This window comes from Nycticebus coucang, chromosome 4 (assembly GCF_027406575.1).
Source record: "Nycticebus coucang isolate mNycCou1 chromosome 4, mNycCou1.pri, whole genome shotgun sequence".
Taxonomy (NCBI): domain Eukaryota; kingdom Metazoa; phylum Chordata; class Mammalia; order Primates; family Lorisidae; genus Nycticebus; species Nycticebus coucang.
In genome coordinates this window covers 145,406,161-145,476,773 of record NC_069783.1, presented here as the reverse complement: position 1 = coordinate 145,476,773, position 70,613 = coordinate 145,406,161, and the positions used below count along the sequence as shown (strand labels likewise).

General features: G+C 47.7%; 2 protein-coding genes and 1 long non-coding RNA gene across 6 annotated transcripts; 1 reads left to right on the top strand and 2 right to left on the bottom strand.

The window, feature by feature from the left end:
• Window positions 1-7,091: 7,091 nt before the first annotated feature.
• Window positions 7,092-20,481, bottom strand: LOC128583686 (uncharacterized). Of its 4 annotated transcripts, none has more exons than XR_008379523.1 (5): window positions 20,463-20,481; window positions 20,166-20,241; window positions 19,567-19,684; window positions 11,594-13,653; window positions 7,092-11,146 (listed from the first exon to the last, which is right to left on the bottom strand). It is a non-coding gene; the product is annotated as an uncharacterized LOC128583686 (long non-coding RNA). The 4 variants fall into 4 exon arrangements; XR_008379522.1 differs by lacking the exon at window positions 20,463-20,481 and adding an exon at window positions 15,659-15,779 and having other exon boundaries at window positions 20,166-20,345; XR_008379524.1 differs by lacking the exon at window positions 20,463-20,481 and having other exon boundaries at window positions 7,092-10,020; window positions 10,927-11,146; window positions 20,166-20,344.
• A 21,672-nt stretch (window positions 20,482-42,153) lies between these two features.
• On the bottom strand, window positions 42,154-48,864 carry CRYBA4 (crystallin beta A4). Its single transcript, XM_053589411.1, has 6 exons — window positions 48,844-48,864; window positions 48,227-48,277; window positions 47,472-47,590; window positions 45,169-45,310; window positions 43,718-43,860; window positions 42,154-42,474 (listed from the first exon to the last, which is right to left on the bottom strand). Exons 1-6 carry the CDS (start codon window positions 48,862-48,864, stop codon window positions 42,327-42,329), a joined length of 624 nt encoding a protein of 207 aa, XP_053445386.1. The 3' UTR covers window positions 42,154-42,326.
• A 5,597-nt stretch (window positions 48,865-54,461) lies between these two features.
• On the top strand, window positions 54,462-68,699 carry CRYBB1 (crystallin beta B1). Its single transcript, XM_053588482.1, has 5 exons — window positions 54,462-54,654; window positions 56,996-57,114; window positions 61,468-61,600; window positions 66,404-66,546; window positions 68,427-68,699. Exons 1-5 carry the CDS (start codon window positions 54,475-54,477, stop codon window positions 68,608-68,610), a joined length of 759 nt encoding a protein of 252 aa, XP_053444457.1. The 5' UTR covers window positions 54,462-54,474; the 3' UTR covers window positions 68,611-68,699.
• Window positions 68,700-70,613: the final 1,914 nt, after the last annotated feature.

The following is a 70,613-nucleotide window of genomic DNA, read 5'->3' as shown; positions in this document are numbered from 1 at the left end:
TAAAAAAAAAAAAAAAAAAACCAGGAAACAGTTTCTGGGTGAACAGAGGGAGGGAGGGACGGAGAAAGGAGTGAGAAGATACCAGCTGCCTGGAAACTCCCAGGAGGGCAAGAGGAAACCATCTTCTATTTCATTGTCTTCTAGTCCTCTGAGGGTACAGGGTTCTCAAGTTCTGCCACACCTGGAGAACCGCTGCCCAGGCCAGCCTCCACTTCTTAGCCAAGGTTATAACCTCCACTCGAGTGTGCACCTTGCCCTGCCCCAATACCCTATACATATTCTCATCTCCTGCAGAAGCGCTCTAACGAATCTTGGAGGAGCCACTCACAAATGCCTTGCACCACCATAGCTATTTTTGCTCAAGTGATTGACTTTTCCCATCCTTCATGTCTTCAAGTGTTACCTCTCCCAGGAAGCCTTTCTTTACTGCCTCCACCCTCCCCTGCCCTCCCCTTGACCTTCTCTACAACAGCACCCCTGGTCTTCATCAGACCATCTGATGCTAGCGTAGAATGAGGTTTAGCAGGAACACTTGCAGGACATCAGGCCTTGTCTCAGCGCTGCAGGAATCTTTGTAAACAACAATCCTATCAGGTGAGAGTGCTATCCCCATTTTACAGAGCAGGTAAAGATTTGGGGAAGGGGATTAATTTCCAAAACCTCAAAGCAGGTAAGTGATAAAGCTGGGATTCACACTGAGGTTTTTTAGCAGTCTCAACCGGAGTACTGACTCCAACATTCTTTAAAAAACACCCCAACAAGGCCAGGCACAGTGGTTCATGCCTGTAATCTTGGCACTCTGGAAGGCCAAGATGGGTGGATTACCTGAGCTCAGCCTAAGCAAGAGCAAGACCCATCTCTACTAAAAATTGAAAAATTAGCAGGGCATTGTGACAGGTGCCTGCAGTCTTGGGAGGCTAAGGCAAGAGGATTGCTTGAGTCCATGGAGCCCAAGAGTTTGAGGTTGCTGTGAACTATGACACCACGACGCAACCCCGGGGCAACTGAGTGAGACTGTTGGAAAAAAAAAAAAAGAAAAACTGACTGGACCTGGCTTCCCAGAACACCATTGTGAGAAACAGCCTGAAGATCAAGTTCCTAAAGAGAGATAGATAATCAACTAGCAATGTCTGTCATGGATGCTGAAAGCAATAGTAACAATGGATGTGTCCTGTATTTGCCAGCCTTTCATGACCTCACACTAAACTCTACCTTTTTCTCTGCCACCAGCGACCTCTTTGCTCTCCAATGAAGTACCATATTTTACAAAAAATAATGTATACATTTTAGCCCAGATTTTGAGGGGAAATAAGGATGTGAATTGTAAATAAGTAGTACAGCTCAGGGTGGGCATAGCCCAGGGACATTCCTAGGGCTGCCATGCCCTCCCACCTGAGCCTGCTGGGTACATCTGGGATCCAGTGGGAGCAGGCCAACACAGCCTCCACTGAGGGCTGTCATCAGGGGAAGTGGTGGTGGCGGGACCAGGAGGTAAGATGTAGCCATGCAGGGCAAGGACCAAGGCCCAAGGCCCAGCCACAACAGAGGGGACCCGGGGCCCTGACAGGCCCCAGGTACCAGCCTGGCTGCCCACGGTCAGAGCAGCCCCAGAAGCTCCCACCCCACCAGCCACATGCATGGCCATCTTGGTCACAGCCCCCAGTGTCCTGGGAGCGAGAGAAGAGACAGGCTTCACAGAGTGGGCAGCTGTGGGAGGGCGGTGCAACCCACACGTTCACCAGGGGAGTGCTAGTGTCTCTGCTAGCCAAGAGCCGCCACTTTCCCAAAAGTTTGGGCCAAAAGTGTGGGTGTGCATTATACATGGGAATGCACTATATATGGCAAAATAGGGTATAAACTCTTTGTTGATAAGAACTTGATTTTTCTCTGAAGCACTGCCCAGAACAAAGCTATCTTTTAAAAATACCAATGGTGGTGATGGTTGCACAACAATGTGCATGTATTTATACCACTGGACTACCCACTTAAAAATGCTTCAGGTAACAAATTTTAAGTTGATCATTTTATAATTAAAAACGAAAAATAAATACCCCATTGCATTGACTTCTAAGGTCATAGTCCTAAGAAAAGGCTGACTCACCAACAGGGCCCACTCCTGTTCCTTGAAAATACAACTGGCTGCCCTCATTCTCCCAAACCACACATCCTTTTCGTCTCATCAGCCACAGCCATCCTTTGTTGTAAATTGATGTTTAATATCAGAGTGGTATTTTACATAGAAGAAGCTACATTTATGGGTGAAGACAAAAAACAAAGTGACATTCCATTGCTACACTGACATACAAATCTGATTTTTTAATGTCCAGTGAAGTTTCTGTCCCCACATTCAGCATCTCTTGGAGATAATGATATGGAAAACAAACATCTTTTCTGGTTGGTTAAAGTAAAACAACAGATCCCCGGATAGACTCCCAAGAAGACCTCGTTGGGACGAGCACCTCACCCCCAACAACCCCCAGGTCAGTATGTCACCATTTACACCAGCACAGCCCACTCCTTCCAAACAGCTCATTCACAAAAGACATCACTTTTGACTGAGAGGTCAATTCCTTAGGTGATAAGTTCCTGCTCATAGCAAGCTTGCTGTTCAGTGGACGCAACGGCAGAGTGAATGAGGGAGGATTAAAGAGAACGTGTGTACTTGGGCTCCACTTCTTCTAGTACTAAGAGTATTAAGAGACAGAGACACTAAGTCAAGTGTTTCTGTCTCTCTCTCTTTCTTTCTCTCTCTCTGCTCTTTCTGTCCCTCTTCCTCCCCTAGAATCTCGTAACCATTGCCAGCCTCAATATTGGCCTTGTCCCAACCTTCTGCCTCCAGGAACAGAAGATTCCTTACCCATCGAGACATTTTCTTCTATTTCTGGGACTGGGATCAGCCCCTGGGAAGCCTATTCCATACTTGCATCTCCCTCTTTCAGCCATACAAATCAAATGGGCTCCCTCCCCCAGTGAGATTCTCTTCTAGACTTACATCCTCTGACCACATCTCCTCAGGTCTTCCCCAGGGGCCACATACCACCTGGGGGATGACATTTTCAAGACTGCTCCCTTTCCGAGTCCTCACAGGCACCTAAATCTGCTTTCTTGTCATTGTTGAGCTGCCTTTAATTGGGACAAGGGTGCTTGGATTCTGCCCATCTCAATATGAACCAGAGGATCCTCCCAGTTTAAAAAGATCTTATCAGTTGTCTAAGATGTCACCAGAGATTACTATAAGTTCCTCCAAGTTCCACCTGGACTGAAACAGACAAACAACCAGCTTAAAGTTCAAATCCAATGCCTCACCCTCTCAGAGCACATCCATGGCTACCCAACGACTTGGGGATAAAGTCCAAATTCCCTGGCAACAAGGCCCAGTACCTGTCCATTTCCCCTGCCTCCTGCTACATTCCCCAGGAGCCTTCCAGAACCTCTTCAGATCCTCTCTGGTCCCCAGAACTTTGTGCCCATGCCTCTTGCTGCTTGGAACTCATCCCCACCCACATTTCACCAAGGTAGGTGTCAGCTTAGATGCCCCCTCTTCAGAAAGCCACCGAAGAGTGGAGTAAGTGTCTCCCTACCCCCCTCCTCCCCTGCACTCACCCAACACACTAGCATTAAAGCTTCTGATGACCAGCGGGTGTTTACTCACCACGACATCCTCAATGCCTGGCATGGCGCCTGGCACATGGCAGTAGATGTCAACCTGGTCTGTGTCTCAGGTGCTCCCACAGGCCCATCTCACTGCATTGTCCTAGCACCATCTCACTGCATCACCATCTACTTCTCTGACTCCCACACTAAGCTAAGAAAGCACCATGATGAAAAATCCCTAGTGATCCCAGCACCCAAAGCAATGCTTGGCACGCAGTAGGTCCTTAGCATAGGTCCTTAGCAGCATCATTTCTTTGGATATGAATAAAGAGTTTCAGGCATGGGGAGTGTTTCTGAGCTTCCTGCTTTGAGTGAAATGGGGCAGAGTGGCCACTAGGGGGCAGGCGTTTCTTCCTCACCGGGCTCCCATCCATCAACAGGCTCTACCCTCATACCATGTCCCTGCTACCAGCCAATGCTTCTCAGAATTATTCCAAAGCATCTCTCCTCTCTTGTTCCCTTTGCAGCTCAAGTCTCAATCACCCGTCAGGCCTCATTCCCAACTATAGTCAGTAAGGTCTGAACCCAGGGTTGTCAGTGAAAGGTCAGTGAAAGTCTCAGCCTCAGACCACCTTTCAATGACCCAAGCAACCTGTCTGTAAGGCCTCCAGACCAGCCTTTGACCTGTCCCTGAGCTGATCCAATCCTCAAAGATTCTGACTACCCCACACTGAGCCAAAAAAAACAGGTCTATCTTCCCATAGACCAGGTGCCACTTCTCATCCCATCTCTGACCCCTACCCAGGTCAGGCCCCCTGGCCTCATGGTGCCTCCTTCCTAGTCCCAAAGGACTTCTCTTTAGTCTAAAGAATTCAAAACATCCTTCCAGCCAAATTTCCTTCTCACTGCAGCTAAACTGTATAGAAGAGTTTATACATATTCGAAGAGTTAAGAAATTAAAAGAAGCTGAGCTAACTTACACTGAGATTACTGAGGTGTAACTGGATAATGGATTTATACCTCTTCCAGGGGTGGGAAACCTGCAGCTTTCTGATTTCAAGACTGTCCCTTTCTAAGTACCAACGGAGGCAAAAAGTTTCATCTTTCTCCCCTCCACCCCTTTAATGAAAGGATTAGTTCTATAAAATGTGGATTCAGTCAAAAGGCACATTTAAGGACTTAGCTTAAGGCCCTACTAGGACTTCCAAAACACTAAAGTCCTCTAAACAAAGACACAAGGCCCTGGCCTTGTGACTATCGACTCCATACATAATGGCATATCCTCTGTAGACACGAGATAGGTATTTGAAGGTGTTTATGAGCTGTAATTACTTGTCTGGACCACTATAGCTATGAGGCTATTTTTAAAACAACGGAAAACAAACGCAGATTATGAGGCATTAATAAGATGTGTACAATGGCCAAAACCTTGGCATTCTGACAGTACTCTGACTCCACCTCAGGTGGGTATCACACTCAGGCCTGGGCCACACAAATGCCCTGGCATCTCCTTTAGAGAACTGCCACCTTTAATGACTTCTGATGGCTCTGACCCAGAGCAGTTACGAACATTACTAGCTACACTTTTCCCTGTATTAGTTAAACTTGTGTTAGCCCCTTCCCAGCCATGCTGACATCCAAGCTGTTAATAGTAACGAGGAGTGTTAGGCCTGTTGTTAGTCAGAAAGAAATCCACATTAGTTTCTGCTGAAAGGAACAGACCAGAAAGGCAGGAGTTAGTCAAGATGAAGGAGAGGTTAATTAAGAGCCAGTGAGAGCCAGGCCAGGAGCCTGGAGCCCCTGGACAGCCTGGGTTAGTTGTTAGTGGTCAGCCTCTGGGGCAGTCAGGTAGAATTAGCTGGGTAAGAGCAAGAGTTAGTGCAAGAGAGCCATTGATTAACCCAAAGAGACCAAGGTGCCTACTGGAGGTGAGACCTAAAATCACCCCCAGGTGTGGCCCCGGCTTAGCAGCTGGCGGGCTCTGGGGGGTGCAGGCTGGGACGGGAACTTGGGCCAGGGAGCCAGGGATGAATTCCCAGCCAGGCCGAGGGACTGCAGACATTTTCTGGACCCACGCAGTTCATTTCTTGCTCCCCCACCTCCTCCTGCAGCAAACTTGGCAATAGAGCTTTCGTCCCTGTCTTTTCAACACGGCAACTAGCGCCCTCTAGGTTCTGGGCGTGAGACAGGTCTTTCTCAATGACTTTCGGCGTAAAAACAAATGGCCCACCGGTCTACTTCCGGTGTGGAAACCCGCCTCTCGCGGTGGGCAGGGTCCCTCTAGCTGACTTCCTGTGTGGAACAGGGACTTGTCACTGAGCGTTGACCCGCCCTTCTCACTGCCTTGTGATAAGGAAACGTCCTCTCACTGACTTCCTGTGCCAGAAATATCTATCTCCCTGCCATTCAAATATGGGAAATGTTTCCCTGGCCGACTTCCTGTGTACGAAATGCTGCACTCGGTGATTTCCACTCGGTGAAAGACTCCCTTCATTAATTCCAATGTAGGAAAGGCCCAGCTGATTGACTTCCAGCGTGGGCACGCCCCTCTACTGACGTTCCGGGCTGGACGTACACCCCGGTGCTGAACACGGCCCCTCTTGACTTCCTCCGCGGGACACGCCCCCCCTGCTCTGGACGTCCTGTGCGGTAGGGCTCCTGTTCAGATCACTTAAGGGAAAATTCTGCCCTGGCTTCCCACCGGAGAAGGAAACACAGGCCCCTTCTCTCTGCTCCCTTGGTTGGGAAAAGCCCAGAGCTCCACACTGCGGGCCCATAGGCCTCCACATTGACTCCCCAGAAGTTTCCCTGGTCCCGCTCACTCCCAGTGGCAACCAGATTTCTGCACTAGAGGAGAGATGTCATGCTCAGAGTCCAGCCTCCTACATCCAAACGACCATCTCCTCCTTCTCTGGGCGATGCTAATAAGGCCATTCCAGCCTTAGAACTGGCCCAGTGGACTCTGGCCTCACAAGCAGCCAATGTGAGACAGTAAAGTGGGACGTCTGTCTGCAGAGCCAGCCCAAGGACATCTGCTTGCCAAAAGGAGGGGGACCAGCCCCCCCCCGAGGGGGGGCCCAGAGCTCGGCAGGGCTGGGGTTAGTAAGAAGAGATAACAGGGTTAGTAGGGGCTGGTTAGTAAGTCAGAGCACAGCGCCAGCGGACAGAGGCACCTCAGCAGACACACACAGGAGTCGCTAGGAGAAAAGGAAGAGCGCACGCAGGCCCGTTTGTTTGTTAAGGGATGGTCGAGGTGCATGTGAGGCACCCCCAGTGTTAGACGGGTTAGTAATCGAACAAAAGAGCTGCCTACAGAAAAGAAAGCTGAGAAGGAGGACGAATGTGGGGAAGAGACAGTTAGGGGTTTAAAGCAAGTGTCTGGCCCCAGGCAGAAGGGTCTGTGTGCAGAACACCCAGAAAGACCAGGCCTAGGCAGGAGGTGTGATCAACCAGGTTTGGGGGGCCTCCCACCCCAACCCTCATCCTTACTTTTTCAAGTATCTTCTGTGTGCTAAGACCTCTGTATTGAAGGGACTCTTCACTGCCACCTGTGAGGTATCAGTGCTCCTGTTCTACCACTGAGGAAACTGGAGTTCAGAGAAGTGAGGCGACTTGCTCAAAGACACTCAACAGGAAGTGACATGGTTGGTGAGTCTTATTTGCATGCCTTGTCCTGGAATACGGGTCTGCACAAAGATCCCAGCCCACGGGTAGGCCCTTCTGGAGCTTTGTCTGCCCCCATGTGCCAGTGCCTTGTAAGGCCCATGAGCTGCATGGTTAGTAGGGTTTGGCTGCGGGGTGGCAAGGGGTTAGTAGGGCATGCTGGGACCTGGTTAGTGGGTTAGTTGGCTGGCAGAAGGCCAGGCACCTCATCACACACCGCAGCGTCCCGGCCGAGCCCTGGGTTAGTAGGTTAATCACACCATGCAACACTGCCCCAGCCCCTCCAGCTGTGCTCCAGAGGCCTCCCAACCCATACAGCCCGGGAGCAGGACCTGACCAGGCAGGGGGTCTGCCTCAAAGCCCTTAACCCCCACCAGAATCAAGCTTAGCCTCATAGACCCTGCCCAGGAACATTCGCCTCCTTATTTCTTCGCTGTGGCTCTCAGAGCCTCCACCCACTCACCTCCCAAAACACTTCACTTCCCTGAAAATGAACCTTACTTGTCCTGGGTCCCATCGTCCTGGCTGGAACCCCCTGCCTGGTTCTGATCAGCCCTTTCCCAGTAGGCTGGATCATTGTGCCCGCGCACACACCAGCACTTGTCCCCCATAGATGTGATCCCCCAGTGCCACTATGTTCAGTGGACATCTCTTCTGTCAGCGACTGCCAGGCTTCTACCTCCTCCAACCACCAGCCTGCCCTACCCCCATAAAAAAAAAAACTGCATCAAGCTGGCCTGGCTCCTGGAACCAAGTTCCGATTCCCCAGCCCCTCCTGGTGCCCCTCCTGGTCTGCTTCCTTTCCAGCCAATGCCACAAAGCACCTATGTGTACCTTGGTTATGCCACTCCTATCACCTCTGTATTTTTCCCATAAAACCCCCAACTAGCATCTCACAGTGCTAAAGTACGCTCTAGGAGAAAAGGATTCTGTAGCCAGAAAAGTTGGGAAACGTTTCCTCTTCTGTCCTGTTGCAGAGTATTCAGAATTCCCATTAGTACCTTAAAGGCTCTGATAAATTCTATACTACAGAAACCTACTAAATTTGAACTCACTTTTTTTTTTCTCTGAAAGAGCAATAGCACCCCCTAGAACTTACTTTGGAAATTTTCCCCACAGGCTCTCAGCTAAACCACATCTTTCTCATCCTTCAAGACCCCTGTTGCTTTAGCCTGCCTAGGAGGATGTTCCAGACTACTGCAGCCCTTTCTGGGTCTCACTCCCATCACCCACCCCAAGAGCTGGGGACTCACTCAGAGCCTGTGCCTCAGGTGACTCGTTATGACCCTGTGACATTTCCAGTTCTTCATGTGAGCTGGTTTTATCCCATCCAGCATGCTGGTGAAATCCTAAAGGTTTCAACTGCCACCAGATTACCATCTGTCTGCCCCCTGAGTGACTAGCACAAAAAAGGGCCCCAGTAGGTGCTCAATTCTGATGAGAGAAGAAAAATGTAAATACCCCAGGAGGCACTATGCTACAGAGGCCATGAAATGCTACCACTGCCCCAAGTGGCTCCAAGAGAGATATTAAGAAACCAGGCAGGAAAAAGGCTAGTAAGAAATGCCTATAGGGCAGGGTGTGGTAGCTCACACCTGTCAGCCTAGCCCTCTGGGAGGCCAAGGCCAGTGGGTTGCTTGAGGTCAGGAAGTCAAGACCAGCCTGGGTAAGAGTGAGACCCGGTCTCTACTAAAAATAGAAAAACTAGCCAGGCGTGTGGCGCACCCATGTAGTCCCTGCTGCTCAGGAGGCTGATGCAAACGGATTCCTCTAGACCAGGAGTTTGAGGTTGCTGTGAGCTATACCATGGCACTCTACTCAGAACGACAGAGTCTCTCAAAAAAAAAAGAAAGAAAGAAAAGAAAAGAAAAGCCTCTGGATTCAAAGTTTTATAGTCCAGAGAACCAAAATTAAACAAACCCTAAATCTAAACTCCCAGATGGATGGGGACATTTACCGAGCACCTCCTAGGATCAGGCCCTGTGCAAGGCAATTGTGCCCACCAGGCAAGCACATGCAGCCCACTTCACAGAGTGGAAATCGAGACTCCCAGAGGTGAGGCAACTTGCCCAAGGATGTACAGCAGAGTGTGCACCCCACACCTGATCTGGCTTCAAAGCTGAGGCTCTTCTACAGACATCACTTTTCCTGAGGGCTTTTGGCTCTCTGCACTGGGTCCGGCCAGTTCCACGTGTCCCCAAAGCACTCAGAGCCACCTCAGCACAGGACCTGCCACTGTGTTTCTCAAACCTTTTACTCCTCCCCTTCCCTGTGATGGTGGGAGTTCCAAAGGGAGACGGCTCCATGTTTGTGATAACCACCCTGTTATGAACTGAATTGTGTTTCCTTCCTCCCCAAAATGCATATGTTGAAGCTCTAGCCCACTATGTGACCGTCTCCCCTTTGGAGACAGCCTGCAGTCCCCAACTCCCAGGCTACAGACCTGAACCAGTCTGTGGCCTATTAAGAAACCAGCCACACAGTGTCACTGCCTGAGTCCCCCTCCTGTCCCCTCCACTCCCACCCCTAGTCCATGGAAAAATCGAAGTCTTCCATGAAACCAGTTCCTGGTGCTGATAAGTTTGGGGATTGCTGTTTTAAGGGGTTGATTAAGGTGAAATGAGGTCATAATTTGATAGGATTGGTGTCCTCATAATAAGAAGAGACATGCAAGCTCAAATGTGGGTTTCTTACTCTCTCCTTCTCTCTGCCCTCTGCCACATAGAGAAAAGGCCACATAAGGACACAGTGAGAAGATGCCACCTGCAAACAGAGGAGAGAGGGCTCACCAGAAACCAACCCTGGCACCTTGATCTTGGACTTTCCGGCCTTCAAAACTGTGAAAAATCAAATCTCTGATGTGTAGTATTCTGTTGTGGCAGCCCACAGTGAGGAGTACACACCTGCTCCACACCCGGGAAAGGACACAGGGCTATGAAATTTGCCTAGGCTGCTCTCTTGCAAACTCTGGGACTGTCTCTGCTGGAGGGGGTTGTAATCAGGGGTAGAGAATGGAGAAGCAGGTGTGTGAGGCTTGTGCTCCCAGCCTCTGCTCCTCAAGAACAGAACACAGGATCAGTGCCCAAAGGAGTCCAGGTCTGACTGGGTGACCCTTCAAGGGTGAGGCTGATTCCCTTCAGATGGCAGGAAAAAGACCCAGGGCTATCTATTTCATTGCAATGAGATTTCCTGGCCTGGGTCCCCACTTCTTAGAGACTCTCTCTTTTCAGGATGGCACAACCTGAGCCCCACCGGCTACCCCTTTCAGAGCTCAGCAATACTGGGGGAAGGCCTAGGTTCCCCCAGGCCCTAACTGCCTCCTGCCTGTAACCCTCTGGGAGAGGAGAAGCACAGAAAAGCCCCACCCAGGAAGCCCCCAAAGAAATGACAATTAAGCACAAGGCAAATGGCAAAAGACAGACAGACCACCCCAGGAGCTGCACCTGCCCACCCACTGGGAGTCCCCTGCCCAGTGCCCATCCTGTAGGGCAGGGGAGTGGTCAGTGAGGCCTCAGCCCAGGCTAAGCTCTGTCTGGTCTCTGGCCAAAATGCAAAAAGGAATCAAGTCCAGGCAGGGTCAGGAAGCGGCCTCCAGCCCCAACAGCAGGGCCCACAGGTAGAGTCTGAGCAGGTGGGGAGGGGGTGGGGGCTGCCTGGCCTCCCTCATACCCCTCAAGCTGTCCTTCAGAGCAAGGTCTGGTACTGGGCTGAGCCAAGTATCATCGACCAGCAAAGGCTCTTATCCACAGCATGCTCCATCCTAGCAATTGGGAAGGATGAGATCTTCAAGGGATCATCCAGGGTTCCAGAAAAACACGGAAAGCTGCTCCCTGGGTCACCACGGCCAGAGTCCTGAGTCAGCCAGGCTCCAAAAAGAAGACCAGGAGTCCTGGAGATGGGGCGGGGGCAGGACACGGCAGGTGAGGATGCAGCCTCCATTCCCAACTTCCCATATGTCCCTGCATCCAAGGGGGCACACAGACTCCCGAGTCTTTTTCTTGGGCCCCCATTACCCACACAGCATGGGTGTGAGGGCTTTAGACACTAAAAATTTTTAGAAGAAACTTAGGAATCAAGAGGAAGTGATGAAAGCTGAGAAAGCCCCACCAGGGAGCCCACCACAAGCCCCAAGAGCATCGTGAGCTGGGAAGAGGCAAGAGTTTGGGTGGGTGGAGGGGAACTTTGGAGTCCTCAGGTGGCTTGAATTCCTTTCACAACATTCACACTGAGTGGACCTCCGCACACCACCATCCCTGACACACACACATGCACACACACCCCTCCCAGGACAGGGAGTTCAAACCCTTGCTGAGATTGTGACAGAGCATGTTCTTACATGAAGATCCGAAAGGACAGGACCATGTCTGTGTTCACCTCTGGATCTCCAGCTTCTGGCTCCAAGAAGGTGCTTGGTCCATGTCAGTGCTGGATGAAGGAACATGCTAAAATCTCTGCCATGTGTCCACCCACAGAGGTCTTGATTCTGTCCCCACCCAGCTACCCCCACCAGGACCCACAGAACAAGACTTCCAGCTACCTGGTTCCTGGGCCTTCTTCTCATGAGCTGAAGTGTTCTGGCCAAGCCTGGGGCTGGGGATGGGGCCTAGGAGGAAGGGCAACCTACCCGCTGAATGCAACCGCCTTCCATGCTTCCCCGACACCTGCCCCCAGCTTACCTGACAGCAGCCAGCCAACACATTGGCAGCCCAGGCAGGCCTGGTTCCCAGCTCCTTCCCCACACAGACCCACAGGCCCATCCTGGAAGACAAAGGAACCAACCACATCGCAGGGGAAAACCACACCCAGGTCCCCTCCCAGGCCAAGGCCTGGCCAGAGAAGGTAGTCCAGGAACCAGGGAGGCTGAGCCTAGGCACAGCACCCACCACCTCCCCTTCTCCCACCCCAGAACATCCTTAAAGAGTGTGGGGGGCCCTGGAGGAGGGGCTCCCTTCAGCCACCTCTGTTCCCCAACAACTGCAGAATGTGACCCAGGATAAACTCAGCAGCTTGTTGACAGCTGAGAGGGAACACTGAACAGGACATCAGGGTCTAGAATCTACCCCTGCTACTTTGCGGGGCCCTGGGAAGCCCATCCCTCTCTCTGGGCCCTGGGACAGCTCCCAACTCTGACACCCAAGGAGCACCACAGTTGCCGTCACTGGAAACACAGGATAAGAAACAGGAAGGACCCTTCTGCCAGCCTCGGTTACTTTTCTGCTCCTCCCATCCTTCCTGACCATGCACCAGAGGAAGCTGGGGGAGCCAGAGGCTGGGGTAGGTCTAGTTTAAGGGATCATCCTATGTCACCAATCTGGAGAAGACCAGAGAATGAGCACTAACCCTGACCCAGGACTACTTCCCCGGTTTTGGTGTTGGTGACAACTGTGCTATCTCCATCAAATGGCAGACCAGAGCCAAGAGGGTCAGAGGGGCCTCTCAGTTTATTTTCATTTTCTTTTTCTTTTTTTATTACAAACCTTTTTCTTCTTTCTTTTTTCTTTTTCTAGTGTGTGTGTGTGACAGAGTCTCACCCCGTCACCCCGGGTAGAGTGCTGTGGTGTCACTGTAGCTCACTGGGCTAAAGAGATTCTCCTGCATCAGCCTCCTGAGTAGCTGGGACTACAGATGCCCACCACAAGGCCTGGATAGTTTTTCTATTTTTCATAGAGATGGGGGCTTGCTCAGCCTGGTCTCGAGCTCCTGAGCTCAGGTGATCCACCAGCCTTGGCCTTCCAGAGTGCTAGGATTACAGGCATGAGCCACCATGCCCCACCCTTCTGAGCTCATTTTCAGAGTTTGCTTTCAGCACCTGGGATTTGGGCACAAGCCCAGAGCTGGAAAGGTACTTAGACCCTTGCACTGAGAAGACTGTGTACAGTGGCGCAGTGCTGAGGTCTCTCTATTCTTGACTGCAAGGCTGAAGAGTGCCAGCTAAAGCTTATGAATACTATCTCAAAAGGATACACCTGAGAAGGGCCAGTCTCAATCACCAGGGAGTCCCAAACCTCCGTCTAACGCCAAGTCTACAGAGGCACAAGATGAAATCATTTAACTCAGCTCTGCAGAAGTTCCTGATAGTAAACTTTATAAAATATTACACCCTATACCAAAAGTGAGGTATGAAAAATCACTTTCTGGCGGGGGGGGGATCTCTTAAAATGGGGACAACTCTTTCTTTCTGGGATAGAGGTAGAACAAACAGTGAATGAGCTACATTACCAATTGTCCCCTTCTAACTTGGCATTCTAGAATACGACACTTCTACAAAGAACAGTATTCTGTGGGCTCGTGAGCTTGAATACTTATCTGCAAGGTGGCTTCCCAGCATGGATGTGAATGTCCTGAAGAACGTGGAAATTCTCTTCTCTCTTCTTTATCCCTGGAACTTGCCGTACTCTGTAAATAGACCCTGGGCTGCTTGTAGGAACATTGCTTGAGCAACAAGGACTCTTTCCCCTGACCCTATGGCCCCAGAATCTTTCCTATGAATAAGGCAATGAAGGTTTCAAAGGAACTTTTATTTCTTGGGTGGAGCTGACACCGTCTTAGAGGATAAAAAGGAAGGCATGGGCTTTGGGGAGGAAACCATGCTTCCCTCCCCTAACATTATCAATGCATGATTCAAAGTTTATTATTTTCAGAGCTTAGCTAGTGCCTGACACATGGTAAGTGTTCCTCCAAAAAAAGTTACTTTCATCAGTGGATGATTTACCCTTTAAATAAATCTTTGTGTAATACTTACATTCCAGAAATATGAGCCACATTTACCTTGTGTCAGTATAGCCTCAGTCAGGCAGCAGAGATCAAATTCAAATCTCCAGTCTGGGTAAATGGTTAAGCAAATTGCAGCACAGACACACAAGGGAATCTACCTACTATGGCATGGACAAGCCTTAAAGACACTATGCTAAGGAAAGCACACGAGCACAACGGCACCCATATTGTACGATCTCATTTACACAAAATGTCTGGAAAAGGAAAACCTAGAGAACTCAAAATTAGATTAGTGGTCCCTGGGGTCAGGGGAGGGATGAGGATTCACAGCAGATGGGTGTGAGGGACCTCACTGGAGCAGTGGAAATGTTCTAACTGATTAATGATGATGGTTGCACAACTTGGTAAATTTTCTAAAAATAATGGGAATAGGTGAGTTACATGGTATTTAAACTATGCCTCAATGAAGTTGTATCAAAACAAAGAACTGAACTGCTGAGACACACAGCAACTGGAAAACATTATGGAGCAAAAAGGAAACCAACCATAGAGAGCAGGACAGTGGTCTCCTGGGGCTGAGGCTGGGAGGGGACGCAGGGCAGCATTTTAGGGTGATGAAAATGTTCTGTATCTTGAGTGTGGCCTTGGCTACACAGGTGTACGCATTTGTCAAAACACCATGAGGCTGGGCGCAGTGCTTACGCCTGTAATCCTAGCACTCTGGGAGGCTGAGGTGGGTGGATCACCTGAGGCTCAGGAATTTGAGACCAGCCTGAGCAAGAGTTAGGCCCCATCTCTACTAAAAAGAGAAAACTAGTTGGGCGTGGCGATGCATGCCTATAGACCCAGCTACTCGGAAGGCTGAAACGAGAGGACTGCTCAAGCCCGAGAGTTTGAGGTTGCTGTGAGCTATGATGCCACGGCAGCCTACCCAGGGTGACAGAGTAAGAGTCTGTCTCAATAAATAAATAACCATTGAAATGCATGCTTTAATCATACATTTTCTTGTTATGTAATGGATGTGTTTCTTCTACACAAATTATATCTCAATAAAGTTGTTTTTGTTTTTTTTTTGAGACAGAGTCTCAAGCTATTGTCCTGGGTAGAGTGCCGTGGCATCATAGCTCACAACAACCTCCAACTCTTGGGCTCAATTGATCCTCTTGCCTTAGTTTTTCTATTTTTAGTAAAGACGGGGTCTCATTTTTGCTCAGGCTGGTCTCAAACTCATGAGCTCAAGTGATCCACCCACCTCAGCCTCCCAGAGTGCTAGGATTACAGGCGTGAGCCGCCGCACCGGCCCTAAAGTCATTTTTTTTTTTTTTTTTTTTGGCAGCTTTTGGCCAGGGCTGGATTTGAACCCTCCACCTCCAGCATATGGGGCCGGCGCCCTATTCCTTTGAGCCACAAGTGCTGCCCCCTAAAGTCATTTTTTTTTTTAAACTTGTTTAGGTGTGATGAAGACAGGAGCTGAGAAATGCCACATCAGAGGCCACACAAAGACCTTGTTGGTGTGTTCCAGGGCCCCAGCATCTCAGCTCTCAAGGGTCCCCTACTACAAACTAAGGTCAAGGAGCTCATCAGGAAGCCGTGATGGAGGGCCTGGAACCCAGAGGGCCGTCAGAGGCCTCTCCTACCCCTGAGATTCAGGAGATCTCACACATACGGATTTCACAGTGGATCTGACCTCAAAGCATGAAGCTGAGTGCACAGGAGGAGGAGGAACACCTCGGTTTTCAATTCATGCCAATGGGGTCATGGTAGCCACATTAACGTCTGGAACCGCTGGGGTGGACAGATGCCTTCAGCTGTCACCAAGAAAGAAAGAGACAGGAGTGAGGGAATAAACACCTGCCTGTGGGCACAATGTAGAACAGATGCTAGGGACCTGTTTTGAATCGTAGCTTTTGCCAAAATTGATTTCTTGGGACGCAGCAAAAGCAAAACAAGAGACAGGGAGCATCTTGGTCAGGCCAGTGTCCAAGAAAACATCCTCATGCACTTAAAAGGACATGAGCTTTATGGCATGGATTCCTGTCTTGCTCTGCCACTGGCTAACTGTGTGACCTTGAATAAATCCATCACCACTATGAGCCTCCTTCTAATCCATGCGGTTGCTATGAGGATTAAATGAGGTGATACCTATTACATATTAGCTTGAATTCTACAATTTTCTTACATCATCATCATTATTATTATTACCATTGTCCACACTCCTCATGGGATACTCATTTTTCCCCCTAAACAGTGTGGGTAAACTGTTTGATAACGGATGAACAGCTGTCAGGGAAACATACATCGGTTGCATTTTAGAAGCCCCCTGGTGTTTTGGTCTTTTTTCCCTGACTCTGGAATAAAAATCCCTGCTCGGAGATTTGAGGCAACAGAAGACGTTGACCTGAATTGCCTCGGATGAGGGAGTGCCCCAAAATAACGGAAGCTCCCAGGAATAATGAGATGTGCGGTACGCCTCTCAGGAGATGTGCTGAGGGATGCTGTGCTTGATGAATTCAAACACAACGTCCACAAAACAGGAGATTCGAAATTCAGATCTTCAAGCAAAGGAAACTCTGAGATGGAGAGAGAAGAAAGAAAAACAAGGAGGAACGAAAGGAAATGAAACTAACACTTATCCAGAACAGATACTAATTGAGGCACCTTTATCTACATGACAAAATAAGTTGGGTTTTACTATGCCCATTTTACAGATGAGGAAACAGGTTCAGAGTGAAGTGCCTTGCTCTGAGGTCACCAAACTGGAAAATGGTGCAACCAGTATTCTAAACAGGCCTCTTGGACCCCAGAGGGCCAGAAGACTTAGATTCAAATATGTGGGGAGGGTGGGGAATGCTACATGAGAAAAGACCCGAGGGAGGTCATGGCCATCTGCATCACAATTACTATGAAGAAACTGGCCCATGATCACTAAACCATTTTGGGTCTCTTTGTTCCAGTTGCTTTCATGGTCTGGGGGCAACTGATTGTCTGCTTTTAGGAGAGGGAAAGGCATAGTGTAGCAGTTACAAACACGGTTCAGAGTCAGCCTAGATACAGGTTCAAATCCTGACTCTACAATTAACTTGCTGTGTGACCATGAGCTAGTCACTTCACCTCTCTGAACAAGTTTCTCATCAGCAAGACCTCATTCTCTGCTTTATCTTGTGGTGTCCATGAGGTAAGCACCAAGCGAGAACCTTGGTAGATGGCTACTAAAAGGTAGCCAGGCTTGGTTACCAGGCATCACCTCCTCTACACCTTTGAGTACACAACAGTTCAGCCCCTCCCTCCCTTTACGACTTGACAAACGCTCCCAGAGGGGCCCACCTGGCACCACATAGGAGAAGGGAACACCTGCCTCATCTGGTCTGATCAGTGTATAAAGAGATGGGGAGACAGATGTCACTCTCAGCCAGACTTCACCTCTGCCCCTGAGAATCTCTGGCCATTGTTCCATGGAGCTCCAGCTGACAGATGAGCCAGGCCTCAGGAACAAGGGAAAGGATCCTTTTGGAACAAAGGACTGGCCTGTAAGCTATTCATCAGCCCATTGAACTAGCACAAGGGACCCAATGCCCCAGAAACACGCTGCTCAAACAACCCAATATCACCCAGGAGATGAACCAACAGCCTCAAAAGAAATAAAAGCTAACAACTAAATATCGATACAAGATTCAGATGCTGAGTCAGTGAACTCAGCTGGCACCCAGCGGGTGCACCATAGCATTAACTATGTTAGGCACCTGCAGGGTGTCAAGGACTTCACACATACTGGTTTATAGCCTCACAACAGATTTTTAAAGCCAGAATTATGATCCCTACCGTAAAGAGGAGGAAACTGAGGCTCAGAGAAAAAGAAATGACTTCCTTGCTGAGGATGACAAAGGTGGGGGGAAAGTTAAGCTAACTCTCAACTGTTTCTCTTTCCACTACCCTCACTGCCTTGATGAATCAGTTGAAGTGTAATCCTGCCCTGGGGAGAAACATGGATCAGATGCAGAGAAAGGACCTCAAAATGAAGATGGAGGGAAAAAAATGTTATCAGCAGAGCTAACAACAGAAAACAGACAGAGAAGACCACGTTTGCCTACTCTATGAAACATACCTCTCTCAGTGATTTCTGAAAAGGTCATAACAGCACTGAGAAACACCTCAGATGTAGTTGTTTTAAAGCAGTATACATATAATACCATTTCAATTATTATTTTCAGTAACAGAAAATACACCGGAGGGAAATACATTGAGAATCATTTTTCTTTTCCAAAACCTCTAAAATTATCATACATTTTGCTACACTTATTAAATTTGTTATTTAAAAATCGGTAAAAATTATAAATTTCTCATTGTTAACGCAAGCATAGAGAATAATTCTCCTAAAGCTTCTGGTAAAGATTATGTGATTCCTTCCCAGGACTGTGAAGACTTCATCTGTCTCCTGTTAAGGGGTGTGGTCAAGGGTAAACATTCAGCAGGAAGGATATAGGGTAGATTTCAGGACAATTCTCAATGGTAAGGGTCATTAAATAACAACATAGGCAGGCATGGAAGGGCTTAACATAAAATTCCACCTACATGACATTAACCAAATTCAGAGTGGGACAAGTTCAATAGCACCCAAAGCTAGGAGCTGGCAATGTGCCCCAGAAACTGCCCAAACTGCTGCACGATTCTGGACTAGGGGTGAGGGGTGAAGTGGGGGCACTGTTCCCTCAACCCGCCCCCATAATTAGGATGAGGTGGGAGTAAACATTAGATGCCCAGCCCCACCCCAAACCTGCTGACTCATCCCCCTGGCCACGTGGCTCAGACATCTGTGTACTGGAAGCAACGCCCCTAAAGTCTGAGAACTGCAGTCCTCAGGTTTCCCTGTCTGTCGAGTGGAATTACTCATCCCTGCCCAGTGTCTCCCCCGCCCCCCTTTCCGGGAGACCGCGACTCTCCCAGATGCTCTCAGAAGGGAATACGCTTTGGAAGGCAAAGTACTGTGCCCAGAGCTAGTGTTCTGCTTTGGACCATGTCCAGTCTGAGGACAGCACCGAGAAAAAACAAAGCCATTTCAGCAAGTTCTCTCCGGGTCCTCCCCGCCCCCCACGGCAGGTGCGGGTGTTCCTTCAGCGGCGGCACCGCAGTGGGGTGCGCACGCCAGCAGTCCCGGGCTCAGGGCAGCGTCTGGTCTGGGGCCTGGATGAGGGTGCGAGTCCAAGGCCCGTAGGCCTCCCCCTGCGCAGTCGGAGAAGCAATTTCTCTAGCTCAAGACCTTCTCTGCTGGAGGAGAGGATTAAGTCTGGGCCCTTTCCTCCCAAATCCCCAGCCTCCCCGGAAGCGTACTGAAGGAAAGGAGAGGTGGAGAACGGAGCTGATGGGTTCCCAAGCCTCCCCAGACCCTTTGGGGTATGCAACAGGGGCTTTAGAGGCCGAATACCTGGAATCAAACTCACTGGCTGTGTGACCTTGGGCGTGTCGCCAACCCTCTCTGAATCTCCATTTCTTCTTCCTTAAAATGGGTTTCCTACCACCCCGTGGGACTGTTGTGGCAAATGAATGCAAAGCACTAAGCCGGTCCCTCTCCACAAACTGATGTACGATCCTCATGCTTACCATGGTCACTATTCTTTCCAACGAGGGTGGTTGACCAGCCCTTTCCATTCTTCGGCCACACGGAACGCCAACACCGGACACCTGGATTTGAGCCCCAGAAGCGAAGGAAGGGCAGGCGCTGGGGGGTGGGCAGGGTGTGAGGAAAGGAGTTGGACCCCGCCCCAACCCCAACCCCAGTTTCAACACTGTCTGGGCTCTGTCCATGGTTGGCCAGTTAACTGCTAAGCGGATGGGCTCAGAAGGGCCGGGGTCCGTCCCTCTACGTCTGTCTGTTGGCAGCGGAAGGGAAGGGTCTTTGTTCCCCCTCAGACCAGGACTGCAAGATCTCCATCCGCACTGGACGCCCAAAGCGTCCTCCCCTTCTCGGTCCCCACGCCCCATTCCGGCCAGTCTTGGCTGCGTTTAACATATGAGGACCGCAGCGCCTCTTCTTGCACCTAACGCGGGGCGCTTCGGGCAGCGTTTGCCATACCCTGCATCCTCCCCTGGGACTCTGGGACCTACCCTCGGCCTCCAACTTCAGGGGATTAAGCTGTTCCTCGCACAGAGACAGGGACGCTTGGGAAGTGAGCGCTGTTAGGATGCAGGGGGAGACTTACCTCGGGTCGGCGGTCCTGCGGGCGAGTGCAGAGGGTTCTTTGTGCCCCAGCTCACAGCGCAGAACTGGGGGAGCCCCTGCAAGCGCCTCCCATCACAAACTCCTCCCCGCACTCGTCCGCAGCCTCCCTCCCTCTGGTCCCCCGAGCGCAGCCGGCGTCGTCTTTGTAGCTGCTGCAGCGCCCATGAAATTTTAATGTGGGAGCAGTTGGCTGGCTGAGGCGCCCCACCCCCGCCCTCGCCTCTGCCTTCCTCCCGCCTCCTCGCGCCCCTGCATCCCCACCCTCCACCCCTTTTACCCCAGTCTCAGAGTCCCAGCGGGGGACGTGGGCTGCCACGGGGTTTGGGGGAGCACACCGCCGCCCCTCCGCACAAAGGCGAGAGGTGGGCGGTGCGCTCAGCCTCCTGCATCCTAGCCCGCGGCGCTGCCATGGCAACGCTTGCCCGGCTGCTCTTGGCAGCAGAGAGCCCAGGGAGAGAGGCGCGCACCGAGGGCAGACCAGGAGGGCGGAAACCTGGACCCTGGTGTGAAAAGACAGAAGACACTGGCCCCAGAGCCCTACCAAGTGCTTAGCCTGCAAGGCCTCGGTACACGCCTCGAAATCAGCCCTAGTAGATGGGCACATGGTTATGGTGGAGTCAAGATTTGAACCCAGGTCTGTAACTTCATGCCTTTACCCACTTTGGCCTAACTACATTTGTACGCTTGGTCTTTTATTTTCTTTTAACTGTCCTCTCCGCAGCGCTGGGTTGAATGAAGGAGCCGTCTTAGCTCAGTGCCTGGCACTTAGTAAGCGCATATCATTTTATCTGACCAAGACATCTTATTTATTATTAGTCTATGACGCGTCCTTTAATTGTCACGTTTTGGGGGGTATTGCTTATCATCTTCAGTACTCAGATAAAGAGCCCCAGAGAGGCAATGAGCACCGGGTCCCAAGAGACATCACGAAATACCCAGACGGATTTGGGCCTAACCTCTCAGGTTTCAACTTTCCCGTGTCCCCTAAACCAGCGGTCCCCAACACTTTTGGCACCAGGGACAGGTTTTGTGGAAGACACTTTTTCCATGGAGGGGGGAGGGAGGATGGTTTGGGGATGATTGAAGTGAATTCCATCTCCACCTCAGATCATCGGGCATTAGAATCTCATGAGGCGCTCAGAACCTACAGTTTACAGCAGGGTTCCTGCTCCTGTGAGACTCTAATGAGTGCCTCTGCTGATCTGACCTGAGCTGGAGCTCAGACGGTGATGTGAGTGATGAGGATCAGCCCGTCAATACAGACCAAGCTCCACTCACTTGCCCTCCACTCACCTCCATGGCCATGGCCCAGTACCATTCCTCAGCCTGGGGACTGGGCCCTGAAGCTCTAAACTACACATCTCTTACTGGGGTCCCCAGCCCTGGTCTTCAGAAAATACAAACCCAATTCAACAAATCTATGACACATTTCCAATATGCCCAGCCCAAGGCCTTTGAAGGAAAGTGGGAGGTCCCAGGGAGGCCTCAAACACTACCTCCAATCTTTTAGACCTAACAGTCCTGCCAGGGAGATAAGACATATAGAACAGATAGAGAGAGGCAAGACAGAGCACGGTCACAGCATCGCCCCAAGTACACAGCCAAACTGTTGCCATCACCTGGTCTATTATTTCCTTCTTGGACTGGATAGACCTCTGGTGTTCTGGGCCACCATTGTTTCTCCAGAGGCTCTTTAGGTATAAAGAGACGACAGGCTTGGTTCCCTTTCCCCAGTCATATAACCAGGGCCAGAGTTTCCCTGGAAATCTGGGACTGTGCGGCAGCATCCCTTGTACAAAGACTATTTAGCTGGAAGGTCCTTGAAGCCTTGGTGCCTCATAGGAAGAGGTGAGGTAATTCTTACAACTTAAAGGAACAAACTTTATTCTGAAGTGCAGATGGCACCTCCTTCTGTTGTCCTGGCAACAAACACTCCAAAATATGGTGCTGGGCAATGCCCCCACCTCCTTTGAGACTTACATCTAATTTGAGAGCTAGAGCTGGCTTCCTTCTCCTCTCCCCATCAATGTAACTCTGTCCCTCACCCCATCCTGCAGGTAGCACGTGCCCTAAGAGCACACCCCAAGATTGTGAATGTCATCCTCGCCACAACTGACCCAGAATGCCTGCCTTCTGGGAGACATTGATGGGGATAACTTGAGCCCCAAGAGCCCACGCACAGATAAGAGTATCCCAAAGAGATACATCGATGTTCCTCCCCCTTCTGCTTCTCTTGAAAAAAACCTAAGTCGCATATTTTGGAGTTTCAGTTGCTATAGTAATAGAAAGAGCTGCCATATGCATTTCAGAATAATGTTTGTTCCTTTAAGCTGGACTGGCTACCTCATCTCTTCCCACACAGCACCATAGCTTCAAGGATCTGCCTGTTAAATAGCCCTCATACACAGGGGATTCCGATGCTGGCAACGTGACTGGGAAAGGGGAACCTGAGTCCCTCTTCTCTTTATCCTTAAAATAGACCCTTGGAGAAACAAGGGTGGCCCAGGAGGCTGGAGTTCTGGTTGGAACTCTGGTATCAAACTAGTGGATATCTTTAAAAAAAACAATGAAGTGAAATTCACATATCATTTTAGAGCATACTCCTCGGTGGTATTTCATACATTCACAGTGCTGTGCAAACACGAGCACTATCAAATTTCAAGACATTTTCATCACCCCAAAATAATACCCTGCACACTCAAGCAGCTACTTTCATTCTGCCCTGCATCCCCTTGTATGGGATCGGTGAGTTTGTGACCTTGTGTTCTGGCTTCTCTCACTTAGTGCGTTCCTGAGCCTCATCCACAGTTGCAGCACAGATCAGCACTTTTGTCCTTTCATGGCTGAATGATACTCTATTTGCATCAATAGACCACGATTTGGCCATCCGTTCCTCTGTGGATGGACGTGTGGGTTGCTTCCACCCCTTGGCTGCTGTGCACAAGGCTGCTGAACTGTCCGTGTCCAAGTATTTGTTTAAGTCCCCCTTTCTGAGTCTTTGGGTATATGCCCCTCTGTGCCTCATTTCTTTTTATACTCCCCCACTGCACCTAGTCAGGCGCATTCTAAAGTCAGTGGCAAGGTGGGGTTTCCCACACGTACCTTCCCCTGTTCCCAAGTGCCACTTCTCTGCCTGGCCAACCTAAGGAAGGGCTCTGGGAAAAGCCAGATTTTGTCTGTCTTCCAGCTGTGTTACCGACAGAGACCACCCACGTCCGTCAGGGGACCCAGGAACAACCTCTCTGATAGCTATTTCCTGAACAAACATCTCCTGGTCTCAGCCAGATAGAAAATTTCACCTGAACCACCCGAAGCATCAAAGCAGCCATCTTCACCAGGGGTGAGCGTGGCTGGGGCTCCCTGAATGCTGGAGGGTGTGTTTGTATAGCAGAGCAAAGGAACATTTGGTGTGACTCACAAATGTGCCTTTCAGCAATTCTCTGCAGCTACAAAATTCCCCTGGCCCCAGTAATCACCTTCAGGTACCCTGAACCTGACCCCTTGCCACTTACTTGCCATTGTTCCAAGTGTTTTCCCCATATTCTCTTTCAGTGCCAGAAGAGATGTCAGGATCATCTGCCATACAAGGAAAGCAAGGCTCAGAAAGGGAAAGTGATTTATCCAAGGTCAGCCAGATAGAGAGTGGTGAAGATTGGAACCCAGTGCTGCACGATTCCAACAACTGCTCTCAGCATCTCTGCAGCAATTTCTGCAGCGTGCTCAACTCTTCCTTCCCCTAGGAAGGGATGCACCACTCCATGGCCATTTGAACAATGACCCTCCACTACCACGGTGGGGTTACTTGGGTCAAAAGAGCCACAGTGCTCACCCACCAATTTTTATCTATTATTGTTGAAAGATGCTGCTTGGGCATCAACCCCTTGCCATCTCTAGGCTGCCCCCTGCACAGACCAAGCATATGCCCTTGGCCAGAGAAAGCCATCAGCAAGAAGTCCCAGGGGCCTGCGGTGAGAAGCCACTGGTGTGCCTGAGAATGGTGAGTGTCAAGGGATTGTCCAAAGTGACAGCAGATCATTGACACCCCCATCTCCTACCCCCTTCCCAAACCCACCCCAGCAGCATCCACCCAGGATCTACCAGTCTGAGAAGCTTCCACCCAATACATGCCAACCTGGCATACGACCGATGTGTTAGGTAGATCCTCTGCCTCCCAGAGCGCAAAGCCCATCTGGGAAAGACATGAGTCATTTTGTAAGCAGAAGTCACTACAAGTGCTGGGTTTATGGGAATATATACCATGTATTAGGGACACCACTAGTCTTTGAGGCCAGACACTCTACCAGGTGCTGAGAATTAAAAACCACAAGAATCACTTTAATTTTTAGAACCTTTTTGTTTCAAGTAGCAGAAACAAGTTCAAGCCTATCCATAGTTTTCAGGCACAGCTGTATCAAGGTGTTCAAACAACGTTACCAGGAATCTTTCTTTCTCCATGTGTCGGCTTTGCTATCTTCTGTGCCGCTGGTACACAGGCAGACCCCTGCACAGACCAAGACCCTTAGCAACTGCAAGTTCATAACCTGCCAGTTTACACACCTAGCTCTAGCTCAACCAAGTCCAAGGCCAGTTCTCAGGGACCTGGCCTGGGTTGCTTGTCCATAAACTGAGAAGTAATGAGTGGTGGAGTGGAAATTCAAAGTGTTGCTACAAAAAGAAGAGAGAATGATACCCTAGGGAATGTATTCGTTTTTTATGCTATAACAAATTAACAGAAATTTTATTGCTTACAACAACACAGATTTATTCTCTTACGGTTCTGGACGTCAGAAGTTCTGAAGGTCTAACTCAGGTTGCTTTCCTTTCTGGAGACTGTAGGTGAGAATCCATTTCTTTGCCTTTTCCAATTTGTAGAAGCCACCCACATCCCTTGGCTTGTGGCCCCTTCCTCCATCCTCAAAGCCAGCTGTGAAGGATGAGTCTCTCTCCCATCACATTACTCAGACCTTCCTCTGCACTCACATTTCCCTCTCTCTCTTCTACCTCCTTCTCTCACTTTTAAGGATTTCTGTGATTACCTTGAGGACCACCCTGATAGTCCAAAAGAATATCCCTATCTTAAGGCCAGCTAATTGGCAACTTTCTCTGTTGCTGCATGACACGTTCACAGGTTTCAGGGGTTGGAACACAGAGGTCTTTGGGAAGCTGATGTTCTGCCAAATATGCATTGTCTGTGATTGCCTACCATGTGCCAGACTGTGCCAGCTTCCACATAGTATCCTTTGCAGAGTAACTCCCTTTGTACTGACCACCTACTCTGTGCCAGGTACTGTGCCAAGCCAGCCATCTGTCTTGTCTACACCAGACTCTGAACTAGTCTAGGACAGAGACCACATCTGATGCACTCAAAGCACACAGTAGACTCTCAATTCACAGTTATGTAGTATCATCCAATTGACACGACAGGCCCATGTGGTGTGCATTTTGGCCACAAGGAAACTGAGGCTTGGTGAGGTGAGGTGCTGGGGTCCCAGCCTCCTTCTGCCTGCAGAAGTAGTGGGGAAGAGCCCCCTGGGCATGGTCAAACCCTTCGCCACTCACCTCTTTGTCTGGTTTCCTATCTCTGCCTTCCTCTCCGCCAGGGTAGGCAGCCAAGACATGGACCCAGGAGTCCGGCAGACGTGATTTTGAATCACACCTCTGCCCTGTACTCACCATGTGACTTTGGGCAAGGAACTTCAACCCTGCTGGCTTCAGTTTTCTCTTCTGTAAAATGGAGGTAACCTAACCTCTCAAAGTTTTGGAATAACTAAGTTATCTTCATATAGAAAACTTGGGGTCCAGTTACAGTGTATAGTGCTCAGTAAATATTAGCTTGCTCTCTCTGCTTGGTAGGAAATAATGACTTTGATCTTATATTTCTATAATTTTTTTCTTTTCAGGTGCATATTCTTGCTTTCCTCTCTTAGTCTCTGACCCTCCTGCAAGTGATTTGACTGATGTTTCATAATCTCTCTCTACCTCCTGAAAGGGTCATTAGAGACCCCATAGAAGACCTAGAAGACTTTTTTCCTTTAAAGAGACAGGGTCTGGCTCATTCACCCAAGCTGGAGTACACTGGTACAATCATAGCTCACTTTAACCTTGAACTTCCTGGGCTCAAGGGATCCTCTGGCCTTAGCTTCCTGAGTACCTGGGACTACAAGCATGTGCCACCATACACGCCTAATTTTTTAGATATTTTTGTAGAGACAGGGTCTCACTATGTTGCCCAGCCTGGTCTCAAACAAGATCTGGAGTTCTTATGCCTTGCTGGTTATTATAAAGGATCTTAGAAACTAAACAGAAGCCACCACTGTCTGCAGAGCACATAAATACATATCACGTCTGGTGCATGGATGCCCTTGCTGTTTTCTGAATAGATGCTGTTGGTTTGACAGTGATACAGGTGAATGTTGCCCCTACACCACCTTTGTCAGGCTTTTCTCCATCAGCAGGACCTGAAAGTGAATTTTCTGCTTTGTGGAGTCTACGGCCTATTTTCCTTTAAGAAAGAAACTATCAGACTGGTGAGGTCCAGGCACCACTGGTTTGCCTCACCCTCTTTATTCTATGGTGCATAAAGCAAGGCGCAGAGGCAAGGAGGCCTGGCCTGAGGTTACAGGGAGCCTCCCCACTGCCCCGGGCTCCTTGCTCCCTGCTCCTCACCTCTGCCTGCCCGCGTTGTCCCCAGCATGTGGCCACGTGTGCATGCCTACGTGCAGGGCTGGGTCCTCTGTCCTGCTGCTTTTTTGTCTGGGCTTTTGTGTCCAGACAACAGAGCAGGGGATAGAGTGTGTGTTGTTCTCATCCGTCTGCAGACAGACCCCCTCCAGATGCCCTGCACCTGCTCCCGGGCCCTCCCAGTCGCCCTGGCAGGTGCTGCAGCCAGACCAGCCTCTCCCTGTCGCTGCGGCGGCTGCTGCTGCAGAGAGGCAGGCACAGACCCACCGACCGCAGCCGCCAGCCAGCACAGCAGCTGCCTCCCCACTCTCGCCCCTCCCCCTGCCGCCACCTCTCTCCACAGCAGAAGGTGATTCTCATCTTTTTCCCTGTATGGGCAGAAGCCAAAGGAGCCTGAGACGGGGCCGGAAGGAAATGGGTTGGGGAGATGAGCCCTGCAGAAGGCATTACCTCTGTGGGGTAAAATGTACCTGCCCAGCCCCATCAGTGTATCCTCTTGAACATTTTGCCAAATTGCCACCATGGTCCCTGCCTCCATCATCCCCTTCTGTCCTCCCCCCTCCCCCAATCTGCCCTCCTTGTTGCAGCCAGAAGATTCTCAAAGTGCAAAGCTGACCTCATCCCTCTCCCGCCTAAAGCCCCACTGAAGGAAGAGCAAGCCTTGCCTTCCCCTGCAATGCCCTGCCCGGGCTGGACCCTGCCCCGCCTCCACACTCATCCCTCACCTAGCTCCCACCACAGCCGCCCGACCCCGAGAGCAGCCTCATGGTCTCCAGGGAAACCTCTCTGACCTCTGGGTGAAAGTCAGCTGCTTGAGTGCACATGTTCCTGCATGGGCCAGGGCCCCTCTCCTTTGGGGGTGATTTCATTGAGGATTACAAATCCATTTGCTTGTACACATACAGAGAGAGAGAGAGCGAACCCACAACTAACCTGTGAGATTCCTCATGTGAGAAAGAACTCTTCTGTTCCACCCCGAACTCTTCTGTTCCACCCCCAGCACCCCTAGAAGGCATTGTGGTTCTCGAACTCTCCAAAACCATTCTTACAGATCAGTGATTTTCAACCCCTGTGCTGCAGTACACTGGTGTGCCAGGAGAGGCTCTTAGGTGTGCCGCAAAAATTTTTATAGATCACTAATTAAATTATTTCTGAAACAAGTTCAGAGCACAGTAAGTATATTCTTTTTTTAACTCTTTTTTTTTTATTGCAGTCTTTCCCTTTGTTTGGATTTCTGAATTTAAAAAAAGTGAAAGTAAAGCAATCATCAAATTGTTCAGATAAAAGAAAAGCATCTTTACCTGAGTTCCTCAGTAGGTCTGCTCTGACCTGCCCTACCTCCTCCCAGAACAAGCTGCTGGGTATCTACAAAAACTCTTTCCATACTTAACTCTTTTTTTTAGATCCACATAATTTAAGTGTGCCATGTAAGTTTAACTATAGGTTAAAGTGTGCCATGAGATTTTAAAAAACAGTTGAAAAATGCTGCTACAGATGAACAGAGAACCAGAAAAGAAAAGCGGCTTTTCCAAGGTTTCTGTTCTAATAAGGCCACGCTGACTGTGTCATCTGAGAGTCTCCAGGGACAGTTCCTTCTGTCTTCGAAAAATCACCCTCTCCTTTACAAGCCAAATGCTTCAAGTGCCCAGCCTAAAAAGGCTGCAGAAATGCAGTCCCTTCTCAGGGACTCTGCTGGCTTGTCTGGGTTGGTGACAAGGTCTTCATCTTTTGCTTCAAATATCTGCTTCTCTAACTCACCTTGATTATCTCTACCCATCACCTGCCCATTCCTGTGGCCCACTGTCTTCTCCCCAGGCACACAAGCAGACCCACCACACCTTCATTGTTCCCCACAGCACAGACAACACAAAGCGATAGGGGAGACGTGGAGGAAGTTTGGGGCAAGTAAGAACTTACTGAGCATTCCCTGTGTTCTAGGCTTTGGGATAAATATTATAAATGCCAATAACTAGTAAAAGCCCAAACTCCATCAGGTATTGGTATTCACCCCATTGCACAGACAAGGAAACTGAGGCTAAATGGGAGTGACTTGAAGTGCCTCAGCCACTCCAGCCAGGTCCTGACTTCATGCATCCCCCTCCCCAGCCCACTATGCCTTCCCAGGCTCCTGACATCCCTCAACTGACCAGCAGTCCCCATACAGTCTCTCCCTAACCCTGTGGCTCCTGTCACTCCAGCCTAGCCACCCCCACGTGGCCACACCACAGCCCTTCTGCAGAACAGTACATTATTTATGATATGCATCTGTGCAAGTCAGATGTGAATGCCACAGTACCTGCAGGAAGGAGGCAGAAGGTTGGAGCCTGAGTCCTCCAGAGAACATGCACAGTCTGGATCCAGGGACCAGGCTCCAGCAGGGCCACACACTGAGCCTGCAGAGCACAGAGTGGAAGTGGGGACAAAACGATCCATCTTTTTATGCCTTTTGCATCCTGCTCTGCCCTAGACACGCAGCAGAGAGTCCTGGGGGGGGAGGGGGTGGGGCACGGGAAAACAGGGTAGACACTTATATTAATTGCATTCCTCCTGAGTCCACATAAAATCCCAAAAGGAAAGGATTCTTGTGCCCACTTTATAGCAGAGGAAACTGAGGCTTGCAGAAGGTAGACAAACTCTTCCTGAATGCATTACCCTGATTTGTCACTCCTTCCCCTTCAAAAGAGGAGAGTTAAGGTGGCTATAAAGATGTCCTCAACAACATCAGAAAACTAAATATAAGATAGGAAAACGAGCCCCAGGAAAGGAATACGGAATCAGAGATTAAGTTCCTCTTTTAAATTCCTGCCTCCTGGTTCTATCCAGTTGCTAATAGTGAACTTACATTTGGTTCTGAGTGTCCTAGAAGCCAATACAGTTAGTCACAAATGTGCAAAGTCTGCAAAAAGAAAATAAACTAGATGCATAGAGATACAGCTATGGCTGATATTGAAAACAGAGGAGGAGTCTTATGCCCTCTAATTTCATCTCAGTCCCCGCTGTCCTAGAAACTGACCCCTCCTTCCCATCCTTCTAACCCCCACCCTCACCTCCATCCCCACCAGGCAAGGATCATCATCTCCAGGTAGAGCCTAGGACAGTGTGCTTCCATATCTGACCACCAGGTGTCAGTGCGGAGGCAGGTCTCAAGAGATGACTTCTCAGCAGCCAGGAGCTTGGTGGAAGGTAGGGGAGCAACTGGACCAGTTAGTGCCCACCCAGCCTGCGGTTGAACCTCAACAAAGAAATCCATCTTTAGCTCAACGGAATCAGGCTGCATGGCATCCCCACAGAGGGATAGAAGGAAAAGCCTTGGACAGACAAGAGTCCAAGATTAGAATCTCGGCTCTGCTTCCAGTCCTCTGTGCAAACTTGAACTCCTCTGTCATTTACAGCCTCCATCTTCTCATCTGAGTAAAGGGGAGCCTAACGATACAAATTGAGGGAAGAGGAAATTGAGACAGGGATGGAGAATGATCACAGTAGCTACAGCCTGGGACAGTCAGAAGTTGAAGCACCCTGCCAGGTACATGCCATAGTGTACACCTATAATCCCAGCATTTTGGGAGGCTGAGGCAGGAGGATGACTTGAGGCTAGGAGTTCCAGGCTGCGGTGAGCTAAGATTGCAACACTGCACTTCAGCCTGGGCAACAGAGTGAGCCCTTGTCTCAAAAAGAAGAAGGAGAGGAAGGACAAGAAGAAGAAAAAGTAGAAGGACCAAGAACTTCTTTTTTTTTTTTTTGTAGAGACAGAATCTCACTGTACCGTCCTCGGGTAGAGTGCCGTGGCGTCACACGGCTCACAGCAACCTCTAACTCCTGGGCTTACGCGATTCTCTTGCCTCAGCCTCCCGAGTAGCTGGGACTACAGGAGCCTGCCACAACGCCCGGCTATTTTTTTATTGCAGTTTGGCCGGGGCTGGGTTTGAACCCGCCTCGGCATATGGGGCCGGCACCCTACTCACTGAGCCACAGGTGCCGCCCAGGACCAAGAACTTCTAAATGATAGGGGAGAGAGGGGCCCCTTCTATTGTGCCCAGGAGTTCCACAAAGATCATACTGGCAAACAAGCCAAATTCATACCAGAGTCCCTTTATTGAAGAGCCAGCTGGCAACTGCCTCAGTGACCCAACATGGGTTTTCTGAGAGCAGACCCGAGTGCTTAAGTGGTTGGGTTTTTAAGGCTTAGACTGCATCCTGGTTGGCACCCAAACTGTCCAGGTGCATTTGGGTGGGGTAGCAAGCAAGCATTGTACAGAAGCAGAATTTTTTTTTTTTTTGCAATTAAAGTGGCTTTTATTTCACCTAGAGTGTAAGTGGGGTGAGACTCCTGACTAGGGAGAAATCCACTCAGAAGCAGAATTTTTCAGTTAGTTAGCCATACATCAAACATTTTTGTTTTCAGTACTTCTCCTCCATACATCTTACTTTCAGTAATTTTTTTACTTGATATTGTTTAAAGGTCAGTCCAGGGACAGTTGGTACTTCCTGGTCTGTTTCCCAGAGAGTTAGCCAAACAAGAAACTGGGAGTGAACTAGAAGCAAGAAATCAATTAGTACTCTCTCATTTATCTTGGGGGATTACTAGACTTATTTCATCTCTTTTTTTCTTAAAGCTTGCAGTCTGGAAATTTGTCAGGAGTTAACTGGTATTTTTCCATTATAGCCTAGGCCTAACACTACTCAGGGGTCAGGAGGTACAATGGTAGCTCCTCTTAGTTTCTGGTGGTAGATCTGGGGGAGTAGAAGAGGCAGGGCTTTTGCAAATGTAAATGACAGAAACCTATCTTTAAGGGTCTTAAGACAAAAAAAAAAAATGCAGAAAGGGTTTTCTTTGGTTCATGTGATAGAAAGTGAATGGGGTTCCTGCTTAAACTTGCTCTCTCCATCTCTGCCCTGTTTTCTCCTACACTGGTTTTGTTTGCAGACTGTCCTCGCTGGCAGGTTCCAAGCTTACATCCTGTCAACCTCACAAGCCCAGCACAAAGATAGCTGCCTTTTCTGTATTGGCCCAACCAAAGTTCCAGAGCTGACTCTCACTGACTCAAATGGGGTCATGTGCTCACCCATCCCGGACCCAGTCACGGTGACTATTGTCAGCTAGACTTGGGTTATGTCCTGTCTCTGGGATTGGGGTGGACCAACCTTATACAATCCTTAACTCTCTCTTTTTTTTTAGTTTTCTTTCTTTCTTTTTTTTTTTTTTTTTTTTTTTAATTTCAGGTTAATGTGAGGGTACAAACAAGCAGGTCACAATATTTGAATTTGTTAGGTAGAGTAGTGTCCCACACCCAAACCCGTGCCATACACTCCTACATTGAGCCCACTAAGTGGGAGCACCCCTCACCCCTCTCCCTCATTCCTCCTCCCCCCAACTTGAATTGAATTGAGGTTTTTTTGTTTTTTGGGTTTTTTTTTTTTTGAGACAGAGTCTCACTTTGTGGCTCACAGCAACCTCAAACACTTGGACTCAAGAGATTCTCTTGCCTCAGCCTCTAGAGTAGCTGGAACTACAGGTGCCCACCACAATGCCTGGCTATTTTTAGAGACAGGATCTCTCTCTCTCTGGCTCAGGCTGGTGTGAACCCATGAGTTCAGGCAAACCACCCTCCTCGGCCACCCAGAATGCTAGGATTACAGGCAAGAGCCACTGAGCCTAGCTTGAATTGAGTTTTACTCCTATGTAGCCATGAGTTAGATCATCTAGTGAATTTGATCTCTGCTGGTGGAAGCTTTTCCCAGAAGCTACTAAAGGTACCCAGAGGATAAAAACAGGAGGGTTCCTCCTGAAGGAACCTGTAATGACCCACAGGCCTGCTTCTGACATTTTTTGGTGTCAAGAGAAGACCTCCACCCCCAGGGGCTCATGGCAGAAAAAGGAAGGGCCTCCCCACCCAGGTTTATTTCCTCTTCATTAAGGTTGTAATGAGAGCAAGTGTAAACAGAGGCCCCAGGAAGTGGGAGTGGCGGGTGGGATTCGCCACCTTCAGGGCAGGCAGAGGCCTCATTTCCCTCCTAGGGAAAGTCAAAGGCCTGTTTCTGGGTGGCTGCCAGCTCAGAACTGCTGATGTGAGAGTGCTGGCCCTGTGTCCAGCACAGACTGGGCACTCAGTAGATACTGTCCTCTTTTGTACAAAGGGCTGTCCTTACTGTGTTTATCATTGCTTTGCTTCCACAACAATGAGGTGGGGAATCTGTGGCCTCAAGAATGTGTGTGGCCCTCCAGATCCCCAAGGTTGACCCCTCAACCGAATCCAAACTTTTTCAGAGACCAAATTATTTTTTTTTCTTCTTTTTCTTTTTCAGGAAAGATTTATTTTGGACTAATTTCAGATTTACATAAAAATGGCAATGATAGTACAAAGAGCTTCATGTGCCCCCTACCCAGACGCCCCATTGTTTATTTATTTGTTTTTATTAAATCATAGCTGTGTACATTAATGCAATCATGGGATACAATGTGCTGGTTTTATATACCATTTGAGATATTTTCATCAAACTGGTTAACATAGCCTTCACCACATTTTCTTAGTTATTAAGACACTTATACTCTACTAAATTTAACATGTACCCTTGTAAAACAAAATTCTTTTATTAGTTCTGTAGAATTTGGATTCAGTCAAAAGGCCTCACTCCTATGAGGCCTCAAGACCACGGGTTCCTTACCTGGCCTGGGCTTCTCTCAAGAAGGTGCAAGAAAAAACGTACCCTCCTTCCCTTCCTCTCTCCCTCACCTCTCCTTCTCTCCCCTCCTTCTTTTCCTCTTTCTCCCCCCCTCACCCCCACATAAACATACCCAAGATGTGTGAGATCTTCAACTTTTCACCCCCTTCCATTCTAGGCAGTTCCTTTACACCTACCATTACCACTGAGTCTTTTTCACCGTTTCTTTGCTCCTGGGGAATTGACTCAGTGGGGCAGCAGTGAGAAAGCAGGTGACAATGGACAGGAGAAAAAACCCCACAGAATGAGGCTAAGGGAGCAGGGAGGAGGAGGGGCAGAGGAAGAGCAGAAAGGAGAAGCCTATTTTTTTTTTCATCCTGTCTAATTGCTCTGACTAAAATTCAGCGCTGTGTTAAATAGAAGTGGTTAGAGTTAGCTTCCTCGTCTTGCTCCTGATCTTAAAGGAAAGCTTTCAGCTTTTCTCTGTTCAGTATGATGAGCTGTGGGTTTTTATAGAGGGTGGTCGTAAAGTTTGTGTGTAATTTTAAAATAGTGTGCAATTTTAAATCGCACACAAACTTTACGGCCACCCTGTATATGGCCTTTACTGTGTTGTAGACCATGTCCTCTGTGCCTATTGCTTGAGCATTTTTATCATGAAACAATGTTGAATTATTTTTCAAATGCTTTTTCTTTTTTTTTTTTTTCTTTTGGCCGGGGCTGGGTTTGAACCCGCCACCTCCGGCATCAAATGCTTTTTCTATATCTGTCGAGATGTTCGTGTTGTTTTTGTCCTTCCTTCTGTTTATGTGGTATGTTGAACCATCCTTGCATCCTAGAGGTAAATCCCACTTGACCATAGCAAACGATCCTTTTAATGTGCTGTTGAATTCAGTTTGCCAGTATTGTATTAAGGATTTGTGCATCTGTGCTCATCAGGGATATTGACCTATAATTTTCTTTAATGTGTCATCTGGCTTTCTATCAGGGGAATGCCAGGCTCATGAAATGAGCTTTGAATTATTCCTTCTTCTTCAATTTTTTGGAAGAGTTTGAGAAGGATTGGCATTGGTTCTTCCTTATGTGTTTGATAGAATTCCACCATGAAGCCATCTTGTCCTGAACTTTTCTTTGATGGGAGATTTTTTTTTTTTTTTTTGGCAAAGGACCTAAATAGATACTTCTCAAAAGAAGACATACAAATGGCCAACAGAAATGAGAAAAAATGCTCGATATCACTAATCATTAGGGAAATGCAAATTAAAACTCCAGCGGATGTCACCTGACACTTGTTAGAATCGCTATTTCAGAAAGACGAAAGATATGTGTGGGTGAATGTGTAGAGAAAAGAGAACCCGTGCACACTGTTGTTGGGAGTGTAAATTAGTACAACCATTATAGAAAACAGCATGGAGTTTCCTCAGAAAACCAAAACTAGACATACCATATGATCCAGCAATACCACTCCTGGGCATTTTTTCAAACGAAATGAAATCAGTATGTTGGAGAGACATCTATATTCCCAAGTTCATTGCAGTATGATTCACAATAGCTAAGATATGGTATCAACCTAAGTTGAACAGACTTTTAAAATATTCATATATCCAAACAATGGTGTTTAAAAGGGGGAAATGCTGTTAATTTTTGACAACCTGGTCATACCTGGAGGACATTATGCTAAGTAAAATTAGCCAGACACGGAAGACAAAACAAATACCGCATAATCTTTAGCTCCCCTAACACGTGGAATCTTAAAAAGTTGAACTCATAGCAGTATGTTCTGGGAGCTGGGAGCCCAGGGGTGTATGAAGAAAGGGGAGATGCTGATCAAAGGGTACCAAGTTCCAGTTAGACAAAAGAAGTTTGTTTTAGGGATCTATTGCACAATCTGGTGACTATAGTAAATAATAATGCATTGTATGTTTCAAAATTGCTATGAGTAGATTTTATTTTATTTTTTATTTTTTTATTTTATTTGATTTTTTGTAGAGATAGAGTCTCACTTTCTGGCCCTCGGTAGAGTGCCGTGGCCTCACACAGCTCACAGCAACCTCCAACTCCTGGGCTTAAGCGATTCTCTTGCCTCAGCCTCCCGAGTAGCTGGGACTACAGGCGCCCGCCGCAACGCCCGGCTATTTTTTGGTTGCAGTTTGGCCGGGGCCGGGTTTGAACCCTCCACCCTAGGTATATGGGGCCGGCGCCCTACCCTGAGCCACAGGCGCCGCCCGAGTAGATTTTATTTTATTTTATTATTTTTTTTTTATTAAATCATAGCTGTGTACATTAATGTGATCATGGGGCACCATACACTAGTTTCATAGACCGTTTGACACATTTTCATCACACTGGTTAACATAGCCTTCCTGGCATTTTCTTAGTTATTGTGTTAAGACATTTACATTCCACATTTACTAAGTTTCACATATACCCTTGTAAGATGCACCTATGAGTAGATTTTAAATGTTTCCATTACAAAAAAAAAAAAATCTGTGAGGCAATGGGTTTGTTAATCAGCCTGATTTAATCACACCATATAGTAAACATATAGCAAAATACCACATGGCACTCCATAAATATATACAACTAATATTTGTCAATTCAAAGGAAAATTTCAATAAATAAATAAATGATATTTTCTTTAGAAAAAAAAAGAAAGAGAAGCCTAATATTATATAGCACCTTATTTTCACAGCATGTTTCCAGGTATCAATGTCCCAAATCCTCACAACAACCCTCCCCTTTAAGAGGTGAGGAAATTTGAGGGCCGTGCCTGTGGCTCACTGGGTAGGGCTCCAGTCCCATATTCTGAGAGTGGTGGGTTCAAACCCGGCCCCAGCCAAACTGCAACCAAAAAAATAGCCAGGCGTTGTGGCAGGCGCCTATAGTCACATCTACTCAGGAGGCTGAGGCAAGAGAATCGCCTAAGCCCAGGAGGTGGAGGTTGCTGTGAGCTGTAACACCACAGCACTCTACTGAGGGCGATAAAGTGAGACTCTGTCTCTACAAAAAAAAGAGGTGAGGAAATTGAGTCTCCCAGAATGTCACCCTGTCCAGTAAACACAGGACCCAGGGTTCCATGCAACTTCAAAGGTGTTGTCTTCCTGTGTGCTGTGCCGCCCACGCACCGGTGTAAACAGCTGGTCGGTGAGGCTGAAAGGAGCAGCAATACGAAGAGCATTTGCTCTTCATGAAGGGCCTTAAATAAGTCCCTACCTTTCTCTGGGATAAGTTTGCAGGTTTCAGACCCGCAGTCCTAGACTACGGTCAGGGCTGTGGGCTGTGTGCAGTGTTCCAGGTGATGAGTGTTCTCTGCCTACCACTTACTTCTGCCCAAATAGCATCAATAATGTAAGCTCTCTTTCCTGCACTATATGTAACCTAGGAAAATTGGTCTCCTGGAAAGATATGAAAAATAATTTCATGGTCTGTTTCCTCCTCTCTCAAGAAAGTCCCTGACAAATTGTCTCTTTATTGTCTGTTTCTCTAGGATCATCTCACATTTGGGATCTCATTTTTTGTAATTTCCAGCCTTGCTCTTGGCTCTGGCTGGGGCCAGCTCTTACTATGACCACCATCAAACCCCAAAGACACCTTTATTCACTCATTCATTCATTCATTCACTCATTCAGCAAATATTGCCTAAGAAAGCCCCAAGATCTGAGGCTTTCTTATAATAAATAAGAAACTCCCTGGTTAATTCATACTAACGTGTGAAGGGCTGCCTTCTTAACTTTTCTTAAGGAAGTACCTGAACCCAGCTACCTATTGTTTATAAATTTAATTTTCGCCCATTATCTCTTTAGTCCACTCCCAAAATCTTACATAGCCCATAGTGGCTTAATGCTCCTGTAGGCTGGGTAAGCTCAGGCAAGTTGCTTGACCTCTCTGAATCTCTAAGCCTTAACTTTCTGATGGGTTTTAAGGGGATAATAATTATATCAAGAAGTTACAGTGAGGTTTAAGTTCTATTACATATGAAAAGGATAAACACAATATGTACTGTTGATATTATTATCATCATTATGAGAAAAACATGCTCAAAGTAAAGGGATTAGGTTGAACATGAGGGAGGAGGTGAAAGAAAAGGGATGGAGGAAGGTAGAATAGTACAATAGTAATAGTAGGAAGGATAAGTAATGACTCCACCAACCTTTACTGAGAGCTTACCAAGAACCTTCTGCATGCCCTGGACACAGGCACATATCACATGTCATTTAACTTTTCACAACCAAACAGGTGAGTATTGTGTTTCTGTAGTTAACAGACGAGACAACTGAGGTTATCTGCTGATAAGCCAGGATGCAAACCCAGGGCTGTGATGCCCTCCTCTCTGGAGGCTGAGCCAACTCAGAGCTGGAAAGGTCAGAAAGCAGCCCCTCTATATCTGAGCTCTCTACATCTAATGCCTTCCAGGGTTTCAGGGTTCAGACTGAAAACACATCTGGCTGGAAGGTAGTGGCCAGGCCCAGCCCCCACCCCAAGCCTCAGCATAACCCCAGCATCCACAAAGATTGACTTCAGGGCCTTCTCTTTAAATTGTCCTCACTGCTATGTCTTTCTAATGCCCATTACCTAGGACTAATCATGAGAACACTTCCTAGACAGTACCTCTGGCCCCACAGCAACACTTGTCACTTCTACATTCCATTTTCTAAAACCTTTTTGGAAAATAATTCATACTAGGGTGTGAATGGCTACCATGTCTAACTCTAGCATCTCCTACCTTATGTTCCACAGATCACTCATAATGAAAGCTCCTCCACCAATGAGAAAAAGAAAATAATAATTATTATTTGGTCAAATAAATTTTGGAAACTCTTAATTCTCTCTCTCTCTCTTTTTTTTTTTTTTTTTGAGACAGAGTCTGAGTCTGTCACCCTGGGTAGGTAAGGCTGCTGTGGCATCAGCCCAGCTCACAGATAACTCATACTCTTGGGCTCAAGTGATCCTCCTGCCTCAGCTTCCTGAGTAGCTGGGACTGCAGGTGCCCTCCACAATGCCTGGCTAGTTCCTGAGCTCAAACAATCCACCCACCCACCTTAGCCTCCCAGAGTACTAGGATTGCCAGTGAGAGCCACTGTGCCTGGACTCTTAATACTCTGTTTTCTCTTTTAGAGATTCACAGTACATGTAAACTAATGTAGGCTCTGAGAAGTCCTGCAGTATAGACACCAACAATGCCCAAATCTATGGGGCATAATTTATTTTTTCAAGGAAAAATGGAACATCTGTGTAGCAGTCTTTAATAAATTCCAACTACAGATCCATGAAAGTATGAGGATAATATCTACCTCTCCTGACTACAAGTATGTAAATCCCTGAAGGCAAAGGATTTTGTCTGTTTTGTTCCCTATTAGATGCTCAGGGCCTGTTAATAGTGTTTGCTGTGTAGCAGACAATTGATGAATGTTTGATGAATGAATGAATGAATGAATTAGTGAATGAATGAAGGAGCAAGTAAATCTGCACTCTAATTATGACTTTGCCTTTAACTTGCTGTATGGCCTCAGGCAAGTCCTATTTCTCTGCATGTTAAAAAGGAATGAGATAAAATTATACATTCTCAATAGAATTTCTTAAATAATAGCCAACAAGTGAAAATTGATCTTGGGGAGCAAAAACAAGATCTTTTTATGTATAAATCACAAGTCAAATGTATTTGACCATACAGGGTGCATATAGATATGCATTATATTGACATTATATTTGTGGTATTAAAACTTCATAGGGGCAGACAATTAGGAAAATAATGTCCAAAGACACTCTTTTGGAGGTGATAATGAAAAAAAAAAATCAAAATGGCTAAGAAAAATTTAACTTGATGATCTAGGAGGTTCCTTCCAGGTCTGCCAGTTTATCAACATTTGACTCTAGGGAGAGGGTGTTGGTGCGAATTTCTGAGGGAAGAGTGTTCTTTGAACAGGGAACATCAAGAGCCAAAAACCTCAGATGGGAATAAACCCGGTGTTATGGGCTGTATTGTGTGTCCTCATTTGAAATAGCTCAGTTAGAAGAAAGTTAGACCCATCTGTGTTCTGTCCAGATTCACGTGTCGATCCCCAAGAATGTGACCATATATGGCGATAAGATCCTGAAAGAGGTGATTAAGTTAAAAATGAGGCTTTAGAGTGAGGCCCAAATCCAAGAAGGGTGTTGGACATCCTAGACTAGAAGGGAACTTCCGGAGAAACCGACCTGGTTGGCACCTTGAACTTCAACTTCCAGGCTCCAGAACTATGAGAAAATACTTTTCAGTGGTTTGACACCCCCGGCCAAGGTGTGGTATTCTGTTATGGCAGCCCAAATAGACTCACACAGTTGGAATTGTAAAGGAACAAGCCATAAAGGGACATGAGATCAGAGAGGTTACAGGGAGAGACAGATGTTGGTGAGCCTCATAGGACTGGGAAAAATACTGTTTTGAGATTTTTCTTTTCTTGCAATGGGACAGAGAGTGTGGCAGGTTCTTAAGCAAGAGAGTGACAAGGTCTGCCTTGCATTTTTAACAGGATCATGCTAGCTACTGGCTGGAAAACAACTCATTCAGGGTCAAAGAGCATGAGGAGGAGAGAGACGAGGGTGCCTCCAACCAGGAAGGAAACAGTGGGGATGGAAGTAAGTGGTCAGATTCTGGTACATATTAGGAATAGAGCCAGTAGGAATTGCCAGTGGATTTGTTTTTTGCCTTTTTTTTTTTTTTTTTTTTTTTTGTGGTTTTTGGCCAGGGCTGGGCTTGAACCCGCCACCTCCGGCATATGGGGCCAGGCCCTACTCCTTTGAGCCACAGGCGCTGCCCCCTTGCCAGTGGATTTGATTGTGGGATATGAGAGAAAGAAAGGAGTTAGGATCATTCCAAATGTTTGGCCTGAACAACTGGAAAAGTGGAGCTTCTGCTTTGGATGTGTTCCATTTGAGGTGTGTGTGGTACGTCCAGGTGGCGGTATCGAAAGGTCACTGGATATTCAGGACCAGAGCCCAGAGGGGAGGTCTGAATGCACGTAAGCACCAAGGAGGGTCTTCCCCATCCCCCATCATCTGTCCCAGCCCTACAGCCCCACTGTGCTTCCCCTACCGCAGCCCCTATTACAGAATATTTGCAATCCACTAAGTACTTGTCTATCTCCCCGACCAAACCGAGTAAGAGAAAGGACTTTGTGTGTCTTATTTACCATTGTATTTCCCAGGACCTGGCACCCCGTAGGTCCCAGGCAGATGATCTGTTGAATAAATGGGACGATGGTACAATGAGGGGTTAAAACTTACCGAAGTGCCTAAACCTCCCCCTTCCTTTCCTAAACCAGATAATGTTATCTTTTCCAACAGGCTGTTTGGATCCTCACCCCTTCCTGTCCCTATTAGACTGATGGGGACGTTTGTGAGCAGAGGAAGATGGGCCTGGAGAGCCTGTAAAAAGAAGCAGAAGAAACCAGGGGAGGATAAGAGGGGAGAGACAGAGAAGAGAAAGAGAGAAAAAGGAGAGGGAGAGAACACTCTCACCACTCAGGCTGCAAGTGGAATGGGTGTTTATTTCTTTGTTTTATAGACTTTCTTTGGAGCGTGGAGGGTGTTAAATGGGAGACCACAGGGTAGGACATGAAAGAGAGAATTTGAAAGAAAGAAATGAAGTATGAGAATGAGAAAGAGGCTCTTTCTATGCATGGCTTTGACAACCACAAATGAGGGCGGCGCCTGTGGCTCAAGGAGTAGGGCGCCGGTCCCATATGCCAGAGGTGGCGGGTTCAAACCCAGCCTCGGCCAAAAAAAGCACCAAAAAAAAAAAAAAAAAAAGAAAACCACAAATGAGGAACCATTTATCGGGAATCATAAATATATGTATACCTAATGACAGAGCATTACATTTCCTGAAGGAAAAAAAAAATCAGGAAGCAAAATGGATGAAACTAAGGGGAGAAACAGATAAATCCAAATAACCAATAGTCCCATTTCATTCATTGATCAAAATGGATATTTTAAAAGTCAGCAAGGATATGGAAAAATCTAACCTACACTACCAACTGACGGGGCCTAACATTTACAGAACAGTATACCCAACGAATGCAAAAAGATAAATAATTTTCAAGTGCACCTTTCAGTCTATCGACGATAGACCATACTGGGCCACAAAATAAAATTTTCATTTTAGAAAACAAAATTTTATAGAAGATGTTCTCTAACCATAATGGATTTAAAAATAAAATCAATAACATCAGAATATCTACACAATCCCAAAGTATTTGGAATTCGGATAACATACATTTAAATAACCCATGGGTCAAAAGAAAACAAAATCATGAGTGAAACTAGAAAATATCAAGCTGAATGATAATGAAAACACATGAAATTAAAATTTGTGGAAAGCAGCTAACGCCATATTTGGGGGGAAATTTATAGCTAAATGACTATATGGGGTGGGGGGAGAGGCCTAAAATTCATGACCCACGAATCTAACCTTTAAAAGGCTAGAGAAATTTAGAACAAAGTAGATCTGATGTGAATAGAAGAAAGGAAATAATAATGTTAAGAGTAAAAAAATCAAGGAAATAAAACAAACCATAGAGAACAATGAACAAAGCTAAACATTAGTTCCTTGAAAAGATTAATAAAACTGAAAAGCACAGCTAATACTGGACCTTCTGTTTTTATTACTTTGAGGTTTTTGTGCTGACGGTGCAGGGACTGGCCCACAAGGATGCTGGGTTCACACGGGTTACAATGGGAAGCAGGAGAGAGCAGGTAACGGCCTCCAGAACTCCGCCCTTCCGGATAAGGACGCAAGCGCCCCATCATACCCAGCCCCTGCTCACTGCTGAATCCTGCGGATGCTCTGCACCTGGAAGGTCTGGGCATGCGAGCCCCACTCTCGGAAGTGCTTGTAGTCACCCGAATGGTGATCACACTCCAGCACATACTGAAAACCTCGGTAGCCAGGAAACTGGGAGCAAACCCAGCTGGAAAAAGGAAGAAGCAAACAGTTACCCCACAGAGGCAAAGGGATCCATGCCTCAAACACGTTCCAGCCATCCCATCCTGGCCCTCCTTCAGAGGCCAGCTCTCCTCCCACTAGGCCTCTGATGGTGCTGTTCCCTCTGCCAGCTAAACCATTGCAGTCTTTCTTTGCTTGGCCAAATTGTATTTGTCCTTTAAGCAGCCGCTCAATCATCACTTCTTGAGGGAAGTCTGATTCATTCCCCCTATCAGGCCATGGTATCTTTGTAGCACGCATGTAACTCAATAATTTTCAAATTATTTGTAAAATGTAAGCCTCATTGCTTCTCGGCCTTTTGGCTAAAATCAAGTGAAATGTCTGCCTCCATTTCCCCTTCTGTAAAAGAGGAAGTGGACTGAAGAATCATAAGGGGTCTATCTTTCCCTAAAACAACATGACTCTTCAATGGTTTCTGAGAAAACTAAGACAAATAAACAGACAAAAAATAAAAACAAATAAAACCTACCTCCCACCTTCACCCCTGCCTACCAGGAGCCAAAGGGCACCTCAGAAAGTGTCTCTGATGTCCTTCTTAAATAAGGACCTCACACCTCAGCCTTCACCTGCCACCTCTTGGGAGAAAAGGATGGGACAGTTTCCTTATGTCTGGGCATCCTTTCTCCGCTCTTCTGGTTGGTCACCTCTCTCAGTCAAGATGAGAGCTGACTCTAGCAATGAGCGCATGACCTGGCCTACCCAATCACAGAACCATATTCATATGGGCATGGTAATTGGTTTAAAGTTGAGCACGTGACCCAAGTTGGACCAATGAGCACCTTTCTTGGAATCTTTGATAGATTCATTGAGGAAGGCAAACTGTCTTTCCCTAAGGCCGGAATGTAAAGAAGAAGCTGCCATCTTTGTTTTTACACGGGAGGAGTTCATCTAAGAATATAGCCACACAAAGGCAGGCAGAGCAAGAAAAGAAAAGACAGATCCCTGCAGTGGAACCTGGATCCACCTGTACCTGAAGCTAATTACAGGGGCCAATAAATATCTCTTGGGCTTAAACCAATTTGATCTGGGTATCTGTCACTTTGCAATCCCACAAATGCTGCCTGATGCCTCCCTGTGCCTCAGTGTTCTTCTTTGGAATGTTGACATCAGAGCATAAAAGCCCTCAGCACACAGTTTTCACAGGAAGTATCCCTACCCCACCCCAAATCCTTTCTTTCCCCTGTAACAAGAGTTTTGGATACACTTACGCCCCCGAGTGGACATGGAAGGAGCCCACTTCATTGCCATCCCAACCCATGGCCTGGAGGGAGGGATAGTCATCACTCAGCTCTCCTTTCCTGCCCAGGAAGTTCTCTTGCTCGAAGATGGTCAGCCTTGAGTCACGGTGATTCTACAGGCACAGGGAACAGGGTCAGACTATCTGGAGCTTCTGCTGGCCCCCTCACTCCCACCCTTGTCTCTCAAGCCAGCCTTCCTTGCAAACCTTTTGGAAGAGCAATAAGGCAGCAGGTACTATAAACCTTACAAGAGGTACACCATTTGCCCTTCTGGAAATTCACACAAAGAAAATAATAATGGAACAAATATGCTCCAAGGTTGTTCATTACAACAGAAAAACAACAACAACAAAAAAACCCTGAATGTCCACAAATGGTGGGATTTGAGGAACTTATTCACAAAATGGAATACTAGGAAACTATGAAAAAGGATGTTGCAAGTGAGATTTAATCACATGGAATGATGATTTTGATACATTTGCTCAGTGAGAAAAGCTGGTTTCCAAGCCTTAGGGTTCATTATGATTCCATTTTTATAACAAAATATGTGTGTCCGGATATATAGATGTAGACAGAAAACAAAGTATACAGGTTGAGCATCCCTAATCCAAAACTCCACAACCTGAAATGCTCCAAAATCTAAAATTTCTTGAGCACTAATATGAAACTCAAAGGAAATGCTAATTTGAGCATTCCAGATTTCATATTTTTGGATTAAGGATGCTCAACTGGTAAGTACTGCCAATATTGCAAAATTAAAAAAAATTCAAATCCAAAAATATTTCTGGCCCCAACCATTTCAGATAAGGAATATTCAACTCCACAATCTGTGAATAGCAAACAAGACCAGATTTAAACACTGGCACTGTTAACCGTGGGCTTCTATGTCAGAGGAGTGATTATCAGTGATTTTTATTTTCTTATTCACCATATCAGATTTTTCTTCCTGAATTTGTATGATAAATATGGTGCCTTGTGTAATTTTAAAGCAAAAAGAAGTATGCACACACTGCTTTAAAAACTGAGCCTCATTTTTTTCATCTGTAAGATGGGAGCAATATCACCCACCTCCACCCATATTCCATAAACAATAGTAAAATATCAAATCAGGAGCACTGGTAATGAATTGGGAGAAGGAATGGAACCCTTCCTTCCTGCCTGGTCCTGCCATCTGAGGTGCCCAGCTTCTCGCAGGGCAGGTCACAAAAGGGGGTACACAAAGCTCTCTCACAGGGTTGCTACCATAACCAAACAGGCTCTGGCCAGATGTTACACCTTCCTCTTCTCCATGACATAGGTGCAATGACCCCATTTCAAGATGAGGAAACGAGGCTCAGAGAGGGGAGACACGGAAACATCTGACACCCAAGCCCACTGGAGGAGCTTAGGCCTCCCCAGGATGTGGCAGTGGGAGGACTCACAGCGCAGGCCACGGGGCGGAAGGAGGTGAGCCTCTCAGCAGGGTAAGACGTGTTGCCGCTCCAGGCATCCCAGCTCGGGTACTCGCCCCTCTCCAGCACATACTGCTGACCCTGGAAGCCGGCGTGCTCAAAGCCCACCCACCTGCAGAGGGGAGAGGTAAGAGCTCCTTGCTGAGTTTAAGACCAGTGCTATGGCTCGGCTCCTATAGCTCAAGTGGCTAAGGCACCAGCCACATAACATCAGAGCTGGTGGCTTCAAATCCAGCCCTGTCCGCCAAACAACAATGACAACTACAACCAAAACAATAGCTGGGCGTTGTGGTGGACACTTGTAATTCCAGCTACTTGGGAGGCTGAGGCAAGAGAATCGCTTAAGCCCAGGAGTTGGAGGTTGCTGTGAGCTGTGATGCCATAGCACTCTACCCAGGGCAGCTTGAGACTTTGTCTCAAAAACAAAGAAACAAGACTAGTGCTTATGCCAGCCACAGTGGCTCACGCCTGTAATCCTAATATTCTGGGAAGCCCCAGAGCTCCATTCAAGACCAGCCTGAACAAGAGCGAGACCCTGTCTCTACCAAAAATAAAAGGAAAAAAAAAAAAACTAGCTGGGACTCAGCTACTCAGCAGGCTGAGGCAAGAGGATCTCTTGAGCCCAAAAGTTAGGCTGACGCCACAGCATTCTACCCAGGGTGATGGAGTAAGACTCTGTCAAAGAGAGAGAGAGAGGGAAAGAACCAGTGCTTATCATTTGAGGGTGATGGTGCCCCCCAGGAAACACTGGCAATGCCTGGAGACATTTTTGGTTGTCAGCCTAGGGGAGGGCTGCAATGATTCTAGTGGGTAGAGGCCAGGGATGCTGCTGAATATCCTGTGATGCGCAGAGAATTATCCAGCTCAAAGCAGCAACAGCATTGAGGTTGAGGAACTTGGCTCTAGACCCAGCAGCCCGCTGACTTGCTCCCAGAGGTAGGGAAGCTGTTCCACACAGGTGCCCTGACAACCTTGCACGTACATGTGCACATGGGCCATGTAGGCGAGGCCCAACCACAGGCTGACCCAAGCCTTGTGGGGATCCCTCTTGATTCTGCAGGGTCATGGGGAGAGGGGCCATCTCGTGACAAGCTGTGTTGAGACTGTTTTTCATTTACCTCCCTCTCTGGAGAAAGGTTTCCATGAGGCATTTTCTCACCTGCCTCTGGTTCCCGTGAGACACCGGGCTTTCCACCCCACCACCCCAGGCAGTAGCTGAAACATGGCAGTGACTCCTCAGCTATGGGGTGCCCACCATTCCTGATGCCCGTCATGTGGGCCCCTTTGGTTTTGGTTACATCCTGCGGGACAAGGACACAGGAGCTTGACATCGTGTGGACTTTGCATTTGCTGTCTACATAGGTAATAAACTGTTTGAATCTATCCAGACTCACTGTCTGCTTACTGGACACGTCTGCCAGCCTGCTGGATGTGTTCCTAAACAGCCCACTCTTATCTGAGCTCCATTCCCTACCTGAAGAATCAGAAACTAAAAGAATGTTTACCATAATGTGAGATATATCGAGATCACCACGATGACCTCAGGTGGCGCTCACAGGCATAACATCAAGTGACTTCAGTCTACTTTCCAAACTTCTAGAAACTTCTATCCAATATGACAGCCAGCGGCCACATGCAGCCAATTACACTTAAACTTAAATAAATTAAGGCTAAATACAATTAGTTATGCTTGCCGCATTTCAAGTTGTCAGTGGTCACACGGAGCCAGTAGCTCTGAAATGGACCATTTAGAGGCAGAACATTTTCATCATTACAGAAAGTTCTACTGAATGACGCTGGTCTAGAAAGCCTCAGAGCATTATTGGCATGTCCTTAATACCTCTGTACATCTTATTAATCTCTCTCCCTCTCTCCAACAAAAAGAGTCTCAGCAAGGCAACAGTAGTTAGCTAAAACTTAATAGCATTTTTTTACTATATTTATTTTTACAGTTACCTTCTCCTGTTGGTTAGTGACAGTAACTAGCAATTCATCCTAAGAAGAATATTTGACACCCAATACTGGGTATACACCTATAGGGCTACCTCATCCAGTGAGCAGGGTCTATATGATTGACACCCCTATAGTTGTGCAGTGCACAACCTGTGTAACTTTACATAGCATTCCTCTACACTCCTTAGCACTTTAGGAAGGCACATGGGTGTAGTAAGACCCTGGGAAGATAGGTCCCAGGCCATCCAAAAGTTCCAGCACCTCTTTCTAGATCTCTTCTTGTCCACCCCCCAACCCAACTTAATATTCCCTGGACTCACGCTCCACTCAGCACTTTCAAAGATCGCACAGTCTCAAAGCCAAGCTCCAGCACACTGGGGCACTCGGCTGTGAACTCATGCCGCCGGCCCTGGAAGCCCTCCTCGTCCCACACCACCATCTGTGCAGGAGAGAAAAGGCAGAAATCTACATCAGAGTCTTCTTGGGGGTGAGGGTTTCAGGGCTTACCCTAGAACTCTGGGCAGAGTAGAGCAGGTTAAGCAGGGATTGGAAACTCAGATGCCTCCAGGGGACAGGCAAGCAAAGGAGGTGAAGGCTGTGGGCAACTGGACAGCACAAGCCCCAGTTACACTGGTGGCCTCTGATCAGTGCCACCAATTGTTGGCAAGTGGGAATGTGGGCCAGACTTTTCGATTTCTCAACACAATCACTAATTATGGACTTTAATACGGATCCTCCAGGTATGTAAAGGCTGATGACAAATTCAAAAGCTTACAAAAACAAACAAAAAAACCCACAGAGATGGTCAAAGAAATCATGCCCAAAGATTGTGTACAATCTCTGCAAGAGAGAATTAGCAGTTCAAGTTTGGGAGCCTGAAGTCCCAAGTTCAAATTTAATCTCCCTGTATGTGATCTTAAGGGCAACCTGTTTCCCCACTCTAAGCATTGGCTGCATTCTCTGTGAAATGGGTATAACCACCCCTCCTGGAATTCGATGGAGGTGAAGATGAGGGTTAACCTGCACCTCCCCAACACCCACTCCCTGGACACCCGTTCCCCATGCCTCTTCCTACCTTCCAGTGTCCCGCTGACTTGGCACATTGCAGGGCCATGCTGGTCCCTTCCTATGGAGGAGAAGAACATGATTATCTTCCACCTGACTCTCCGCTCTTTTCTTTGATGCTAAAGGCTGGTTTGGGCTGAGTCAGGACCCAGATGGGGCCTAGGAGTGACTGCACTAAGGGCAAAGCGAGGCTTTAGCCTGCCCCTCTGCTATCCTTTCCATCTGGGACCAATGACACCTCAAAACTTACCTTCCATTGCCTCTGAGCCCCCAGCTCTGTATTGTTTTATCTGTCTGCTACAGGAAAATTTCTGTGGCTGCCAGTGGGTGAATGCATCACTCCAAAAGGTGCTAAAACGCTTAACTTATGAGAGCCCTCCTGAAGATGGCACCTAACCCAAAGTAGTAGCTCTGATGGTAGAATTTTAGGCACTAGGACTACAGGATAACTTTGTTTTAAAATGGGGACAGCAGGCACTGGTCTTGATGGGGCCTGTCCTTGGTTAGAATGAGGTTGGTATTCAGGATGACACAGTGACATCCCCAGGATTGGGGACCTGGGCTCCCCCTCCCCAGGATGCCCATTCAGAGCTCTGATCCCACCCCTTCTCCAAACCTGGGACTTACCAGGATGGGCCCAGAGAACATGTCAGACCTGAGAGCAGCCGAGGTCAGGCTCTTATAGGCAGGGAGGGAAGAGGGGCCCCTGGGAGACAAAGCCCCGACTCAGCAAGTGAGCAGCAGAAACAAAAGCCAGCTCTGGCTGAAGCACCAATGGAGAGTGGTCAGCAGCTCTGGCTTTAGCTGGGAGGGAACAAGTCGGGTCACCTCCCTCAGGAATCAGTCACGGAGAAGGCGAGAATAGAAGGTCTGCCTCAATCAGCCCCACAGGGCTCCTGATAACAGCAGGAGAATGAGCACTGGACGAGGAGTCCAAAAGCATCCTCCCTGGCTGTGTGACCTTGGCCAAGTCATTTCCACTCTGGTTTTGCCTGTAAAATGGGACAGAAACAAACTATATCACAGGGTTGTTGTGAGGTTATGTAACGTGCCTGGCGCAGAGTAAACATTCAACAAACGCTGCTCCCTTCCCCCTCTCATCCACTCCACCTACTCCTTTCCCCTTCTCAGCCCCCTTCCTCTTCCAGCTGGAGCAATTACAGTAGGCTGAGTGCTGGAGGTGGCATCTGAACTAGATTCTGAAGGGTGGAGAGCATTTGTACAGACTGAGATGGAAGAAGGGGCATCTCAAAGTGCAGAGGGAGGAACATGGGGCACGTGTAGGAGAAAGAGCTGCTAGCACAATTTGGCTGGAGCATGGGAGACATGAAGGGGACCAAGGGACCAGGCCCTGCAGGTCTACAAAGCACAGAGATGAGTCCAGATGGCTCTGTGGGCAGGAAAGAAGGGCCATTGGTACAAACATGTTTTATAAACTGTAGCACACCTGCCAAATACCCAATTCTTTTAGAATTTGCTATGTGCGTCCTGTCCCTACCCTCTGAGTTAGCCTAAAAGGGGCCTCTTATAATGTTGAAAAGAGCATAGCTGGGAACCAGATCACTAGAGGTAAAAATCCAGCCTTGCCTCTTCTCATCTGAGTGACCTTGCTGGTGTTGAATAAGTCTTGCTCATGAGCTGTAAAACAGCAAAATCAGTTCCCTCCTGGGAGAGTTAAACGCAGTTCTGTCAAATGCATGATGCTGATGAAGGATTGCCATGAACATCCCACTCATACTGGCTGGGTCACTTAGAGCATATTAATCTCTCTGAGCCTCAGTTTCCATGTGTATGAAAACGGGTAGAATGAAGTAAGTTGGGTTTAGCCCAAGAGAGTGGGATATTGTGAGGATAGCTGTGGATTGCCCATGAACAACACTTGGAAACATTAAAAAAAATTAAAAACTTGCGCTTTGAAACATAAAACAAGATCGTTAAGTATCTCCACCACCTTCATCATCATTATGCTAATAGTAAAAATTATTACTAGTAAATAATTATCCATCAAAAAAATCAAGGAGTACATAGATTTCAAGACCTTGAGTTCAGAAGTTTAAATATATGAGTCCCAAGTCCATTCTGCAGATGAGAAAATAGGCTGAGAGGGAGAAAAGAAGTTGCTTCCATTTTCTCTTCTGTAAACGGGGATAGTTTCAGAAACTCCACCCTCATAGTGAGGATTACAGGAGCAGGCAGTAAAACGCTCCCAGTGGACCCACCCAGCACGATGGGCCATCCTGTATCTCTTCCCACCCTCTGGCAGATGGCCCATAGCCAAGGGGGGCACAGAACTGCCCCAGATGTCCTGTCCTGGCCTCAAAGCCCAGACCTGTGGGTGGCCCCCACCACAGGCATTTTGGCCCTGGTTTCAGCGGCTGCCCCCATCCTGTGGTTCCTGCCTTTCCCTACCCCCCACAGGCCTTGGCCCAGGATGAAAGGCCGAGGGATGGCTGGGAAGTGAGGGGGTGTCCAGGGGGTGGGGTGGAGGGAAGAGGCAGAGCTGGCCCTAGGCCGGGATGGTTTCAAAGCAGGGAGCCTGGACCCCCAAAGAAGAGGCAAAACCTAACAGACACCCTCACACACACACACATACATCCTGCCAAGGGCTGGGGAGTTGGACTGCAGGTGACCTGGCTGAGTAGTACCCCTGGGTCCCTCCCCCACTGCCTGCCTGCCCTCTGCCCCTCTGTAGCCCTGTGGCCTCTCTCTTTCTATCACTCTCTACTTCTCCCCATCAGCCTCCTCACTTGGTTCTCTCCTCACCTTGGATTACCTCTCTGCCCTATCCCCTACCTTCTGTTATAATCCACTAGAAGAATCATTTAGTCCCCCCAAATATTAATACAGGCCCTACTGTGTGCCAGGTCCTCTGCTAGGTGCCCGGCCCAGTGGGGAATAAGACCTGATGGCACACGGGGCTTTCAAGATGTGGAGGCCCTGAGGCAGGCAGGCAGATTTCCAGCCACCAGCTCATCCCTGGGATCAGAGAAAGGGCCCTGGGGGGAGCTACGCGTAGGTCAGGAAAGGGTCCCAGTATGGGCAAAAGGACAGGACCCAGGTCTTGAATGCTCAACCTGCCTGAGCACAGTGAAACCTTCACTTGGATCCCTACCCTGACCCAGAAGCAGCAAGTCAGGCCAGACCAAGGTTGGGCAACATAAGAAGGAACCATAGGAGCCCAGAGCTAGCCAGCTTAGACTGGCTCTGGCCCCTCTGTGCCCCAGATTTTCTCATCTGTGAAATGGGTGTTTTTAAAAATACCAACTACAGCAGGTTGTCCTGGGTATCAATGGAGTTGCCCTTGCCAACGCGTTTGTTGCTGCACTTGGCACACAGTAAGCACTTAGGAAACGAGGCTGTGGATAGTGAACCCTCATCTGCTTTTATTTATTTATTTATTTTACTTTTATTTTTTTGGAGACAGAGCCTCAAGTTGTTGCCCTGGGTAGAGTGCCGTGGCCTCACAGCTCGCAGCAACCTCCAACTCCTGAGCTTAAGCGATTCTCTTGCCTCAGCAGTCCAAGTAGCTGGGACTACAGGCGCCCGCCACAACGCCCAGCTATTTTCTGGTTGTAGTTGTCATTGTTGTTTGGCAGGCCTGGGCTGGATTCAAAACCGCCAGCTCTGGTATATGTGGCTGGCACCTTAGCCGCTTGAGCTACAGGCGCCGAGCCCTCTCATCTGCTTTTGAAAACATTTCTCCTATGCACATTGTTTTTTCCACGCAGCATCCAATAGGGACACTTGTGCCCACCTATAACTGCAGACACAGAGGGGTAAAAATCCTACCAAAAGCCACCCACTCAATGCATAGTGGCTGAGTCAGGATTCAAACTCGGGGCTTCCTCCTTCCAAGGGTCACCCCTTTACCCTGCCCCATGTTGGCAGCCAGCAAGGACCATTGGTGGCCCACCCCTGGCTGGGGGTATTGAGAGAGAAGAGTCAGGGTAGAGCTGGAAGGTGAAGCCGCTGTGGCCTGGGTTTCTGCTGTGTGCGCTGGGCACACAATGGAAAGTGCTGCTGTCTGCAGTGACCCAGGCAAGGTTGGGGCTCCAGTCCCCCTCTGCCCGCCCAGGCCTGCTGACCCAGCTCCTGCTTTGTGCCACAGACTATAGGGCCTGATGTCTGCCAGACTATAAAATGGGGGGTCGGCCTCCAACTACCCACAGCACCTGCCCGCCTGCCTGTCCTTCTGCAGGAAGTAGCAAGTCCCCAGGTAAGAGGGACCCCATTGAGCAGCCCAAGAGCTACGAAGGGAAGAGAAGGGAGGCAGATGCAGTCGTAACATGAGAATTAGAGAGCTAGACAGCCCTATCAGGGCTATCAAGATAAGGGAGGAGGGGAGAGATAACACATAGAAAGAGGCAGAGAGGGGAAGAAAGGGTGGGAGAAGGAGGAGGAAGCAGAGAAAAAAGAAAAGAGAAATAGAGAGACATAAAGATAGTAATGAAGGACAGATAGAAGTAAGCAGAGATACTGGGGAGAAGGAAAGAGGCAGAGAGAAAAAACACCCAGAAAGAGAGCCTGGCAGAGAGAAGAAGTAATAATGGAAATAGCTAGAGCCAGACCCGATGGCTGACTCAAGCTTGGATCCTAGTACTTTGGGAGGCCAACGTGGGAGGATCTGAGAACAATAAGAAAATTAGCCAGGTGTGATGGCATGTGCTGGTAGCCCCAGCTACGTGGGAGGCTGCGGCAGGAGGATTGTGTTTGAGGTCAGGAGTTTGAGAGAGGTCAGGTCTCTTTGAGACCAACCCGAGCAAGAGTGAGACCCCGTTTATACAAAAAGAAAGAAAAAAAAATGAGCTGGGCATGGTGGCATGTGCCTCCCAGCTGCTCAGGAAGCTGAGGCAGGGGCATCTTTGGAGCCAGTAGTCTGAGGTTGCCGTGAGCTATGATGATGCCACTACAGTCTAGCCCAGGTGACAGAGAGAGGAACCTACCTCAAATAAAAAAAAGAAAGAAAGAAAAACAATAAAGAAAGAGAGAGGAGAGAGAGAGGGAAGAAAGAATGAGAACATCTCCAGGAGGAAATAAGTCCTCCCAGCCCCCAGGGGAGGGTTTAACAGCCACAGATGTGGCCCAGATGTCTGGCCCAGCTGTGGGGGACAGAGCACCTCAGGATATCCTCAGCCTTCCCCAGGGGAGACTGGGGAGAGCTCTGATTACTCCAAATATCTCCTCCTTACAGTTTTTAAGAATCAGCAGGACTTAACTTGTGCTGTCAGGGGTTCTTCAAATCCCTTGACATTGTCTCCAAAATTAAAAGGAGTATTTTTCTTTTCTTTACTGTTTTTTTTTTTTTTTTTTTTTTTTTTTGGTCTAGAGTCAAGGTATTATTCATCAAACACTGAAAGGGATCCACGACCCCAAAGCAATGAGGAGCCACTGAAATTGACCAAAGCCCTCTCTACCCAATACCCACGTGGCCACAGCCCTCATTTTTAGAACCCTGGACATGCACTAAATACATCCTTCTCTCGGGTCCTCCTTGCACACCCAGCGCCAGAGAATGCCAGAGGCAGCGGACTGGGAAGGAAGACAAGAGCAGGCATTCATTCATTCTCTGAGCAGGTGTTAAGCTAGCATCTCCTGTGTGCCAGGCACAGAGCCAAGCACTGAGGATGGAGGGGCCAGTAAACTAGAGCCAGTACAGGGCAGAGTGTTAAGAGCCTGGTTGCCGGTCAGTCTGCTTGAATGGAAATCAGAGCCTAACCACCTAGTTACTGTATGAGCCTGAGCAGGGGACCTCCCCTCCACAGCCTGAGACTGCTCTGAGCGACTCTGTGAGGTCAGAGTCAGGGTCAGATGAGTTAATTAACTCATGTAACAATGCCTACCGTACTTTAAGTGTTCCCAAATGGACTTCTTGTTATTAATCAGGTGAGGCAAATTAAAGGTGCACAAGCAAATCAGTGTGATGCACAGTGTGGAAAATTGCAGGGGAAGGGTGCCAAGGAGGGACCCACTGAGTGACAGAGGGTAGAACAGCTGGCGAAGCAAACAGCGTGGTCAAAAGCCTGGAGGAAGGATAGATTAGGGATGCATGGTCTCTGGACAGGAAATTGTTCTCTGGAGGGTAAGGATGGCATGAAAAACTTCCAAGCCTATGTTTCAGAAGGAGAAAGACAGGAAATGAGTTCAAAGAAGCCTGAAAGCACAGGGTGAGAGGGTATGAGAGAGGGAGGCAGCTTGGAGGTACCATCTCTGAATCCACAGGGTCAAAGATTTCTTCACAGACTTCTGCAGGTGGCAGCCATGTCTCAGGCGGCAAAGACCTCGGCCTCAGCCACAGCGGCCATGAACCCAGGGTCTGACTCCAAGGGAAAGGGGGCTCCCCCTGCAGGAGCAGCCCAAGGCCCTGGCTCTGGCCTGTCCCCAGCATCCGTTCCTGTTCCCAGTACAAAAGCAGGAGACCTGCCTTCCGGGAGCTACAGGGTAAGGACCTGCAGGGTGCGGTGGCTATGGACTCCACCGGCTGCTTCCTCCCCTTCTCCATCCTCCTCCGCCTCTCCTCCTCCTCCTCTCTCCCCTCTCCCATGTCCTCTTCATTTGCCTATTTCCGCTCCTTTCCCCTCTTCTCTTTCTCCAGGTCCTTCCCTCCTCTGTCTCTTTTCCCCTCTTCCTCCTCAGCCTCCTCCCTGCTCCTCCTTCCCAGACACAAATGTGACCCAGCCAATCCAGGAGCCCGTGAAAATGGCCCACGGGGTTTCAAACAGCAGGTGCATTCTGTAGTCCTAAAATAATGACAAAAACAATGAAAACACAGCGCTTCACAGCCAAGGGACACCTGCCAGTCAGGCTAGACCTATGAAAGCAAGAAAACAAAGAAGAAAAGGAAATGGGCTGCTTTAGCCACAGGGGCCACCTGGCTGGTTCATCAGGGCAGCAGGGTGAGCTCAGAACCTCCTGAAAATTGTTCAGAGTGGTCAGGCTGAAGGGGCTGCTCGAGAGCAAGGCATCCAGTCACTTGAGATAGGTGTGGTTTGATTTCAACCTCAGGTGCACAGAACTGAGATATTTTGCAAGCCGTGGCTCATGCCATGCTCGCGTATGATCTGCGCACAGCTGGCTTTTTTATTCATGTACTCATCTACTCATTAATTTTATTTTATTTTATTATTTTTTTTTTTTATTGTTGGGGATTCATTGAGGGTACAATAAGCCAGTTACACTGATTGCAATTGTTAGGTAAAGTCCCTCTTGCAATCATGTCTTGCCCCCATAAAGTGTGACACACACTAAGGCCCCACCCCCCTCCCTCCATCTCTCTTTCTGCCCCCCCGTAACCTTAATTGTCATTAATTGTCCTCATATCAAGATTGAGTACATAGGATTCATGCTTCTCCATTCTTGTGATGCTTTACTAAGAATAATGTCTTCCACTTCCATCCAGGTTAATACGAAGGATGTAAAGTCTCCATTTTTTTTAATGGCTGAATAGTATTCCATGGTATACATATTTTATATATTTGTAATAGACTTGGTAAAAATCTTCTCTAAGGTGGCTCCTTTGAGCCCACTTGCTGCCCTCCTCTCCCACTCCCGGAAACTGCCATCTTCACCCTGTGTCTGTAATCTGCCAGCTTGCTTTTTAACACGCTTTTATGCATTCTTCCTTTGAAAGTAGATACATTTTTATGTGTATTTAGCTTGCTGAAATATGCTGTAGCATGGGGTTATTCTGGGTTTTTCTTTTTTCCTTTTCACTTACTACGAGATCCCTAATCTCTAGATACACTGCTGTGTGTCACTGTGGGTCATCATGCTGGCTGCTGTGTGATATTTCAGAGTGTGACCACCACTCTCCTGCTAAGAGACATTTAGGTGTTCTCATGCCTGTCCCCCTGGGCACACATACAGGAGTTTCTCTCAGGCAGACAAGTGTAAGAGTGGAAGTGCTGGGTCAAGGCTATGTGCACCTTGTCTTTTTATAACTGGGGAAATAGAGGCCCAAAGAAGGCAGACAGTTGCCTCAGCTCCGCTGAATGGCAAAGTTTTCCCAGCTTGGAAAAGCAAGTGGATGAAGCACAAAAAGTGAGGCGCAGCGAGGAGAGATCAGCTCATGTTCTCCCCTGTGTTGGGAAAGGTAGAAGGGCAAGTGATTCCTGAGTGTCATCTCTGTAGCAGGTGTTTGAGATACAGAAATAGCTCAACCCCAGGCCCTGCCCTGGAACAGCCCTTGGTCTTTGCAGGGATCTGGATAAGGTGGGAGAGGGGTGCATAGAAAGAGAGAGAAAGAGACTCAAAAACAAAGCAGCAGCGACTGTGTGATGCGTTACTTGCTAATGGAGAATGCGCAGTAGGGGGCACTCAACCAAACTTGCCAGGGAGGAAGGGGCAGTCAGGGAAGGCTTCCTGGAGAAGGTGCCATCGTGAGCTTAGAACATGATGGGGTAGAAGCTCCAAGACAGGGGATGAGTGATAGAGAAGACATTCCAGGCAGGAGGAACAGCACAGAGAAAGGCCTGGAAGAAAGGTCATTGGTTCCTAATGGTGGCATAGAGCTTAAGTTCAGAAGTGGGTGGTGGGGAGGTGTGGGCAGGAAGATAGGATAATTTCACAAATTAAAGCTCATGACACACTTTATGTGACCCATACACAGCCAGCTTTTCATTTCAATTAAAGCTCATGACACACTTTATGTGACCCATGCACAGCCAGCTTTTCATTTATTTATCTAGGTACTTAACAAATTTTTGACCTGGAGCCTCTCCACTTTGGAGGTACTCCCCCCCTCATGCTGCCCCCCCTCGGCATGGGGGCTTCTCTCCTGCAGCTGGTGGCCTTCGAACAGGAAAATTTCCAGGGCCGACGAGTGGAATTCTCGGGGGAATGCTTAAACCTGGGAGACCGTGGCTTCGACCGTGTGCGCAGCCTCATTGTCATCTCGGGACCGTGAGTGCTGGGTGGGGCAGGAGCACACTCTCTGCCATAGGAAAAAGACCAACACAGTGATGGCTGCCATTTGTCTATCGGTGCCTACGCAATGCCTATGGCCATGCTAGCAGCACATAGATCATGTAGACCCTCGTTTCAAACCTGAAAGGAAGATATTATCCTCATTCCCATTTTATAGATGAGGAAATTAAGGCTCAAAGAGGGGATACAATTAGCAGATGGTCACACTGTCAGTCAGCCATGGTTCCTGGGCTCCAGAGAAAGGTTGTTTGTCCTAAGAAAGCACCCTAGGTTCAGGTGCTTTAGCTCACACCTGTAATTCCAGCACTCTGGGAGGCCCAGGTAGGAGGATCACTTGAGGCCAGGAATTTCAGACCAGCCTGAGCAACATAGCAAGGTCCTGTCTGTATAGAAATAAAACAATTAACTGGGCGTGATGGTGGGCACCTATAGTCCCAGCTACTCCAGAGACTGAGGCAGGAAGATCACTTGAACCAAGAAATTTGAGGTTGCTGTGAGCTATGATGACTTCACTGGGTGATAGAGCAAGACCCCATCTCAGAAAGAAGAAAAGGAAGGAAGGAAGGGAGGGAGGGAGGAGGAAGGAAAGAAAGAGAAAGGGAGAAGAAGAGAGAGAGAAACGATGGAAGGAGGGAGGGACCATCACTGAGTACAGGAAGAGGCCAAAGAGCTGGTGTCCACTCACTGTCCCCTCTCCTAGGCATCAAGTAATAAAAACATCTGTGGAGTATCCTCCAGGTGCTGGGCACTAACAGGGGCTTACCTAGCTGATTGTTCAATGCTGGGGGAGAAAGGGGCTCTTCTCATCCCCATTTGACAGCTAGGAAAAACTGAGGCTCAGAGGGGTTAAGTCTCTTATCTAAGGTCACCTAGTGGTATGTGACACAGCCAGGATTTGACTCATATCATTGATCAATTTTATTTGTTTTGTTTTGCTTTTTTGAGACAGGGTCTCACTCTGTCGCATAGGCTAGTGTGTACAGTGGTGTCGTAGCTCACTACCACTATCAGCCACTGCACCCAGCCCCCATTCCCAAAGTTCTTAATCACCATGCTTAATTAACTGTTCCTGATTCACTGGGCTTCCCTGGGCTTTAGGGACCCCTATAAAATAGCAGAAATAATTGTACCTCCACAAGCATGGCCAGGCCAGTCCAGCCCATGTTCCAAGTTCAGGCTGTGAGGCCAGCCCCAGGACAAGACCCACACGCCTCTTTGCTCTTGTCTCCCACCCTAACAGCTCCCCAGGGCTATGGCCAGCGTGTATTCTGAGCCCAGTCTGAGAAGGGCTTTAAGGTCGGATGAGCCTGATTTGAGTCCTGGCACCCCTAGGTGCCTTGCTTAGTCTTCAATCCTCAGTTTCTTCTTTTCTCTAAAATGGGGAGAGTGATGGTCCCCACTCCCCTTTCCAGGACCATTCTGAGGCCTGGGAGAGAGAACACAGTGAGGGCCTGGCACTGTGTGGGCACTGAAACGTGGCAGGTGACTGTGATGATTGCTCAGCCTCCTCACTGCCCTGTGAATCACCAAGTCACCCTCGTCCAGGCTAGGCTCCGGGAGCCACTTTACCTCCTGCACCTGCTCCGTCCCCAGTGTGGTCAACACAATCCCCGCCCCACCCCCAGCCCCAAAACTCATCTGGGAACAGAAGCTACCGGATGTGGCCAGTTGGGTTTTCAGGCTTTTTTTGGTGTCAGTGACTCAAACCCAGAGTATTTCTCCTCAAACAAAAATGCAGCTGGTATCGAGTGTGTGCTCTGGGGCTGCGCCAGATGGGTGCAGAAATGGGCCTGTGGTCCAGGGATGTGGGTGTGTGTTGGGGCTGGTAGGGCTGTGAGAGGGATAAAAGAGGGAAAGGCCTAGGTGAACTGGGGAGGAGAGGCTGCCTTCAGCACAGAGGTGTAAACATGGGCCTAAAACCTAGAATCTGTATCCTGATACCTGGCACCATTGTGTGACCTTAAGCTGGGGACTTAACCACTGCTGAGCCTCAATGTCCACATATGTAAATGAAAATTTCTGCCTTATACCTCTTTCTTTGCTCATAGGTTCAAATGAGCCACAGGAGATCAGAAAAGACATTGAGATAAAAATTTCTAATTCCTCATTGGTCTTCCTGAAGAAGGCAGGAAAGGTGTGAGGGAAGGTTGGACAGGGTGGCCGGACCACATCAGAGTCAGTGTCAGCTCAGGCTTCCAGCCACTACCCTCCTTTCATCACAATCACTATGATTTATTGGGTTTGCCTGGGGCCGGATGAGTTCCCTGCATTCCCTCTTTCAGGCCTTCATAACCTCCCGACGAGGTAGATGAAATCATTTCCTCTCTTTTGCTGAATGAAGCTTAGCAAGCTTACGTGCTGTCCAAAGTCACACAGCAGATGCATGGTGGCTGTTACTAGAACTCGGGTCTGTCTGTTTCCAGAATCTATGCCCTTAACTCTGACGGAGTGCTACCTTCTGAGCCTCCCTTCCCATTCACCTATGAATCTACCCATGCTTCTATAGATTAGTCCAGCCATCCATTCTCCATTCATCTACTTACCCCTCCCTCCAGCTAGCCATTCCCTACTAACCATCCATCCACCCATCCTTCAGGATATCCACCCATAAATCCATCCCTCTATCTGGCCTTCTACCCCTCTATCCACCTGCCCATTTGCTCATCCACCTATCCATCCATTCAACCATCCCTTCATCCATCCACCCATCTTTTTCTCTTCCACTCCAGATCAGGCAGAGCTGAGGCAGATTCAACTCTATTCTGGGTGGATCTGAAGTGTGCATCTTCAATTCTGTTATTTCAGGGTGGGTGGCTCATCTCTTGGACAAAGGCATGAGGCTCCTGGGCCTCATTCTGTCTCAGTCCGTAATCATGGCCCATCACCCCATCTCGGCTGGGGAGAACAAGGTCCCTGTAACCTCCAGGGAGATGCGGCTAGTATTAGTGTCCCCTCAGCCTTCTCCTGTTCCCTGAGAACTCCTGAACACACATAGAGCAAAGGTCAAGAGGTTCCTTAGTCTCAACTTTCTCATCTATGAAATGGGGATCATCCCAGACCCTCTATCTAACACAAGCTTGCTTAATCAGGCTACCCTGGGAAAGCCAGGAAAAGCCCCTATTTTATTTCAAATGTCTAGTTAGTCCTTGTAAAGCCTTGAGAATGACCAAACACCTTCATATGCACTATCACATTTAATTGTAACAGGCATTCTGAGAGGTAGATAGAACCATCGGGCCCTTCCCACTGTCCTCATCAGGGTTAGCGTCTCCTGTATGCCAGGCTGGTCTTTTACCCAGTATATGATTCATACACCTGTAATCAATTTGCCCCTACCCCTGGACCTCCAAGACTGTTATTTACTTCATATATTTCACTAAAAAATAATCCTTCTAGCCGCTCATGCCTGTAATCCCAGCACCTGGGAGGCTGAGGAAGGTGGATTGCTTGTGCTCAGAAGTTCAAGACCACCCTAAGCAAGAGTGAGACCCCATCTCTAAAAGAAAAAAAAAAAAAGCTGGGTGTTGTGGCAGGTGCCTGTAGTCCCAGGTGCTTAGGAGGCTGAGACAAGATTGCTTGAAGTTGCTGTGAGCTGTGATGCCACAGCACTCTACCCCAGAGCAACTGAGACTCTGTCTCTAAATAAATAAACAAACAAACAAATAAATAAAAAGGGGCAAGTGAGTGAGACTCTGTCTCAAAATAAATAAATAAATAAAACAAAATAAATACAAATTATCCTTTTCAACACAAAAACATTTTTAAAGAAACTTTACATCGCCTTTATAAATGGAAAGATAATATCACTTGCTATAAGTAAAAGATATCCATAAAAAATGAACATAAGAACAGAATTGTTACACTGTTGGTATTATATCTGCCCCCCACCCCACCCTGGTGATCTATTCATGCCTTGTTGGAGACTTTCTCTTAGCTATAATCAGGCTTAAAATGTCTCTTTAGGTGTAATTAGGCCCCAGGTCCTTACAGTGCTTAAAGCATGTGTAAATTCTACATCTGGGATAATAGTTTGCTAAGATGATTATACACATTATCTCATTTAATCTTTCACCAAATCCAATAAAATAGGCACGTTAGTGTGGACGGAGAAACCAAGGCCCTTGCCTGTAGTAACACAGACAGTAAGCCGTAGAGCACAGAGTAAAACCCACATATGTTCAGTCCCCTTTGGAGTTTCCTGCAGGCCTCAGGGCTACACTGCCAGTGGAGACAGGATGGCAAGTTGACAGGGTACGGAGGTGTTCTGCTAACTATTTTTCTCTTCTCCACCTTTGCCCCTCCCGGCTCTTTCTACTTTCTCCCGTCCAGCTGGGTGGCCTTTGAGCAGTCCAACTTCCGCGGAGAGATGTTCGTCCTGGAGAAGGGGGAGTACCCTCGCTGGGACACGTGGTCCAGCAGCTACCGCAGTGACCGGCTCATGTCCTTCCGGCCTGTCAAGATGGTGAGCAGCCGCTGTGCTAGGGCTGGGGAACAGGTGGGCTGGGGCAGGGGCACAACCGAGGCCTATGGAGAGCAAGGGCCAGAAGGAGAGAATGGTGGATGAGGAGGCGTGGTGGCTTCTGGGTTGTCTAAGGCTGTGGTCCCAGTACTGGTCCGTGGCCTGTTAGGAACCAGGCCACACGGCAGGAGGTGAGTGGCTGGGAGCAAGGGAAGCTTCCTCTGTGTTTCCAGCCACGCCCCATGGCTCACATCGCTGCCGGAGCTCCGCCTCCTATCAGATCAGCAGCAGCATTAGGTTCTCCTGGGAGTGCGAACCCTGCTGTAAACTGTCCATGAGAGGAATATAGGTTGTGCACCCCTTGTGAGAACCTAATGCCTGATGATCTGAGGTGGCGCTCAAGTGGCGATGCTGGCACTGGGGAACAGCTGCAAATACAGATTATCATTAGCAGAGGATTTGACTGCACAGAGACCATAATAAGTCAATTGCTTGAAGACTCCCGTCAAAACCATCTCTCCTACCCCAGTTCATGGAAAAATGGTCCTCCGCAAAACCAATCCCTGATGCCAAAGACTGGTGTGAGGGCGTGAGTTCCTGCACTGGTCAATTCACCAGCATGCTTGAGACAGACGCTTTGTACCCATCCTGGGTCTGAGAGCCCTGGGCAAATGGTAAACACAAAGACTTCCAGCTGGTAGAGCTAAAAATTTCAGCATCTTCCTTGTTTCTGTTTATAGAATGTTTCTAATCCCAGGCTGCATTGTGTAGACCCTCCTCGGGGGCTTTTTTAAATCCCAGTGCCTATCTGAAACACTAAACACGCAGGTTGAAAATCATGCAGTGGCTAAGAAGAAGGATGTTGTAGAAAGCCAGCTCAGACCTCTGAGGAATAAGACAACATACTGACTTAATTTCTTATAATATTTAACTAAGTCTGTCTCAAGCAGATTCAAGCCTAAGAGATTCACAGGTTTTCTGGGATTATATAGATGGTGAGTCACGAGCCAGCCACATCTTACTCATCAATGTTAGTCTCTGATGGTAACCAGCTTTTGTCTTCCCTGATGAGAATATTCATGAATATTCATTTGAGGCTATCAAGTACCAACAATAAATGGTTCTGGCATCACCAAATTTATCTTAATGAATTCTCTAGCCAGATCATTCCCAGTGTTTTTCTCAGACTTGGAGGCAAAATTATTATCCATCCTAATGGACTCTATGTAAGAATTCATGGATTTATCTCTCAATCATATGGCAATCTCTGTCAAGGGTGCTTGTTTGGATGCCAGGACATGTAGGCACCAGCCATATGTGGCTACTGAGCATTTGAATTTTGGCTACATTCAATGGACATGTGCTATAAGTGTAAAATATATACTAGGGTTTGAATATATGGCAATTTTTTTAATTTAAAAGAATGTGAACAGTGCATGTATATTGTTATATTGGTTTCATACTGAAATTATAGTCTTGGGGGCATATTTATTCAAATAAACTATATTGTTGGCCAGGTGTGGTGGCTCCTTCTGGGAGGCCAAGGCAGGTGGATTGCTTGAACTCAGGAGCTTGAGACAAGCCTGAGCAAAAGCAAGACCCCATCTCTTTCTAAAACTAGAAAAACTAGCCAGGCATGGTGGTGCACGCCTGTAGTCCCAGCTACTCAGGAGGCAAGAGATGGCTCAAGCCCAAGAATTTGAGGTTGCTGTGATCTATGATGCCAAAACACTTGGCCCAGGGTGGGGGAGTGAGAATCAATCTCTCTTTCTCTCAATCTCATTTTCTAAAATGTCTAATTATATATATATATGTAATTAGACATTTTAGAAAATATGAAGGCCCAGATCCTACCCCAGACCGATTAATTCTGAATCTCTGGGGTTGGCCCAGGCACTGTTACCTTTTTCATGCCCTGCAGGTGATCTGTCTGTGCAGCCAGGGCAGAGATCCAAGGGTCTAATCCTCCCACTCTCTCCCCGACACTGTCCTGGTCCACCATGGTCTAGACCACCATCATCTCTCATGTGAGAAGCTCTAATTCTCTCCCTACCTCCTCTGTAGACCTTTCTCCCAGCAAGTTGGAGGGGTCTTTCCAAAATAAAAACCTGGCCTTCTACTTAAACTCAGATATCCTACGGCTGCCAGTGGTTCTGTTTCTACCAGGCGATATTCTAGGCTCTGGGTGCGCAACTGTGCATCAGACAGACTAGTTCTCTGCCCCTGTGGGACGACACTGGGCCAAGGGAGTCAACGATTAAAGACCTAATCATGGAAATTATTCCATAATTACAAACTGCAGTAGGTGCTGCACAAGGGCCGTGCAGTCTTGGTAGGAAAGTAGAAGATGGGGACTGGGTAGTGTGAGTGGTCAGGAGGGGTCTGGCAAAGTCAGCTCTTAAAGGTTGGCAACCGAGTTAGCTCTGTGACAAGCAGGTGAAAGAGCCTTCCAGGGAACATCAGGCCCCTAAGCTCCTGCAGCAAGGGTGAACTGGTATGATCAAGAAAATTGAGACCGGGCACAGTGGTTCACATCTGTGACCCTAGCACTCTGGGAGGCCGAGGTAGGTGGAATGCTTGAGCTCAGGAGTTTGAGACCAGCCTGAGCAAGAGCAGGACCCCATCTCTACTGAAAATAGAAAAATTAGCCAGGTGTTGTGGTGGGTACCTATCGTCTCAGCTACTTGGGAGGCTGAGGCAAAGGGATCGTCTGAGTCTAAGAGTGTGAGGTTGTTGCGAGCCGTGATGCCATAGCATTCTACCCAGGGAGACAGAGTGAGAGAAAAAAGAAAAAAATTGAAAGCAGCCAGTGTGGTTGCAGCAGAGGGAGGGTAGGTGTTGGCAGAGACCATGTCCAGCAGAGACTCATAGGCCATAGCAAGGAGTTTGGTCTTATTCTCACTACCCATGGGAAGCCAGCAAACTGGCTTAACCTTCCCAAGCCTCTCAAGATTATAACAGTATAAGTAATAGTTATTAGTATGAATCAAGCACTAACCATGAGCTGGTAATTGCACTAAGGGCATTGGTCATACCATGGCTCAAAGTTTCCCTGTGCTCCCACTCCTGTCTCACTCCCTTGCACCCTGACCACGTGGATATTTGCTTTGCACATCCCAACCTTCGATCCTTTGCTCAGTGACTTCCCTCACTCCCCTTTTATTCTTAGCCTTCCACACTCTCCCTTAACCCCATCAGGCCTCTCTTGAGTGTCACTTCTTCCATGAAGTCTTCTTTCACTCTTTCACTCTCAGCCTTCCACACTCCTGCTTAACCCTCAAGGCCTCCCTCGAGTGTCACTTCTTCCATGAAGCCTTCTTTGATCTACTTTCATTCTCTTTAGGAGAATTAATGAGCCCTTTCTTCATCTATAGTCTCCTATTGCAGTCATTTTTAGAAGAATGTTCTTAGATTCTGGGCTCCTCCTCCTGGTGGTGAATAACTGTAGATAATCATAGCACCCATTTATCAAACACCTACTAGGTGTTAGGTGCTTTAACTGCCTTTCATGGAATCCCTACAATAGTCCCATGAGGCAGAGGGTATGATAGCATTTCTTTTAAAGACGAGGAAACTGAATCTAGAAGTGGAAAATGACTGGATTAGGCCACATAGCTGGTAAGTTACCAGGGCAGGGATTCAAATACAGGTCTGTGGGACACCAACACCTGTTTATCTCTGTGTCTCTTCATACCCTTGGGCTTTGCTTTGTCACCCAGGCTGGAGTGCAGTGGTGTGACCATAGCTACTGCAGCCTCCAATTTGGCGACTTCAAGTGATCCTCCTGCCTCAGCCTTCATAGTAGCTGGTACTACTGACATGCCCCACCACAACTGGTTAAATTTTTTTATTTTTGTAGAGACAGATTCAAGGTGTATTGCCCAGGATGACCTCAAACTCCTGGCCTCAAAGGATCCTCTTGCTTTGGCCTCCCAAAGTGCTGGAATTACAGGGGTGAGCCACCACACTTGGCCAGCCCATGATTACTCTTAAAAAGATGGATGATCCTTGCCCTTAGAAAAAACAGGCAACCTTAAAAAAATAAGACATATAATCATGAAAACATTAAAAATCAGTGCAATCCAGAACTGAATTACATGGCCACATTCAATAAATGTATTGCATAGCTGCTTCTCAACCATGAGTCGACTAGTTGTTACAATCCCATGAGGCAATTGTAACCCCATTCTAGAGATTAACAAACTGAGGCTCAGAGAGGGCAGAGTTAAATGCCCAAAGGCACCAGCACATAAATGTCAAAGGCACGATTTGAACCCAGATCTGTGTTCCACCAGTGTTCCACAGTGCCCTCAGGGTCAGTTCATAACTTTCACCCAGCTTGTAAGAAGCATTTACAGACGAGCAATTGGTTAAACTCCTGATGACCCAGGGATACTGATCCGGCTTGGGAATAAATGTTTGCCTGAAAGGTTTGGCCCCTTACTAGTTGTGTGACATTAATCAGTAACCTTAACCTAGCTGAGCCTCTGTGTCCTTGACAACAACAATAATAATAAAAAATAAAAGTAATAAATGCATTTTTTAAGCACTTAGTGTATGCCAGGCATTGTACTCAGGGCTCTCTATGGATTAACTCATTTGATCCTCATGACAACCTATGACACAGGGACCATTATCCCATTCTGCTTACATTTCTTTCCAGACCAGATAGTAGTGATCCCACAGAGTCCCATAGTGGCCTGAGCAGGCCCAGCTCCCTCTTTCCCCACCCAGGAGACTCCACTAAATTACTTCTCTCTGGCCTATTTATATTTCACACTCCTGACCCAGCCTCTCCTTCCCCAGGACTCCCAAGAGCATAAGATCTCTCTGTTTGAAGGTGCCAATTTCAAGCCCAAAACCGTAGATATCCAGGAAGATGATGTGCCCAGTCTCTGGGTCCACGGCTTCTGTGACCGTGTGGGCAGCGTGAAGGTCTCCAGTGGCACGTAAGCATCCTTCCTGCTAGGTCCACATCCCCTGATTAAGCACAGACAGACTCAGAGGCTGTCCTTGTTACAGGACCTAACATCAGATTCCTAGGAAAGGTCATGGCCGTGATCACTATCTCCCAGTACTGGAGTCTGGGATTCCCCAATAGCTATTCCCCTGAGGAATAGACCCATCCTTTGGTGAATACCATGCCAATGTAAAAAAATCTGGAAATTGGTTTTAAAAAGCTGGAAGATGGAGAGAACAGGAGCTTCTAAACCCAGGTTGGGGTTGAAGGAATAATCAAGCAATGGAGTCAGAATTGATGTAGACAGATGAGGTTGGGTATGTCCAGGGAAAGAGAATGTTCAGGGAAGTCTGAAACCTCTGGGGAAGTGAACAGAATGACTCTGAGTAGTGAACCTGTATTATGAGAGGCCCTTCACCCTGCTGCTGACATGCTGAGGAAGCAGGATGAGCCCGTGCCCCTCTGTACCTCTCAGTGTTGCCAGCTATATGATGGACACACCAAACTCCTTCATCTAAAAGGGCCCTTTTTGCTTTGAATTCTCAGGATCTGAGGCTTTCAAAAGAGAGACCTCATATCCTTGAGAAAATAAAGAAGGGGTGAATGCCCAAAGGAGTTCACTTTAGCCAAACAACCATGCCAGACACCCCTGATCTTTTCAAAGCATGTGTAAGGCACTCTCTTTCATCCCTAGACCTATTCAGAACTCCTGTAACACCATCAGGGCCCTGGCCTTTTTCTTGTTTTTTTTTTTTTTTCCCACTTTCCAGTAATCTGTTTTCCCACCATTCAAGCCATCTGAAATTTACACAGCCTTATCTGTGAGCCAGACTCTGGGGAAGGCTGAGATGAATAAGGCCAAGCTCCTGCCTTCACTGAGCTTACTCAGCCACAGCAGGGGAGACCCAGATATACCTATGGTTTCCAGCAATACTAAGTAAAGATGATCCATCCAGGGCATTTTTTCTACAGGAGATCAGAGGAGGAAGGAAGGTTTTTGGAACCTTGAGTGAAGAGCAGGTCATCTGAAGAGGCTAAAACTTAAGCCAGGCTTCAAAAGATGAGAAGGGAGCTTCTGGGACAGGTCTGAAAAGATCTTCTCAGAAGATAACAATGACAAAAGTTAGAAATGAATCATTGATAATAACTTTTACTGAATGCTTAGTATGTAACAAGCAGTGGGCTAACCACTTAAAATTAATAATTATTGAATCTTTATAACAAACGGGTGAGGGAAGTGCATTATTATCCCCATTTCACTGACAGTAGACTGAGGTTCTGATAGCACATCTACCTAGATTTTCACAGTTGGTAAATAAATGGCAGAGCTAGGATTTGAACCAAATATGTTTGATACCAGAGTGTGTATTCCCAACCACTAGACACAGATTCACTTACATACAAAGCCCATGTTTTAAAAATGGGCTTACTTGTCTCATTGCTGGGCAGTCACTAAGCCATCTCCTTACTTCCTTTGATTCTGTTCTCTGAGCCCAATATCTCTACGTTCCCTGGGATGTGCCTTCATCTCCCTACCATGTGCAGGCAGCATGGTTAGCAAACACTTTAGGTGCATTTTTTTTTTTAATTTGGCTCCCAAAATAATCATGATAAACCAGCCGCAGTGACCAGGCCCCCTTTCTAGAAGGAAAAATTGAGGTCTGTCAGAGAGGTGAAGTCCTTGTTCAAGGGCACACACCAAGAAGAGGCAAAGCCAGAACAGAGGAGCCCTGTGTGACCCAAGCGTGAGTCCCAGTAGGTGAGAGCAGATGGCAGGGATGGATGGAGGACAGGCTGGGCTGGCAGGGGTCTGAGAGCCAGGTGACAAGGCTGGCTGTCTCCACTCTGTCCTTCTTGCTTTCCTCTTAGCTGGGTCGGCTATCAGTATCCCGGCTACCGTGGGTACCAGTACCTCCTGGAGCCTGGTGACTTCCGGCACTGGAACGAGTGGGGGGCCTTCCAGCCACAGATGCAATCCTTGCGCCGTCTGCGTGACAGGCAGTGGCACCGCGAGGGCTGCTTCCCTGTCCTGCCCACTGAGCCCCCCAAATGAATCCACATTGCACCCAGCTCCCTTGCCCCACCCCTTCTCCAGGCTCAGTTTCCCCATCGTTCCCAGGCAAATAAAAGTTCCTAAAGCCACAGTTGTCTCCTGAGTCTGTGAGCAGATGCGTGCCCCAAGGTTCCCTTTCATCACGGGGTGCAGCTTCCTTGGTCTCAATAATTACCACAATCATAAAAACAACAAACACTGAGAAGCTCTTATTCACATTGTTTTGCCCTGTCTTTTAGACTACTCCAGGAGATTGGGATTTCCATTATTTGCATTGAACGCTTGAGGAAATTGAGGCTCAGAGAAGGGAAGTGATTGGCCCAAGGTCACACAGCTAGCAAGTCAAGGTTGGAACTTGACCAGTCTGGCTCCAGAGCCTGCACTCTTCAACAAATCTGTGTTGTCAAACTCTAGTCCTTTGTGCACCATCCTAATGATTTTTTTTTTTTTTGCCTTATCTGCGTACCAGCTGGTTTGTTATTTACTTAATATTTTTATTTAAATAGACTTAGTGTTTTGTGCTTAAATGCATTGATTTGTAAATAAAACTTTATAAGGCTATGGGAAATGGTATCATACACCACAGATAGGAAGCAATCATGTAAACAAGTCAAGTACAATTTATAGAAGTCCAAGTATCAAATTCCCAGCAGACACTTCCAACCTGCTGAAGGCTTAGAACCTGCAACCTGTTTGCTCATTGACAAAATGGGTGATTAGCAAAGCTTGGGAAGAAGTGTGAAAGATACTCTTGCACCAGATTTTTTCTCTCCTTGATTTAATCAACAAAGGTTTAAAAAGTATTATTTTTTTTTGCATCTGATTCAATATTTAATCCTAGAATCATCTCTTTCAGAAATCTCCACACAGCCCTGCTGACTCCCATATCAACAGTTAATATTGATTGATGTTATTAATCATTCATCTATGCAGAAAGCCTGGTGATAGGGGGTGTTGCTATGGATATCTTCTTGGAGGAGGAAATATTTGAAGTGGGGGCCTTGGAAGGTGGAGCAGGAGCTTGTTTGATGGAGAAAAGGGAAGATGATGTTGCAAGCAGAGCAAACAGCAAGGACCTGCTACCCCATAGGACACCTTTGTACAAATGATAACAAGACGCCTTTTTCTTCAACACATTTAACTTCCATCTGTCAGAATTATTGGTATAAATCTGTGATGACCACGATGGGAATGTGGCACCCTTGTACTGTACTCCCCAACCTACACTGCTGTACTTGGCAGCCTCAGAGCACCACGAACAAGGGCACAGAGGTTGAGAGAGTTTCCGGTGCACCCAAGCAAGGTTTACTGAGATGAGAGCAGTAGGCTGGTGGTGGTTGGAGCAAAAGTAAGGGGTGGGACAGGGATGTTGAGTGTAGCAGAGAACAAAGGTGGGGCCTCCTGGCACCCTGTTGTGTGTTTTTTGTTTGTTTGTTTGTTTTTTGATCTTCAAAGTCGAGGCACCACAGATCTTACTTTCTGTCTTCTTCTCACCCTGGTTCTCCCCACCTCCAGACTCTTATGTAGCATCTTGGACTAGAAGACGGGGTTGTCTGTGGACCAGGAGTCCTAGGCAGAGATCAGGAGCTAAGAGCATTGACTTTGCTCTAATGTCAGAAACTAGAAAGAACTGTGCAAATTGTTTCCATTCCCAACTGTAAATTTACAACATGAGGTGTATTCCACTTTTGAAAATAAGTTACAAAAAATAGATGGAGATCAGATTTTACAAGGCATAGCTGATGGAATTAAACAAGTGAATCCTATTCCAAAAATACAGGGACTTATAGGAAGTTCAGTAGGATCATTAGCATTATTTTAATTATTGAATTCATCTTATATTTGATTTGTAAAAAAATGAAGCATGCTCAAAGTGAAAATGAACGTTATGTGCAGGTGTTTGCTTTAATGATGAAAGATATGAATAATATTCGTCAAAAAACAGAAAGGGGAAATGTAGGATAATATTTAGAAATAAACATATCCTACATCAAGCACACAAA

Bases quoted from the DNA above. Each gene is read 5' to 3' on its own strand.
- CRYBB1 (XM_053588482.1), top strand. From the start codon at position 54,475: ATGTCTCAGGCGGCAAAGACCTCGGCCTCAGCCACAGCGGCCATGAAC. The intron at 54,655-56,995 runs GTAAGGACCTGC...TCTCTCCTGCAG, and splicing joins TGCCTTCCGGGAGCTACAGG to CTGGTGGCCTTCGAACAGGA. The intron at 57,115-61,467 runs GTGAGTGCTGGG...TCTCCCGTCCAG, and splicing joins CTCATTGTCATCTCGGGACC to CTGGGTGGCCTTTGAGCAGT.
- CRYBA4 (XM_053589411.1), bottom strand. From the start codon at position 48,864: ATGTTCTCTGGGCCCATCCTG. The intron at 47,591-48,226 runs GTAGGAAGAGGC...TCTCCTGCACAG, and splicing joins AGTCAGCGGGACACTGGAAG to ATGGTGGTGTGGGACGAGGA. The intron at 43,861-45,168 runs GTGAGTCCTCCC...CTGTGCCTGTAG, and splicing joins TCCGCCCCGTGGCCTGCGCT to AATCACCGTGACTCAAGGCT.